General features: G+C 36.0%; 1 protein-coding gene and 1 long non-coding RNA gene across 2 annotated transcripts; one reads left to right on the top strand and one right to left on the bottom strand.

The window, feature by feature from the left end:
- Window positions 1–25,780: 25,780 nt before the first annotated feature.
- On the bottom strand, window positions 25,781–69,759 carry LOC131076780 (pleiotropic drug resistance protein 3). The gene is made up of 24 exons (XM_058014099.2): window positions 69,313–69,759; window positions 68,697–68,817; window positions 68,409–68,497; window positions 63,072–63,156; window positions 62,754–62,913; window positions 62,549–62,625; window positions 62,384–62,437; window positions 61,924–62,014; window positions 61,537–61,838; window positions 61,174–61,455; window positions 60,271–60,584; window positions 55,180–55,340; window positions 54,915–55,018; window positions 33,789–33,942; window positions 33,520–33,648; window positions 31,630–31,796; window positions 31,198–31,530; window positions 29,776–30,066; window positions 28,406–28,489; window positions 28,155–28,288; window positions 27,813–28,040; window positions 27,326–27,497; window positions 26,682–26,936; window positions 25,781–26,340 (listed from the first exon to the last, which is right to left on the bottom strand). The coding sequence occupies exons 1-24, from the start codon at window positions 69,717–69,719 to the stop codon at window positions 26,071–26,073; spliced, it is 4,464 nt and encodes a 1,487-aa protein (XP_057870082.2). The 5' UTR covers window positions 69,720–69,759; the 3' UTR covers window positions 25,781–26,070.
- LOC131076781 (uncharacterized) lies at window positions 31,795–32,696 on the top strand. The gene is made up of 2 exons (XR_009113487.2): window positions 31,795–32,232; window positions 32,356–32,696. It is a non-coding gene; the product is annotated as an uncharacterized LOC131076781 (long non-coding RNA).
- Window positions 69,760–72,089: the final 2,330 nt, after the last annotated feature.

Below are 72,089 nucleotides of genomic sequence, written 5' to 3'. Positions count from 1 at the left end.
AATCCTCGAAACAGGGTCATACTTGTCTACAATAGCTTTGAAAAGGTCGACATCCATGAATACATTCGGCACTACCAACTTGCCCAAGTCATATTACCAAGCACTTGAAAATGGGGATTGCAAATTTCTTTGTCCATACCACAATCTGAACATTTCTGCTCCAGTCATCAGTACCCTAGCATCTGCGATATGGTAAGCTTTATCAATTAACCCTTATCCTAGGGTTTTTCCCTGAGCAAGTCTCTTCCCTTGATATCTATCATTAGTTGAGGGCTTTAATTGATCGAGAAAATCATCAAACAGGTTACTCTTTAGATATTTTGTTTGTCTTGAGTGGTTTCATAGGGGAGTCATCTTACTAGACTAGGATTTCTTATCAATTACCCATAGAGGGAAGAAGAAAACTAGGGCTTAACATGAGAATATCAACTAAAACACAGAAATGTGCAAATTCTTACTTCTTTATGCCAAATTCTAAACCCTAGAGCAATTTTAAATCTTTTCACTACAATTTTCACATAATTCGCACTTCAACCGCTCTGAAAACATAGAAGAAAGATTGAGCAACTTACGACTTTGTATGCACCAGACGAACCTTAATTTTGGATTGCAAAAACGCGTTCCAATCTTCTCCAACTCAAGATTCACCTTCTGATCACCTTTGAATTGCTTTGTGACTTGAAAATGGCTCTGAAAATGTTTTTATTATTGTTCTGGATCAAAGGGTTACCATCCCATCCGCCATAATTGGTCGCGGGAGTGAAGAAACGACTCCAATTTTTATTTGAATTAAGTTTGAAACATGACCGTTGATCTTCTCCATGTTGGTGCATCACATGATCTACATTGGTCAATCTGACATTGACCATCATATGTGGCAAGTGGACCCATCAAAGGCATGATGTAGCAACTCCAGCTCACCATCCACTTCATCTCGGTCATCTGCCCCACCATTGGCTCACCTCGACCCGCCTTGGATATGTGATGCCATGATGATTAACCTCCTTGCATCTTCGACCGCAAGGTCGTGAGAACCGTCCAATCTATTTGAGCTTTATGCTCCAGCTACGGTAACCGCTAACCTTAGCCACTTAACCATCGAGCACCTTTTTGACCGCGATTAAGACATCACCATCCATTTAACGCATGTGTAGATTGAAATGTTTTTAGTAGCTCAATCTTTAGGATAAGGACACCGGCAAAAATAACTGAAGGTTTTGACTTAGGAAAATTAATGCGCTCACTGAATAAAAAATTAAAGGGGACCTACCTAAGATGATGTAGGTAGACATAACCATAGGAAATAAAAGGGGGGACCCAACCACAGGGCTAACAAGGTATAGTGCGAGACTTAGGAAAAATTAATAGGGGCCCGACAAAAGAATTAATGCCTAGGAAAAGATATGGCCCCTCCAATGACAACATGACCCTCAAACTTAAGTGAAAAAGGTAACGCATAATTATAACATTTTTTTTTTTTTAACAATGAGACTCAACTAGATGACATAAACCCTAAACCCTAAGTATGAAACATAGGACAAAGAGCCAAATAAATTCAAAATGACCAATATTTTGACTAAGGCATGAAGATTTTTTGCACAGTCATTTTCAAGACTATCAGTGGCTCTGGTTGGAGACAATCATTATTCAGGAATGATGCAAGAATTTAGAATCTTAGGTGGAGCATACCATTGTAGAGAAAACCAAATAGGGAAGTTACCAGGTCAAGGCAACTCAAGAAGAAAAGGAAACTGGACTCTACTTATGTACGAGACCTAATCTAATATTCATGGGAAATAGCTACTTTAAGAAAAGTAGAGCTTCAAGAATTGTCCATGAACAGGAAATTCAAGAGTATCACCATTTATCTCTTGGAGAAAATATGAATCTTCTCCCCACTTGCTCTGGATTAGATATGGGCCAAGCCAAATGGCATCAAACTTGCCATGTTTTCTGTTGTCTTCTAATTTGGCATTCCACATCAGAACCAAATCATCAACTTGAAAATTTCTTGTAGTTGTTCTTTTGTCATACAAGTTTTTCACTTGCATCTGTAATTTTGCATTTTTGGTATTAGCTTCTCTTCTAGTTTCATCTATCTCCATCAAAGCTTCAACTCTCAACTGCATGTCATCATCTATCTCATTATCATAAGTTTGGACAAACCTATACATTTCCATCAGATTATTTTTGGGCAACCTTGCATGTATTCCATAAAACAAGTCAAAAGGAGCACATCCTATTGCTTTTTTCACTGTCACCCTATCTACCCAAACTCCAAGTTTCAAATTTGAATCCCAGGCCGTCTTGTTCTTTTCTAGGACTCTTTTGATGATCGTCATCAATCTCTTGTTGCTTGATTTTGCTTGTTCATTTCCTTGTGGGTGGTAAGGTGATGAATAAAATAAATGAATTCCATATTTATTGCAGAAATCAGTGTATTCCTCTTATCTGAAACTCATTGCATTATCAGATGCTATCCTTCTAGGACATCCAAATCTTGTTAATATGTTGTCTATAATAAAATCAATGACAACCTTACTAGGTGCTCTCCTAGTTGGAATATCCTACCCACTTTGTAAAGTAATCAGTGGCCACCAAAATCCAAGAATGACCACCACTAGATTTACATGCTATTTATCCAATAAAGTCTATGCCTCACTGATGAAAAGGAGTCTACAACTCTACTGGCTTTAATGGCAGATTCCCTGAAAACTTTTCCTAGAAAACCTTTGGCATGGATTGCATTTTCTGACCAACTGATGTGCACCTTTAAAAATTGTTGGCCACAAAAACCCAGACCTCAATATCTTGTGTGCAATTGTTTTGGCCATATAATTCCCTCCACAAACTCCATCATGCATTTATGTCAACAATTTTTGAGCTTGGTCCTGGTCAACATATTTTAGTATAGCACCATCATTGCTTTTCCACCAAATCTTTCCATTAACAATGGCATACTTTATGGCATACAATTTAAATGTCCTCTTTTTGTTATCACTCATATCTTCAGGACATTTCATCTTCTGTAAGTAGTATATGACATTATCATACCACTCACAACCATCCATATCACAGAGATAAGCTTTGTTTTCTTCTTCTGTAACATTTATCTGAATGGCATCCAAATTACTTTGAGCCATTAATTTGGCCAATCCCTGTCCTCTCACCAATTTGGTGATATGGATACTAATATTGAATTATTGGAGCTTGTTGATCCATCTACATCTCCTCCCGAATACTTCTTGCTATGTGAAGATGTCCTTGACTGCAGCACTAGGAACATATACAACCACAGTTGCTCCCATCAAATAACTCCTAAAAGCCTTCACTGCCTTTACTAGTGCATAAGTTTGTTTTTCATTTAAATCATACTTCAACTCTGCAACTTGCAAAGATTTACTAAAAAATGCTATGGGTTGTTCAAAACCCTCTGAGTTCTTTTGCAACAAGACTGCAACAACAATATGAAAAGATGCAAACGAGAATATTTGCATAGGTTTGCCATAATCAGGTGTCTTCAGAACAGGTACATTCTTAATGGCTTGTTTGATTTCTTAGAATTCCTTGGTTGGCTCTCCTTCCCATTCTAACTTTGCACCCTTTTTCAACATCTTGGATATAGGTCTACTGATTTCAACAAAATTAGTGACAAACCTTCTGAGAAAATCAATTTGTCCAAAGAAAGATTGAATACCTTTCACTGTCTTGGGCTGAGGGACTTTATCAATTGTTTCTACCCTCTCTGGGTCAATCCTTACACCATATTTTGAAACAATGTGACCCAATAGTTTACCCTCAGTCACCCCAAAAACACATTTATTTGGGATTAAAGATATTCCATATTGAACAACCTTGTTAAAGATTTTTTCAATATGATCACAGTGATCACCTTCCTTCTTAGAATAAGTTGTTAGATCATCCCGATATACAACTAAGAACACATTTATAATGTCAGAAAATGCAACATCCATTGCTCTTTGGAATGTTGCTCATGTGTTTGTTAACCCAAAAGGCATTCTTACATACACATATGTTCCCCAAGGTGTAGTAAATGTTGTATTGTACTAATTTGATTCTTTAACCATTACTTGGTTATACCTTGAAAAATCCATCCATCATAGACAAAATCTCACACCCTGTGACCCTCTGCAACATTGCTTCCATATTAGGTAATGGATATTTGTATTTTAATGAAGATATATTTAGATTTTTAAAATCAACACACAGTCTAATATCTCCATTCTTATTTCTCACAGGTACCAAGTTAGACACCCATGATGAATGTCTGATAGGCTTAATGACTCCAACATCCCTTAGCTTGACAAGTTTTTCTTGCATTTTGGGTGCTATGGTTGGATTAATCTGCCCTTGCTTTTGTCTGAAGGGCTTAGCATCTTCCTTAAAAGGAATTTGATGTTGGAAAACATCTTCCCTATAAGCTTCCACATCATCATATGACCAAGCAAAGACATGTCTATATTTCCTTAACAAATCAATCAACATTTTCCTTACCTTGGGTGACATCTTCTTTCCAATATACACCTTTTTTGGGGCTCCTTCTATTCCAAGGTTAATCTCTTCTAAATCCTCATAGTGTGGGGCAGTAGTAGCAATCTTTGCCTTATCCTGACTATCAAACACTCTCTCTAACACAGCTAAGCCTTTGGGAATCTTGTTTGTCTTGAGCTGAATCACCTCATTCCCAAAAATTGTTTCCTTTCCATCTGTTGTTTGCATAAAAGCACTAAAATCAATCTCCTAATTCTCATACTCATCCACGTAATGTAGGAATCTAAAAATATCATCATCATCATTGAAAACTTGCTAGCTTTCAATGTTGTTAGGGACTGATGGTCTAGTTTGAACCTCAACCTTTGAGATTCCAACAAAAGTTATATCTTATAGCCTTAATACAATATTAGCCAGTAAATCTGCCATCATATTATGGCTTCTTTCCTTCTAATCAATGGCAAATGCATCAAATTTCTTAATCTCATCCCATACAACATTCTTATACTTTTTCAATCTTTTGTTTTTTGATGCATACTTCGACCTAACCTGGGATATGACCAATTCCGAATCTCCAATGACTTTAAGATTCTTTATCCCATAATTTTCAACTAATCTCAACCCCAGTAGTAATGCTTCATACTCTGCCACATTATTTGTGCATGCAAAAGACAGTAAAAGAAAATTTGAAAGTTCTTCCATGGGGTGAGATAAGTAATACACCTACACCTGAGCCTTCATTTGAACTAGCTCCATCAAAGTACATTGTCCAAAGCCTTTCATCCTCTAATGATTTCTCTACCTCCTTATCCAATGGTGCAGGTTGTTCCTTTTATTCTCTTGGGGAGTCTTCAATTCTAAATGCATTGATATCAGTATCTACAAAACATGTCATGTCCTCATCAAAGTCTTGTTCATGCACCATCATATATGGCACCCTTTAATCCCTCTCAATTTTCACATTCTTACCATCAATGCAAAATGTTGCATAAGATAAATCACACTGCAAACTTCTACCCATAGAAGCATTCCACTTCTACCCATAGAAGAACTCCACTTCTTGATAATAGCATCCCATAATGAGGTGGGATGTCTACAACTAGGACACTCGTGGTTACATCCTTCTCAAGGAAGGCTACAAGCTTATAAGGTAGTGCCCTTATAGTACCTATCTTAGGTACCTCTCTTGAATCCATAGCACAACATCTACCTTGCATGGTATCAACATTTTAACCCATGGCTTGCATTATCCTCATTGGCATGACATTGTTTGAGGCTCCAGAATCAATCATACAATTTTTTAGCACCCCTCCATTTATGATAACACTTAAAAAGAAGGGATCCACATTCTCAAGGTACTCATTTACTATATCCTCAAGATAAATTTGGGGAATATCAGAAACCATTCCCTCTAGCTCTTTATCCTTTGTCTCACTCTTGTTCAATTGTTCCTTTACAATAATAACATCACTTTTATGTTCATTTTTGATAGAAGAGGAAACACCCTTGACCCAAGCCATGGCTTTCTCCTTATGTTCATCTATTCTTAACATTTCTTGCAAAGGAACTTTAATTGTAATTTGAGAAAGAAACTGAAGCATATCAACAGGTGTGTAACCTGGCAATTCAAGAAACATACCTAGTTTTTCTTCATTTTTCTTCAGCTTGTTGCTTTCAACACTTTGTTTCTGCTTCAGGTCCTCTCCAATAGGTGTAGCAGACTTTTCAATTTGTTTTGTCTTCACCTTGGGTGAAGCAATTTATTCATTAGGCTTTGAAATCTCATCTCTCTTAGCCCATTCCTTTTTCTTGACCTCCTTGATCTTGACCTCCTTGATCTTGACTGCATCCTTCCTTGGTTTATCTTCTTTGACCTCCTTGCCTTAATTTTTCAGTTCTTTGATAAATAGACCAGAAGGCTTGCCCTAATCTTCACCAATTTTTTTGTTTCTCAACTGTTAATTACTTTTAACTTGAGCCACCATAGCAGTTGTTATTTTGGCAATCTCTTGATCTGAAGGTCTTCTCAAGGACACACCATCTTCTCCTTGTTCAACATTACATACTTGATGATCAACACATAACTCATCATTAGAAAAAACTTGTTGATGGTATGATTCTTTTCTTTTCCTTTGATGATCTACATCCAAGTCCTGAGTTTTAGTATCAGAAAAGTATTTTGCTCCTCCAAGGTAAGAAGTGGTCATGAGACAATCAACATTGTCATCCTCAAACGTTTCCTCTTCTTGTCCTTCTTGTAGTTCTTCTTTGGCAACAATAAATTGTGCAACTGCACAATACTTAGGTGAATGGGGTGACTGGAAAGCAATACACCAAGGTGTATCTTCAACTACATTTACTGTGTGTTTCTACAATTGATCAGGAGTCTGTTGCTCCTGTTTGTTCTTTTGTTGTTGCTGAACTGGCTTACCATCCTTCCAATTTGTGTTATATGGCTAGTCTTGCAACCTTGGAGGTCCATTAAATTTATTAAATTTGTTTCTTTTTTGGTGTAGTACCTTTATCATTCTTTGCAACAGTTAACTTGAGATCCTTCAAGGTACTAAGCACCTTGTCTCATTTATCTTCTTCTCTAGGCTTTGATCCAAAAGGTTTCTCCACTTTATCTTTTACATTTTTAGAGAATCTGGGATCCTCTCTTCTTCCAAGCTTACTTGAAGCTCTCCTATTTCCTTCAACATTTATGGCTATCTAAAATGCATCTCTGAGATTTTGAGGATCTTTATCCCTAAGGATATATGCCATTTTTGCATCAAATGCATTTACATGTGTAGTTAGACAAATATTGTCATCTAATCTTAGAACCTGGAATAATTTATGCATAGCTTTTTGAAATCTGATATTAAAAGCAGTCATAACCTCATTTGGTGACTTATTGATGTTGAACTCATTCAACATAAAGCTTGCATTAGTTTTGTCACCATACTTCTCTTTGAAACTCCTTTCAAATTCTTCCCAGGAATTGATGCTTGTAGTTGGTAACCCCCTGTACCAATCCTTAACATCTTCAATCAGAGATTGTACAAAAAGTTTCATGACAACATCCTCATGCTCTACTTCATAGTCATTTAACTTATCTATGAAAGCCCTCAGATGTTCTTCACTAGTGATAGCATTATTTCCTACAAACTTGTTGATCTTGTCCCTTAATTCATTTGGGACTATGTTAGGATGTCCTGGTATCCCATCAAAATGTAATTTCCTATACCTCTCTAAATGGACAGGTCTTCTTTGAAATTGTCCACTAGCAGCTTGTCCATCAACTTTAGTTCCAGTACCAGTCCCAGTATTAGTTCCCGTTGTAACTCCAATAGGTACCTTAGAAGCTTGGGAGTGACTTGTGCTCTAAGTGGCTACTTGACTTCCCTACCCAGTGGTTGTAACTCCAGTATTTTGGGTACTTTGAACATTTTGGGCAAGAGTACTTGTACTGACAATTTGTGTTGTTGTAGGGACTAAACTAGAAACAACCTAAGTATTAGATGGGCCAGCAGTGAATGAAGCATTATTTAATGCTGACAACGTAAGGAAATCAATTTTCCTCTTCATTTATGCTATTGAAGCTTCCATCTCAACTTTCTTTAACTCTTTTGCAGGAGTTTCACTCTCTATCCTAGCTTTCTCTGATTCAATGTCAGCTTGAGATAATCCATGACCTAGATCCAAGATATTTAAAGACTTTTGATCATTTATTTTAGCACCGGATACCTTTTGCTTTCCTTTGTCCCAATCTGATTTGGGAATCGAAACACTTGGCTGATTGGGATCTGCTAACTTTTGGCTATCAACATGACTCTTAGACTTTTCTTTTATAACATGTTCATAATTTCTATCTAAGATCTCTCTTATAACGAAGACCCTCAACACTAGGCTTATTTTTTTCTTGATTCAAAGCTTTGAGTGTAGTGAATTGCCTCATTAGACTATCTCTTTCTATCACAACATTAATGACCTCAGATTATTTCTCCTTTTCTCTTTTCTTTCTTAAATCCATTTGTTCTTGGAGTTCCTTTCTTAATGTATCTATATCTCCAAAAACCTCTTCAAGATCTAACAAAGTTATTTTAGATCCAGAAGTATCACCTAAATCTATTAGGTTAGCATCTCCTTGTTCCTGAACTGACTCATAATTATAAGAAAAATCTATTGTGAGGCCAGGAGAAGGAGGTACACAAATAACACTACTTTGATGGCTTCTACTTCTACTCCGACCTCTTCTCTTTTCTGAATATTGAACCTGGGTAGCCTCCTTATTTTGTTGTTGCACTTCTTCTTGAACAGGTGCATTAAACAAAGAATCAAAGAATCCTAAGCTATTTGACTCAAAACTCTTAGAAGATGTTTCATGAACTTTAGGAACATGATTCAAAGACGACTTACTTGCATTCTTATGCTTTAGTTTCCATGATGAGGGAGCAGTGCTTGTTTTTGCATTTCTTCTTATTCCACTCCTCTATAGAGCTCCAGGAAGCTCTTCCAATCTTTCTTCAAGATGCAACCTCATGTAACCTTTGGTGTTCTTAGCTTTACTCATAGTGACATAATCTTTCAAAGACATATTAGAAATCTCCAACAGTATACACACTGGGGTAGAGACTTCATAGTCACCACCCAAATTACTCTGGGATACCAAATAAGACAATATTTGGTAATCTTTGAAAGAGATTTGTGAACCTTGTTCACAAATAGGAATGTCTTTCTCACAAAAATGTAAAACACCCTTTGCAACAGAAAACATGAACCGGAAACACAAAACCGTAGGCTCAAGTGTCAAATCACAGAAACACGATGAAAACTCAATGCAATTTTCCCAAATGGACGACACAATTGATTCAAATTATGCATTAGTCCCCAGCAGAGTCACCATTTTATTGGTGGCTTGGATGGGGTAATCTCAACCAATATGATGATTCAATATTTTCTAACCAGAGACTCTACATAGCTATCCCCAGCAGAGTCACCATTTTGTTGGTGGCTCGAATGGGGTAATCTCAACCAATATGATGATTCAAAATTTCCTAGCCAGAAATTGTAGACAACTATCCCCAAAAGAGTCACCATTTTGTTGGTTCCCCAAAGGGTTTATAGTGCAACAGGGTAGAAACCAAGTTGATTCTTCAAATATCTATGGATAAGCCAACTCCAACTATCAATATCCTCTAGAACTTGGACCAACTATGACAAAGATTCTGCAAATCCTTCTACACTTTACGCTCTGCAAGACCTGAGAGGGTGATCCCTTGGTGAATCTATAATCTCTGTGCCATACTCACAAATTACACCAAAACCAAGCAAATAATCTCATATACAGGCTCAACAAAGATGGAGAATGCTCAAGAATGGCGAATTCTTCAGTGATCCTCAACCTATTGGAGCATGAGATGGATAAAACATGTAATAACAAACATGAATTGAAATTTATTCTAATAACCAACAAATTTGTAGCAAATACAGGTGAACGAAGCATAAAACTGACTGTAAAGACTTAAGACAAGTTATAACCGGTGCCTTATTCCATTGGGTGCTTGAATTCAAAAGACATAAAATGAATTATAATAGAATTCAATCTAATAGCATTCAGATCTAAGATAATATTGCCTTACAATATTTCTTATCTGCAATCCCAACCCAGACTACTTATCAAATCCCCTGAACAAGCCCTACCATTTTGCAATCTTGATTTAGCATTTAATTCATCCCTTATACCAAAGCATAAACACAAATCACATACATCACAACAATGCATTGAATGAAAGAAACCCTTGATTATATTTCATTCAAAAGATGATAGAATTGTACAACAAAGAGAAATAGATCAGAATTGTATTTCTATTGAATAAATTTGCTATTTCTGTCATAAAACAATTTACATATAACTCCTTCAAGAACCTACAAAAAACTTGACACAAGACTCTTATCTATTGCTTTGCAAAATCATTACATTTTGCTCATTTTCACCTAAAACCTGCTAAAGGAACCTATGACTCTGACTTAGCAAAAAACTCAGAACCAAAATTGGAGCCCTGTCTCTTAGCCTTGAATTCCCTTTTATAGGAACAAGGGAGAAAACAAGCTACGGGCCAGAGGAGACACATGTCACAAGACAATTGGATAACATGTTACATATTGTTATAAAAATATTCTCTTCATGGAATGTCACAACCAAGAACAAATATCTCTAACTGCTTCAAAAAGACATTCCATTCACTTTATCCCTTTTGTTGTTGCCAATGAAGATTTGATATGGGCCCACCTTGTTGTTGTTCGCGCTTAAAAAGGTAACAGCTGCTAGAAGACAAAACTGCCTACCAGACTGTCACAACAAACCGTTAGCTAACTAACTGTTTGTAGTCCTTACTCCTCCTTCAAGTATGTGTTACTCCATTCGCCATATTCTTCATCATATGGCCCTCTAAAATTCATGACCTCATCAACCTTTTCTCTATATGGAGTATATTTAATCGCTACCTGATTTGCCTCTCTTTCAAAAGACTCAAAGAATGTCCCAGTACATATTATTTTGTCTATGTTGTCCTCCAACATGCTAGTATCCAACCCCTCACAAGTCAGTTCTACTTGGGTGTTGATAACCCTTTTTGCCTCTTCTTTCCAAAGTTGTAGAGGCTAAATTGCCCCAATTTCATCCACAATACTTGGCAGAAGGGTTTCATTCAACTCACTAAACTTCCTCATCAACTCTCTTATCTTTCTTTCTATAGTTTCTGGCAGAATTGTGGCTTCTTGTATTGACTTCACCAACAAATGGGTTGGCAGAATCATAAGTGGCCTCTCAACATGATATTTGGAAGCCATTGACATTATTCTAAGTTCATTTCCCCTTTGTAACCATTTTGTAAACAAAGGGATTGCAATTTCCTTATCATTGTCAAAACTTTGAATAACATTAAATAATAAAGAATATAAAGAACATGAATTCTATTTAACCTACTATCCACCTTCTCATTCAAATGAGTTAGCATTGAGCTAACTATCTCTCTTTTCTTAGAGGTAGACTGATCCTCTGACTCCTTTATTTTATTCTCTAACTCAATGACCTTCTCAAAAAGTTGGGTGATTGTTGGATGAGTTGATCTAGTAGGTTCTTCATCATCATATTGTACTAATGACATGCTTGGGATATTAGTCTCACTGTCAAATTGAACTGCTGCATCTACATGGGTGATGTTTGGAGACCTAGATGTTGATGGTGCTGATGCAATTGCATGAGTGGTAGGGATGCTCCTATATGTCCCTACTCACGAAGTCGAACTCTAGTTTGCAGCTCCACACGTCTCTTTTGAATTGCATTATATTCATTGAAAAGCTTTTCAAACTTCTTCACAAGTTCCTATTTTTCCATGGCCTCCCTCTTAGAAGTTTCATGGGCCAATTTGGCCACATCCATAGTTAACTTAGAAGCTTCCACATTTGATGTATCAGAGGCTCTTTTTATGATGATGCTTCCCCTCAAGTTTGCATATATATCACTAATATCAGGCCTTCTAGGCCCCTGCTCTAAAGCCCATATTGCCAAGGTTGCATAATCATCTACAAATTCTGATCCTTTCAATGCTAACCTTGCTTCTTCCTTTGAATTGAATTGTTCCTCTTTTGATTTCCCAATGGCATCAAAAGCCACTGCATCTGCTATATCCCACTCTGGTAGATTTAAGACCCTGACCTAATTTATGATGATCATGCCTTCATCTGCAGTGATTCTTTTGAATTCTTCCATCATCTCATTCTTGACTTCTTCTTGATTTTCTTGGTCAGACCTATTTTGCCTTTGGGCCTTTCTCTCAACACTTCTCCTTTTGTATTTCTCTATTTTCATTTTCCATACAAATTGCAAGAAGGTCGAGCTTCTTACAAAAGCCTCATCCTTAAGAAATTTATCACATGCCTCCTTTCTTGCATCTCTGAAGGCTCTACCTTGAATATCTAAAGGAGTGAGGTCCAATTCTAATGTTGGTGTCAAAGGAGGGATACCAATCTACATATCTGCATCTGTCACTACAATAGTATCCTCCTCTTGTTGTTCTTCCATGTGTTGTTCCACTACTTGTTCTTAAATCTGCCTTGGAGTTAAAAGGGGCACACGTGGTGGTGAGGGACTCTTGTTTGATTCTTCAAGATAAATGATTTTGACCCTCTTAAAAGGTTTTGCTTGTACTTTTGGGGGTGGTTCGGTTTTCATTATTTTCTTTCCTTTTCTCCTCACCAACTCTTTGTTGTCACTGCCACTTTCGCCTTCACTACTTGTCTCTTCTCTTAGCCTCTTTGGAGAAGGCTCATAACTAAGTCTTCCTTCTTCTAGCCCATATGTTCTTTGAGGTGGAGGAGGTCATGGGCCTAGTGGTTTCATTCTCATTTGATGAATCAAGGTTGCCTCTTCAGGTGTTATGGGTGTAGGTCATTGTAAATTTCTTCTTTCAACCTGCGGGCCATGGACCTCTTCAAGTCTAGTCCTCTTTTCCTTCAATGGAATAATTAATTCATCAAATTTATTCATTACACAATCAACTTTGGCACAAAATGGAGTGAAATCTCTCAATGGATCATACCTTGGATCCATTATCTGCACTATAACCCATAGCTTCCTAAAAGCTATCCATTTCTCCTTCCTCCAATCCTAAGTCATGAAGTCAAACTCATTCCTTATTATATCCTCAAGGAATTTATGCTCATGGGGCACTGGACCTCCTTTAATTCTTGCCCTGAACATATTGTAAAACCCTTCAGGGTCACTATGTCTGGCTAGACTACCCCTAAATGATATGGTGCAAAAAGCTTATCAAAATGCACATATCCCCATTTAATAATCACAAAATATGGAATAATAGTATAATCAGGGAAAATAGATCCTTTGCCTTTGCCCTTCAACTCCTTGTCATGTATGCACCCTATTTGCCACATCACTTTAGCAAAACCCAATCTTAAAGGAACATTGAAAGGTAATACATGTGGCTCACCAAGGAAGCCATAAACTCTGATTACTGTACTAACATGATAAGGGATAATGTCCCCCCAATTGTGCTTAATTCTCAAAAGTGGCAGCCTCTCTTTAGGTCTTATAAAATCATCCAGCTGTGTGGGAATCCTTGGTGGATTCACTGTTAATCTCCGCCTCAATCTAGAAGCAAAATTATTGTCAAACCTCACAAAACTCGCCTCGTGCCTGTCCCAAGATATATCCATGCTCTAAAGTTGCACTAACACCTCATTGTTGTCAATTGTTCTTTTGAGATTCATGGTTCCCTCAAAGTAATATGCATTTCTATATAAGAACATGTGCATTAACAAGGATTACCAATAGAAATGAGTGCTAAATACACCACTCTTGGTATCTTGCAAGGTCCTTCATGAATCTTCTCTTCAAGGTATGGGGCAAAGTCAAAGATTATTGTAAAATTTGGATGTTGAATTTGTATAGCCATATACATAAAATCAGGTGGCATGACTGTAATAGGATTGAATCCTAAGATCTGACAGAGAGAAGAAAGTGGTTTGAAAATAGGTGGCAAAGGCACCAATGGAAAAAGGCTCCCATGAACTAGGGCCAATATGGTAAGTTGTCTGTCTTGATTTTGTCAGATGAGCCGGAAGGAGGCTAGCTCTGATGAAACCCTTCATTCTATAATATTCTGCCTTCTTCTTATCCAAATCTATCTGTACTAGGGTAATAGAAGGTTCATACAAATTAAAAATCTCTTTGAATTCTTCCCTCCTGATTGTCAACAAAATATCTCTCTCATTTCCTCTTATAACCCTCGAAACAGGTTCATACTTGTCTGCAACAGCTTTGAGAAGGTTGACATCCATGAATACATCCGACACTACCAAATTGCCCAAGTCATATTGCCAAGCACGTGAAAACGGGGATTGCAAATTTCTTTGTCCATACTGTTAGGGTTTCAAGCAAATCCGAAGCAAATATGAACTAACAATTATATGTAGATTTAAATACAAAAGATAAAGGAATAAAATAGGACACAGATAACACATAGATTTAACATGGTTCACCCAAAATGGGTTACGTCCACCATACACAACCGTCCAATCTTTCTTATTATCCAACAAAAATAGTACATCAACATTCCCATGCCTTAAGCATCCTAGCCGCTTATAACATGCGTTTTTAGGGCAACAAACAAAGTCGGCCTTTTTAGGGTTTTATTACAATGTTGGTTTTCATCAACAAAAAAATAGCCAATTTTTTTTTTCTTGGGGGCTACCGCCCCCAAACCCCTGTAGCGCCCTTCGCCTGCTTTGGGGGTTGCTGCCCCCAAACCCCCACCAGGGGCTCGGCCCCGGACCTCGGCAAGGATATGTGCTGAGTGTACAATACTTTGTTGATCAGTCGCCACATTTCAACACATACTACAATCTGAACATTTCTACCACAGTCATCGGTACCCTAGCATCTGCTATGTGGTATGATTTATTAGTTAACCCTTCTCCTAGGATTTTTCCCTAAACAAGTCTCTACCCTTGATATCTATCACTGGTTGAGGGCTTTAATTGTTCAAAAAAATCATCAAACAGGTTTCTCTTTAGATATTCTATTTGTCCTGAGTGGTTTCGCAGGGGAGCCCTCTTACTAGACTAGGGTTTCTTATCAATTACCCATAGACGGAAGAAGAAAACTAGGGCTTAACATGAGAATATCAACTACAACAAAGAAATGTGCTATTTCTGACTTCTTTATGAAAAATTCTAAACCCTAGAGCAATTTACAATGTTTTCCCTACAATTTTCACATAATTTGCACTTCAACTGCTCTAAAAACACGTAAGAAAGATTGAGCAACTTACGACTTTGTATGCACCAGACGAGTCCTAATTTCACACTGCAAAAACTCGTTCCAATCTTCTCCAACTCAAGAATCACCTACCGATCACCTCTTAATTGCTTTGTGAGTCGAAAATGGCTCTAAAAATGTTTTTATTATCATTCTGGAATCAAGGGTCACCATCCCATCCGCCATTACTCCTCTCACAAGCAAATAAATGACTCCAATTTTCATTTGAATTAATTTTGAAATAGGACCATTGATATTATCCATGTTGGCGCATCGCACGATCTACATTGGTCAATCTGACATTGACCATCATATGTGGCAACTGGACTCGTCAAAGGCATGACGTAGCACCTCCAGCTCACCATCCACTTCATCTCGATCAGTGACACTACCATCAACTCACCTCAGCCTGCCTTGAACATGTGACATCATCTCATGATGTCGTGATGATAAACCTCCTTGCATCTTCAATCGTGGGGTCACGAGAACCGTTTGATCTGCTCGAGCTTTATCCTCCGGCTATGGTGACTGCCAACCTTAGTTGCTTAACCATCGGGCACCTTTTTAACCGCAATTAAGACATCACCGTCCATTTAACTCATGTGCATATTGAAAAGTTTTTAGTAGCTCGATCTTTAGGATAAGGACACCGATGAAAATAACATAAGGTTTAGATAGGAAAATTAATGCACCCGTTGAATAAAAAATTAAAGGGGACTCGCCTAGGATGATGTAGGTAGACATAACCATAGGAAATAAAAGGGGGGACCCGACCACGGGGCTAGCAAGCTATAGCGTGAGACTTAGAAAAAATTAATAGGGGCCCGACAAAAGAATTAATGCCTAGGAAAAGATATGGCCCCTCCAGCGACGGAATGACCATCAGGCTTAAGTGAAAAAGGTAACACAAAATTATAACATCTGTAGGTTTTTTTTTACAATGAGACTCAATCGGATGACAAAAACCTTAAACCCTAAGCCTGAAACATAGGATAGAGAGCCAAATAAATTCAAAATGACCAATATTTTGACTAAGGCATGAAGATTTTTTGCACAGTCATTTTCAGGACTATTATCTGTGTTTATAGAATTCCTTAAAAAAATCAAATCGTATATTTTTATGATTTGCTCAAAGAATGTGGGGCTTTTGGTCTTCATATCTTTTACCCATTCTTGAGTAACCCTACCATAGGATCTATCTTTGTGTACCTTTCTCACCATTTCCTTCCCAATTACTGAGCTTGGAACAAAGGAAGCACTTGCTTGATTGATTGGTTGAGGGGTGAAGCCTACTAAAGATCTTAGGCAATTGGTGAGAAGTTTCATATCTTTTTTAGCTCATGTTTATTTTGCTTGTCTTTTTTTGTTCTTTCAACTAGTTTAGAGGTTATCAACTAAAAATTATGAACATCCCCATCTCTACTTGGAGGTCCCAAATCAATCTTGGTCATGTTACAGTCACTTATGGACTAACTAGGTTTTTTTATGAGCTGAAGGATGTGTTATCTCCACAAATAGATTTCATTTGGCATTTTATTTCATTAGCCTAGAGGTGGGTTTTAATCTCTTGGACATTGGAGTCCTCTACAACAAGTGTTCAACTATGTCTATGCTTCACACATTGACTTGTTCATTTTAATTTTCTTTTAGAAAGTGTGTTCTCTAACCAAGAGGGAGAAGAGGAAGGAGAAATTGCACCTCTTGCATCTGATTAAGAGCTTGGATAAAATTGTAGAGCTCTCCTTAAAGGTGGAGTCTTGGTAACACTTGCACAACGGGAGAATGAGAAACAAGAGGAATAGATTCATTTTGATTTGATTCGAAGAAATCATTAGTAATTTCTTGTATTTCAACTTCTTGTTCCTTTCCCTTTTCTTTTTTTTTTCCCTTATCCTTGGGTGGTCCATCACCACAAGTTTTATTAGGTTCTTTTCTATTCTCGGGAAGATTTTCACAATCTCCACCTCCTCCTGATGTAGCTACTTGTTGGGTAGAAGGTAATATTGTACTTGATGAAGCTACTATTTGGGTAGGATTATTTGCTCTACCACATTTTGCCCTCCTTTTGGCTACACCTTTGAAGTCTCAACCTTCTTCTTGGCAAGCCATACTTGAGTTCTTTGACTACAACAATCTTTGTCTCAATATCACTTGGCTCTCTAAGATCCTAATCTATAGGAACAATAGGTTGTATTTGGTATAAATTGGATCTATCAAATTTGACTCATCATCCTCAATACCATAAATATCCCAATTCAATCCAAAATCAACAATTTGCCTAAGTGATCTTTTTCGTAGTTGGGTGTTCCATCTACCTAGTGATCTTGTGATGGATGGTTCATTTGCCATCTTGTTGTTGTCCTTCAGATGTTTGTTCCTGATTGTGAAGGTTTTGGGTCCTTTGAAAACCCAAGAAAGTTTTGGGGTCCTTATGAAAATCCTTGCTGGTCTTGGGGGCCTTGTGGTCACCCATGTTTATGTTCTTCCTGATTTGGGTCATTGTTGTGTTCTGCTGAGTTGAATGCTTAATCGTTCATTGTAAAAGGATTAAGGGTCCTTTCAAAACCCTGCTTATCTAACCAAAAACAATTTGCCTAAGTGCGAGTCTCATCCAAATTCTTCTTCTCACTTCATAATTATCCTCACAGTCAACCCAAAAATCTTCAAGTTGTGGGATGTGATGGAAGGTGCTACCTATTTGTAAATTTTTCTTCACAAAATTCTTACTATCAAAAGGAAATCTCATCTCATAAGTTTGGATAGTAAATTTAACTACATTCCCCTCAATGTTGAGGGCATCAGATTGAGATTTACATGAAAAGTATCCAACACCAACTTGGAATTGGATACCAACTTTCTTTCTTTGTGGACACCTCTTGTTGACCTTTGCCACTTGTCTACAATCTTCAATTAGGACAAATCTATCCTCAACATATTTGGGTAATTTATAGGCCAGTCCATCAAAACCACCAACTCTAATATAGGTGAACTTTTGAAATTAAATGAAGTGACTGCCATACTAACTGGATAACTAAATTAACTCTAGAGATATCCTTTGGCCTATATTGCCTTGCAATTCTCTAACCAACTTCATAGTAAATGCATCATTAACTCTCTTGAATTTGTGACAACTTTTCTCTATTTGTAAATTTATGTGGTAATCATATATTTGAAAATTTTCATCATAAATCTCAATAGGAAAGCGTCTAGTCCATTTTCATGTGCAAGATAGAGCATAGAAAAAGTATGATAACATGTAGAAAAACCTATTTAAGGGGAAGCCAATTATAATGTCATGCAGTCAATCACTAGTGAGTGATTCCCAATCTAAATATTTTCCCCCAACAATAACTAATTAGATGAAACAAAACATTCAGTCCTCAAAATCATGAGCATTGACATTACCCCTCAATCTATGTAGCAACACCACCATGTTTGATATCTCTTCAACAAAGTGAGATCTATGTAGTCTCTTAGGTAATTATAATTTTCCCTTTTTGGGAATAACAAGCCATTCTCTAGCAATTAAATTCCTATATTGCCCTTTCTTCTCATTGAACGATTGGTGAGAAACTACAAAATCAAAATCTACATACACCTCTCTTTTTGGAAGATGAAAATATCCACTGATAGTATCCATGTCAAGGGTCATGAGTAAATCGTTACCATTGGTCCTAATCTACCTAGTATTAGGGTCATAATGCTTGATGCATTCCAATACTATGCATGGGCATTGCACAACTACTATAAAGCTAGTTTCTTGTATCAGACTAGTCTCAACCATCCTTTGAGTGATGGGAGTTTTTTCCCCCTAAATTCACCCTCTCCCAAAATTTAGCTAAGTTGATGTGCCCTAGTTTGGTATCGCCAATTTATGGCAATGTACTGGTTATACCTGATAGGTGTTCATAACATAAATATTTGTACATTTTCATTGAATTTGATGGAGGTGAAATGGGAAAGATTCCCATGCTCTATAACAACCACTAAACTTTAAAATAAGAGAACGGTGTACTAACTTAAAATTCATATATGAGTTTGCAACAAACTTTCAACTTCAACTAAAAAAGAAAATTAACTAATTATCTAACTATTTTTCATCGAAATATGTAACTAACTAATTCAACTGAAAAGTACTTAAATTATAATTGAGCAATTTAGGAATTTTACTTCATTTGCTATTAATAATAAAAAGATTTCAATTAATAATTTTCTCTATCAAGGAAAAGATAAAAGTTCAAATATTACAATTCATTAAGCTTCCTTCTGAAAACTTGTAACAAGCCTTGACATAGTTTAGAAGAGGGAGATCATCATCAAAGGATTTTCCATCCAACCATAGACCTGACAATCTAACGCGCACCTTCCAACTGAAAGTGACCCTACCCTTCATGAGGGTAGCAAACTAAGGACTAAACCTAGTTGCCATCTTGCCATATGAGCGCAGTGTTTAGAACCTACAAGTACTTAGTTGGTCACCCACTATAGGTACCCCTTAATTAGTATGACAATCTGACTAGTAGGTGTATTTGGTTCTTGTGAACTAACAGTCGCATGCTTAAAGCAACACCACCTTGGTCAAGGTTTCAATGAATATGCACGCAAGTGCTGTTAGATTTCACCACCCTTACTCAACTTGTTCACATTGGAGATTATCTTCACACGTAGGCTTCTCAACCATAGGTACAATTGACCCACATTAATACATCAACTAAACCTTATTATCTTGATTGTTGTCATTAATAGGCTAAATGACCTTAAGGATAAATTACACATATAATATAGACTCTATTGTAAATCGGACTCAACTAATGACACATATAATATAGCCTCCATTGTAAATCGGATTCAACTGACTTACAATTAACAAGGATTTTGTTAAAAACACATCAATTGAAAAGAGAAAAGATTCCCATTGAGTTACTTTTAAATTACACAGTAGTTCATTATTAAATTTAGATTGAGCATCTTCATCTTGTATCTTAAGACCAGTTCCTACTTAATGATAAACTCCCTCTTTGTCTCACAATCTGACTGAGAGGTTGAACAAAAAGGCTCGGGGCAATGTGTACGATTGATACTCTCAATCAAATGACTGAACATTGCGTAAAGCTTTTGATGGAACAAGAATCCTCCGTAGAGTGGTTATGTGTAAACACTAGGAAATTCAGAGTCTCTGAATTCGCTGCTCTATCATACCATTAACGGGGTATGCAAACAATTTTTTTGTTCTACTCTCAATCTTGCTTAAAAGAAGGAATAGTCTTACATATGATGCACTATTTGATGATGAAACACATTCAATTTTTCATATCTTTATTAACAAAAACTAGAACATAAATCAATACTTTCATTTTTAACTCAGATTGGAAGAAATGTCACATACCTGAGTTGCGACGAGATTGACAAGGACTAATCCCTTTGAAAAGATAGACTATTGCCGCTTTAGAGTAGACTTCCTCGATGTTTTCAACAAGATTTCCTCAGACTTGAGCTGAAAGGCTAATGATACAAACTTTCCAAAAGGAATATGCCAAAGAAAGATTGCAGAGATAGCAGATATGTTTCGCTTAACAGAAGGAAGTCATGATGCGAGAGAGATAACATGGAAGAGTGAACCCCTCACTACATTGAATGCGAAGTCCACCAAGAACCCAACCATGCAAAATGCCCACCATCTTGATCGATGGTTATAAGCAAGGTAGATCTGAGAGGCGGCATGGAGAGAGGGAGTAACGTCTTCACCCCACCTCTCACTGAATTAATAAGCAAAGCTTTGGTTTACATAGCTGATAGCATATTCTTTACAATGCTTTGAATATAATGAAATTATATATATGAATATACATTCAATTAATACTAAAGATTACGTAAGATTACTTATTCACATATGAAAGTAATAAAATATCAATGTTTGACAATACACACAATTGTATCATTCAAAATAAAACCATTGTTGAAAGAGGGGTGTAACATGTCCAAGGAGGGGAAAATCAGATAAAAACTTGGTGGTCTTAGTGGAGAAAGGGGCAGGCGCCTAGATTTGGAGAAAATATGAGATTGAAGTTGGAAAAAGAGAGAAGATTGATGGAAGAGGAGATATAGTTAGATTATGGGTGGTAGGAGAAGTTTTCATTGAGAATATAGATTGAAATATTATTTCATGTAGTTGGTTTTTAATGTCTTTTCTTCATGTTCATAGCGGTTTTTGAAGCGAATATAAAAATATTCAAGGGCAGGGTTTGGACTGGAACTTGTTCCTTTTAGTTAGTGTTAGCATTCATCTTGTTGATGTATTTCTTTTAGATTTTTCTATGTATTGTGAAATAAATGGATTGCTTTTTCATTGTTTTTGTTGCAAATGTTGTGTTTTATAAGTTAAAGTTTTGTGTTTGAATTTGTTGCAATGATTGACAATCTATTCTTGGATTCTCAATTGTTCATTTTGCATCAATTTAGGTTGTTGAATTTTAATAAATAAAAGATTGTCTTATATTGATTCAACACTCCCCCCTCTATTATAAGTGTTATCTCATCACAAGGCATTTGGCAAATTAACCAAAAAATTAAATTTTTCTTCATGGGATGGTCTTGTCAATCAGTCAATGAAAAGACCTTTGATCTATTCAATATTTTCTTTGAAATGCACAATCTTTATCACGTCTCATGTATTTAATTGTATCAAGACACAAAGAGATTTTTTGTTTTCAGGTGGAAGTGACAATGCCAAACAATGAATTGACCTTTCTTTTATAGGAAAATGCCCAACGACAATCAATTAAAGAATATTCTATTGAATAGCATTTTAGCAAACCATGCCTTTCCATGACATGTCATGCAACTCCAAATGTGTTGATTGGATTTGATCAAAGATATATTTAATTAAAATTGCGTGAGTGATTTATTTTAGCATTTTTCATTTTGGCCAAAAGGGGACTTACCGTGATGTCCCCGATATAACTAAATAATAAAAATTAAAATACCTTATTGTATGACACAAATTTAATAATAAATCTTTCGGGCCCTTTATTTAATCAAGTTTTATTTTGTAGCGTCGGTCTATTTGTAACCCTTCAGGAACTTTCCCGGAGCCCATATTTATGGTTGAGTTTGTCATTGTTGTATGCATGCGAATTTAGTATTTTTCTTTGTTTGTGCGAATTCCAGTTGGAGTTCGGTTGTCAGCCATTTTGGAGGTGGAAGATCCTCCCTACTTGGTATCCGCAGTTTCGGTGGGATTCATCCCTCACCCTATTCTGCTTTGTGCACTTGTTCCCAATCTGGCAAATTTGGAACCTCGTCATTGTTGAATCAAATTTTAATCCCAGTATCATGTTTGGTAATCTGGTATGCATGCATGTTAATTAAGTCCAAGGATTCCTATCATTCAGAGTTCACTACTTGATATGAAACTGAAGGTACCCACTGAACCACCATACGACTACAATCTCCTTCACTGCATGACGACCCCCTTCCTACCACACGTTGAAGCCCATAGTATGGTTACACCACTGTACAACCTCTTCACTGTATGACCACAACCTCTTCACACCATCGTACAACCTCTTCACTGTACGACCACTCCCAACCTTTTCACCATACGACCACTCCCTCTTACGATTGTCTTCACACCATACGCCCTTGCCCAGTGACACTACCGTACAGTCAGGGAACATTACACTTACATATGTGTTTTCATATAGTAGTTGAAAGAATGAATAGGACTACCATTAATTTGGTTAGTTCAATACTATATTTTAAAGAAATAAAGTTCTATTTTTGGATAGAAGAAACCAAAATAATTGTTTATAAATGCAACAAATCCTCTTCATCTACTGTTCACTAGGTGACTTCATATGAAATTTGGTTTAATCATATTCCGTTTGTTCAACATCTCATGATGTTTGGATCCACCTATTATGCTTTGATTGCCAAAGAAAAGATAAAAATAAATTGGACCATTGTAATTTTTGAACAACTGATGTTTTTGATTGGTTTTGAAGGGACCCGAAACCCTTTACAACTAGATTTTGAATGGATCTAGAAACCTCAACCAAAATGTTGTCATAAAAAAAGAAACATTAAAACACTAGACAACAATGGTTTTTTTGGCTCCCATAGCCATATAGATGGGTTTTAAAAATAGTCTTCCACAACCAAAACAAAAGATGGTAGAAGCACAACCAACAACCAGCCTAAATCTAGAAAAAGACTAGAAAAAATTCCTGCCTAATCTCCCTCAACCAAAAACCATCGAGATTTACATTTAGCACTACCCTTATGGGAGCGGAGAGTCATATCAAAAGAGGGCTTAGAAGACTTAGCTTATTTTGCACAACTGATGTTATTCTCATGTTTGCTTCAATTACTTGTCTCGTAGAGTTTCTTGTAAAGTTTTTAGGATCAACTGTTGTTTATGCTTTGTGCTTGTTATTGATGACATTTATGTAGCTTCAATCTATGACAATTTCTTTCATTTCTTGTAGCTCATCTTGAGATGCTTGTTATTTTCTTTATTGTATTTTTGCTTTGTTCAATAAAAGAAAAAAAATTGGACCATTGAAATCATAAACATATAAATTTCTATAATATTTAGATTCTTGAAAAATGTAGGTTCTATGATGAATCTAATAAGAAGTTTCTTATTTCTTATGATGCGATATTTTGTGAAACATCAAAAAAAATATTGTCAACATTGAACACAAATTATAACAAATTGAATTTTTGCTAGGTTTTCCCACGAAAATAACATCCTTATGAGATTTCTCACTCTGAGGGAGGGCACTAGGTAATTTAGAATCACATATGGAATCTCTACCTTGAGTTGTAAAATAAGTAATCCCTTCTCATGAACAATTTTAGACTTCAACAAATGGAAATGGGATCTAGGAAACTACACTACAACAATTGGAACAATGTTGTTTTGGTTGGGAAATGGAAGCACCAATAATTCAACTTGTATCTTAAAAAAAATAGGCAAAATAATATCAAACTCTTTAAATTTGGGACCTAATCAAATTGAAAAGATGAGAGCAATAAGTTCATACAAGACAAGACAAAAAAATAAATTCAATGAAGAAGTTAACTTGGTTCATATTAATAGTAGATTCAAAACTAACTTTCTTTAGTGAAGGTGAAAATATTGAAGTGCAGAGGAAGGCAGGCTATGTGAATTCTTTTGAAAAATAGAACTTGGGAATTGATTGACCCTCCATTAGCTTGAAAACCTATTGGTTGCAAGAGGGTCTTTCAAAACAGATAGAAAGCATATTGCTTACTTGATTTAAACATAAAGTAAGGCTTGTTAAAAAGGGACATGCTTAAAAAAGAGTAGAAATTTAGAACATTTTCTACTTAATCACAAAGTGGAACTAGGGGAGAGGGCCCTATAGTAGAGAGCCCGGTCCAATATTGGGGATGGTAGTTGGGCACAATTACTTCAACAGTGGATTGCAAAAAGTATCTTGTCAATACTTATCCCCAAAAAGATTCCAACAAATTTGTAAAAGCAACTAATTATGTGATGCCACATCAACACACCAATAAATATGATTTGGTGCACAACTATGAGTCTTACTTCTTTTTGGGACCATTTGGGACACCTTGGCAAAAAGGGCATGTGATGTGGTATCATTTTTTACCATGTGAACTTGAAACTAAATTTTTAAAGTAGGGGACTTGACAAGTAAGCAATTGTACAAAATTGAAATAAATTCGAAATATCTAAGATAGATTTTGGGAGGCACAAAGATATGGTGATCCAGTATATGACCCTCTCCCCTGCTACTTGTGATTTGTTGACCTTATCAATACAAAAGAAATGGAAAGTTTATCAAAAAGATATTTAAAAAAACAACGTATATGAATCAACTATAAACGCATGTGTTTAACGATCAAAAACAACAATTTTACACTTATAAATCATTGTACAATTTGAAACAAGCCCAAAATTATAGTATAAAAACTCCCCAAACACCTATTGAAAATCAATTTCAAACACCTTGATTTTGGTGACACAACTCTCGTTGTAAAACAGGTTCATATGACAATTGTATACCTCATCATTTAAGTGAATGACTAACTATCAAAAATATATTCCATTCTGTTCTGCTTTTCCAATTTTAGCCTGACATTTTTGAGTTTTTTTTTAATTGGTTTAGAGTTGTCTATTCTGTTGCTCTAGTGAGTTTTAGAAACGATTTTAAAATTTGTTGAGAGTTTTAGAGGTGATTATAAAATGTTGTTGTTGATATTTTGATGATAGATCAGATTGTTTTGATGGTTCTCTTAACTCAGAAGCTTGACGATAGATCAGATTACTTCTTTCACTAAATTTTTTAAAAATATTTATTGTTATAGAAAAGGTAATTATGTTAGAATCCATAATCCCAAAAAGTAGTTTCATGGACTCTGTAAAAACAAACCATCACAATAGACAACGAAAGGTAAACAAACTAAATCAATACACAATATGATTGACAATGGCAGAAGCACTTCATCAACAATACAATGTCCATATATAATTAAGATAGAGGCCATTCAACCTCCTAGTTCCTAATCATCAGGATGGGGTCCAAAACCAATTATAAAGCGTGATATACAAATTACCTAGGTTATATCCTGAAGTAGATAAATGATGTGCCCTGGTACATATGTGGTAGGATGAGATAGGACAAGTTAAAACTTATCCAACAAAGTTTTTCCCAAATGGATGTGGCTTATTTCCAAAATTGCCATTATCTCTTCTGAAAATTGGATCTGGTGATGCCAATAGCAAACATAATTGCAAAAAATACAGGAAAGATTACCAAGACTGCAGCCACAATGCCCAACATGTCATGATGAAATCCAAAATAATCTTTTAAGAAGTCTTTGATTGATTGTTGAGAGTTGCCATTGATTCTTATCTGCTTTGTCATATCTCCATACTGAGAAGTTATGAGACAATTCAGAGTCCAGGAAGTTGGGCAAATCCAGTAGTACCATACCCACCAGCCAGGAATTTGCTGCAGTCATTTTACCCATAAATTTGTCATCAGTAGAATGCCAATAAGAACATCACCTAAAGAGTTTTGTAAGACAATGCATGCCATATAATTTCAATCTCAGTAGTATCTGCTATATTCAATAGCTAATTCAATGGAATTTCTATGATGCAATATTAATTGACTAAAGCAATGGACAATCTTCTAGTCTGCTGCTACAAGTAAGTCTAGAAAATAGTGTCTGAACTTGAAGTCATTGTACATTTGTGTGCATCATTTAACACTTACACCTGTTAATAAATCTTCCTTTTTGTTTGAAATCATTGTTTTGTATGAATGCAATTGAGATTTGGCAAACTCACAGGTCTTGGTATGAGGAAGCCTGAGAAAAGACTGAAAATAGAGTAAAATGCAGATGCAATTATGGCTGCAACTTGAGCATTTGGACTGATTGAGACTGCCAGCATCCCGTAGTATGTGAAGTAGAGAAAAGTGCAGAAGCTTGCAAATAGGTACCAGAAAAATTTATCTGCAGACCAGTGGTAGCCCATCATTGAATATGTGACGAGCCCATAGAGGATTGCTTGTAAAAGGGCATATGGGAGTTCTACTGCTACCTGCAATACAACAGAATTAAAGAGTGAAATAATTGTAACAGCACCCACTAAAACCAGACTACTTGACTCAGCCTGGCAGCATCTTGTATAAGAAAATTCTGTTTAATTTAGCAGTGTGTTGTATTATAAAACTTCTGTTGAACTTAGCAAAATTCGAGTTGGCTTGCCAAAATTCAATTATTTTTTAAAACAATGTAGCATACAAAATCCTTCTGGGTTTTCGCTGAGTAACCAGCTAACCCTTTCTCTAGTTGCTGTAAGTGTAAACCAATGCTTGTTGCAAGCTTTTCGATTTAATTTTTAAAATCATTCTATTTTAAGAGACAAGATTACAAGACGAGTACAAGATCTTAGTGGGATTGCTATGAATAGGAATTCAAATCAATTACCTGTGCCCAAGCATATACGCTGCCAGAATACATTCCAGCTGCCTTTTCTCTATAGAAAACCTGGCGTTCTACATCAACTACAGGTTGCACAGAGGAGCTATTAGTTACTCCTATAAATATATTTGCACCATACATGGCTCCCACCGACTTGAAGAGGTCTTCTTCGGATTCTCTGTTGTAAAATGTCAATATATGTAAATACTCTCAATTAGTACGGATTTCACGTCCACCACAGATATTGCTCGCTATTAGGTAATACAAAATTGAAATTTGTCCATCCCTATTATTAATTACAGATTGACGATACATTGGATAGATAATTGAATTCCTAATTCATAACATAGATGAAAATTTCACACTCAATGAGAACGAGTGAGATGCTTCAGGGAAAAAACTGTTAGTTTGGTCTGGACTCCGTATCACTAAATTCAGTCAGTTTTTTTACCAGAATTGTCTGTCATTTCAAATTCAGGTTAGATCGGCTTACATTTTTGTCCCTTGTTGCCAGTAGATGACACCAAAGAGCAATGCTGAACCAAAAGTGAAAGAAAAGCGGACCAAATTGTAACCAGGGCTTCGCCAATATGTCCAAAACTGCTTCCAGAGGCAGCTTGTAAATTGCTTCCAAGCGTTCTGTGCATACTGAGTTGGGAAATACAGGTCCTTGGCATCAGAGGCAGGGGTACTTAACTCCTCAACTAGCTGAATATTTTCCCTGTTCAAAATTTCATCATCAGTTTTTGAAAAGAATTGAAAGATTTAGACTAGGGTGAAAGATGATGAAGAGATTTAGAAATGCACTGGTGCAAGGCGTTTATTCTGTAGTTACCTAGAAAGACTTGATTCTCTGTAGATCTGAGCGAAGTCTATACCAAGTTGCTGTTCAACAGTCATTGAGGTTACCTCTAACATCCATGTTGCAGGATTATGCCTATCCCTGAGCTTAGGAACACCTGTTATAGCCTTCAATGAAAATTAAACCAATATTTCTCAAACTTCCCTCAATTAGTTTCTCAAGCAACATAGCAATTGATGCTTAAGCATAGCCATAATTCTTTGGTTTTTGCAGTTGGTGTCTACCTGAAAGTATTCTATGACTTTTCTTGAATGGTGACCTAAAGCACCAGCATAAATTATTTCACCTCCGCGCTTCATCAACAACAGCTACAATGATCGAAAATTTCGCCTAAATTAGATCAAATAGAGATACATCTGTAATCTATTTTAATAAAGCAGAAAAAATTTATTAATTACAATAGAGATACAAAGAAAAAAAAACAATTAGCAAAAATATCAGTACAATTCAAATTGAGAATCTGTTTAACAATCAATGTTAGGTGTCAATTAACTCCATTCAAATTATGCTTATTCAACATATCAACCACCACCTCTCAGTCAATTCACAAACAATCTTGTTCCAACCAAGAGCACACCCTTTTTCTATAGCATACAGAATAGTAAGGGCCTCCATGATATTATTTGATTGTTGTCATTTATAAATAAAAAAGAAAAACAAAACATTTCTAAAACTATCTCTACCAATACCACCGATTCGTGCATAACCATGATTCCCTCGAGAAGAGCCATTTGTGTTTATCTTTAAATGACATGGAAACTTTTTTCTTTGGCGAATAACTGTGGCTCCTCCCTTTTATACTTTTGTTTGCGTTATTATCCTTTGTGTTAGAACACTTTTGAGTTTTCATTGCTATTCATTATTATTGTATGAATATGTTCAGTTTTTCATGGATCAATTAGAACTCAAATTTAGAACTTCTCATTTGTTAATGGAGTACTTTACAATTGAGTTACTAGCTTTTTTATGGTTTATTTCCAACAACCCCTTAAATCACTCCATAGAATGTTTGGGGCTCTTAGTCTGGTTTTAATCTGACACCATGTTAAGTTTTTCAAGGACCAATTAGAATTTAAACCTATGACTTTCTATTCTAAAAGAATGCTCTATCACCAGCATTTTTAGGACCAATCAATGTTTGGTTTGGATGTAGCTTATTTCCAACAGAATTGACACTATTAATCAAGCCAATGAAGAAAACATCTGATTATTTAAATAATTATCAAAATAGATTTTAAAAAATTCTAAGAATATAAGTTCTTCCACATACTTCTATTTAAACATGGGAGGAGGAGAGATGCTTAAAATCTTGCACGAACAGTACTATGTATTATTTGATAATTTAATGTATACTTGAGAATTAAAAATGTAATGTATTAGTTATAACACTAGCAGAATCAAATAACTCTCAATTTATTATCATATTTAGGTCCATGACTTTAAATCTTTATGATCAATTATTTCACTGAACAATATACATAATTTCTCCTGAAACAATAATTCAGCTGTTAATTGTCATTTAATTTTATCAGTTAGCTCAGTAATAAAACGCCTCAGCATGCACAGAGAAGTCCGTGGAAAATAAAAGAATTACCTCATCAAATGATTCAAAAATTTGAATATTTGGCTGGTGAATAGTGCAAACTACCGTACGCCCTGTATCCACTGTATTCCGCACTGCACGCATTACTATAGCAGCAGCCCGAGCATCTAAACCGGAGGTAGGCTCATCCAGGAATATGATTGAAGGATTTGCAACAAGCTCCACTGCAATTGTCAATCTTTTGCGCTGTTCTGTAGATAAACCGCTAACACCAGGAATGCCTACAAGGGCATCTTTCAAATCATCTAATTCAACTAGCTGCATGACTTCATTCACAAAATGCTGCAAAAGATAAAAAAGAAAAGCATTGTCACTGATTCAACAAAGCACCCTACATCAGATCAAGGACAAAATGAAAATGAATTTTGCTCCTTAAAACACATCCAAAGATTGTGGGTTTTGGTTGGCCAAAAACAGTAGCATGACCCTTTAAAAGCAAATTCAACGTTCTATTTTGTTGATAGTATTTATACTTAAAAATGGTAATTTGAAAAGACACATGATGATAGTTAAGAAATGATTATGTTTCAGTATTTTATAATATTTTTTGTGTTTTATAATATTTATACTAGAAGGTGGAGAGGTTCATGGTCATCTGACTTTTCCTGAAAATTAGGAAAGTTCAAGCTTTCTATTTAGTAATTACAACCACTTTATTTTCTTCAACGACATAAGAGTAGGAGTCACAAATAGGAGAAATGACCAAAGCAAAGATAAAAATATTTTTAGTATCCAACTTTATAAAGACACTATCATCATGGAGCTCAAAAGGAGGCTAAAGGTTGTTGGGAGGTTTGGGATAGGCATGAGCATATCAATTCTTAACTCTTTGTAGCCAAGAATTTCTTCTTAGAGGAGGTTGGGTATTATGTGACGAAAAATCATGTCTATTGTAGAGATTTTGATTCTAACTATGGGCATGTGACATTCACAAGGAGAAGGACAATCATTGATGGAGAGAGGAGTTATGAAAATGTGAATATTACATAATGTATTAATTTTTCTAATGATCCATAAACACATATTGTTGTGGCACTTCAAGTACAATTATATTAACTTTTAACTCAATCTACATGAAGATATGAGAACAAAATATAGCCTTTATATAAAGAATGAAGTGTATATTGTATAAACGATCAAAGACTATAAGATTAGTGTTGACTACATAAATTATAGATGACCACCTCATTGTAAAAGAATCTTAAATTTTTTCATAACACCCTTTAATTTTTTAATTAATCAATCCCATTCATAAGATGGTAGTCTAATTGAATAAACTAAAAGCCAATTATAATTTTATATTATAAAAAATAATAATTATATTTTTCAAAATTTGCTGTTTTTTTTTTTTTTTTAATAGATATTTGGTTCATCTTATTAAAGATTCCTATGAGTTGCTACATTGGACTATACCTTCTTGGTCTTGGAATCTATTTCAGGTGCGAAGCGTAACCAAGCTGAATAAAGAAGCGACTCATGCACTGTAACTTGTGGAGAGTGGATGTCATTCTGTTCACAGTAGCCTGATATTCGGGCAAATGTTTCTTGCACCTTTGGGAACCCTGAGATTCGTATTTCTCCTTCAATATAACCTACAGTCTTTCTTCCTGCAAGAACATCCATCAGCGTTGTCTTTCCCGCTCCACTGACACCCATTAAAGCTGTCAAAACTGCTGGCCTAAAAGCTCCTGTCACATCTGTCAGCAATTGAAGCCTTTTCTCTGTTACTCCCTCTTGTTTCATTTCCTGCAGAAAGCAGGTTAAATTTATTCATCAGTCATAAAAAGGGTTTCAATTCAATTCTATGTAGGTGCTGACTTCACGGAATTTCAACTAAAGTCTTACCACAGGCATGTCAACAAAATACTGGATATCTTGGAAGGCGATTGATAAAGGCTGGAAAGGTAATATCATTCCACGTTTTGCATCAATGAATCTGGCAGAATCAGAACCTTTATAGATTCTTTTGCTATCATCACATGCCCTGGTTGTATGGTGAACGTGCATTTCAGCTGCCATGGAAAAACCGAATTAATTCAGCTACTTCTCAAGCTGAATGGAAACAATCAATATAATAGCTATAAGATTAGTTATTTGTCCTGGGCATTCATCTCTTTGTTTAAGTGGAAAGGTACATTTTACAGGTGCAAATGACTTTACTGTGATTTATGATTTTTTTAAAGCTTTTATTGTTATATTTTTCTATTAACTTGATTTAATCAATGGGATTAAATCATAATGAAGAATAATATGTAAATTTCAAATTTTAAATTTAAGCTTCAGCCAACAATAATAATCCATAAGACATATAATTATAGTTCCATGAAGTTTTATGACGTGGGGACATGGGATGGGTTTTGGAGATGGAGACCAAAGGTTTAAATTTGGAGATAGCGAGGGGACAGCAGCAGAGCAACAGTGGGGGTTGGTGCTTATATATAAATTGAGGTAAATTCAAATTTTCAAGACAACATCTACAGTATAATATCTTTATGAATGTTCCATGAAAAGCAAATTAGTTTTCACAAAGTTAAAGGTTGCAATTGGTATGTAATGGAATGTTCCATATAGCAAGCGACACGATGGAGTTGGCAGAGGTGGTGGTGTTGTGGAGGGATGTTTCTCCAAGATTCCAAGCTTTGGAAACATTTTCATATAAGAGATGTGGGTTTTTTTGGGGGCGGACTTGTCCCTGTGGAATAGTGCGTATAATTTGCTTTAAATACTCGTACAAATATGTTAGTGTTTTAGTGTATTGTTTTTGCTTAAAATAAATTGGAATTTTGAAAGGGTCCAGATCCTTACACCAACTCAATACAAATTAATGATGGGACAATTCAATATCCAACAAACGTTCAATCCAAAGTCAAAGTAATTTGAAATCAAATTATTCCAAAAATCTTTACTTAACCTCTACCATCTTATTCTTAGTTCTAAAATCCTTATGCATAGATATCCTTTTTTGGAAGAACCAAAAAGATCCAAAAGGCCACAAGCAGTCCCATCTCCCAACCCCAATGCCCCACTTTGAAAAGGGGTCTCCATCACATTCTTAGTATATTATTGAATAAGTGTTATTTTGGATGTTTTTAATATTCACTCGTATTAAATTTGAGATTCGTTTTTATATTGGAAAATGGTTGAGTTTTGATAATAGTGAATTTTTTTTCACTGCACTGATTTTTGTAAAATTTGTAAACCAAATATTTTTTTTTCTGTATAGAAATATTGCATATTATCTCTACTTCCCATTATTCTCTTTTTGTTGTTTCAGATTATATACGCTATTTCTATTATAGAGATTATGTTATATATAAAATAAAAAATGACTAATTAAGACAGACTGCATTAATCTAGAATGCATCATCTGATAAGGTATGAATAATGAAATCCATGTACCAGAGACAATACATTTTCACAATAAAATGCAAATGCCCCATTTGCATTCACGTCACCCAACATGAAAACTGGCACTCAAAACAAATGACTGCAAAGTACTGTGAATCAATGAATTGTTCAAACCTTAATGAAGGAAGCTTAAGTCAAATATATTCTATCGCTCAAGTAAATTATCCCATTCAATTCGTTACAGAGATCCTCTTTCATTTCAACTTCATAGGAAAAGGATAGACATGAGTACTGATGGTTTTTACTTTAACCATTAAAAGGGTGCAAAGTAAATGGAAGCTTCACATTAACGGAGTTAATTGCATGCAAGAAAAATAAAAGTCTGACCTGTACTTCTGTCTTCAGTCCTAGACACTGGACTTGATCCATCATGTAGACCATCAGTGGCATCTTCTTGGCTATTTTGAATATGAGCCAGCTCTTCTCGAGATATTACAGTTTGTGATTGGCCAATGGCTGCTTCAATAATAATATTATTAAATTTTAAGTGCAATATTGTTTATTGTGAAATCCCAGTCAATTATCTTCATTCACTTTCATAATGGGAAAAAAAAACTTGTAAGCAAACAAATTTTCTCATGGCCATAGGTACTTACGGTTCAAATATGTCAAAGCAAGGGTGTATGCAAAGTTGAATAGTATAGTAAATCCAATTAAACTTCCAATGCCTATCCAATAAAAACGATCTTCATGAAAAAGTGCACGATTTTTCAGCACCTGTACACCAAGGCTGGTGTTTTGAAAAGACAACTGTCAACAGAGAAAGGAAGTTAATATGTATACAAATTCATATCATCTTCACCAAAAGCATAATAAATACCCTGGATCAGTTCTTGTCTTCGTAGAGTATTTGCATAAAGTTTAAAGCATAGAACTAGATAAAAATGTTCTTGTGGACATTTGTAATGAAATAAGTACATTGCAGAAATAAATTTTGACGCAGGGCATCTTACAACTTCCTAAGGTAGCCATCAGTTACTCTTTGCCAGCGATATTTTTCTTTTATATTATTTTAAAATTTAAGATTTTTCCAACCCTAGGCTGGAAAAGGCTTTTAACCGACCACCCTAAATCGCAATTAATGAACAGCAGTATATGGATGGGGAGTTGGGTGGAAATTTTAGGCGAGAAGGAGGGGCGTTTAACATTAATGACGGATTTTGGTGCTTAAAACGAGCTGATAGGTAAGTGGGAAGCCAGTTTTTGTGATTATTCGGAAGAGGAAAAAGCTCAGTTTTTTTGGTACAAAAGAACAGAACAGAAGGTTGGAGAAGTTTTGGCAGAGGAAAACAAATAGACGGAGCCTGTGTGACCGAGAAAATGTTACAAAAGATTTTGTTGGCTGCAGGTGACAAAAAGGAAGCTGCCATTCCAGAAGAGCAGAGATGTAGGTAATAGGTGGACCACCAATTTAAGAAGTTAGTTATTTTGTGCAGGTCTGCGAACTCAAATAAGGAGTGCCAGTTTTCAAACAGGGGAAGGCTCTTTTCCCATTTAATCTTTGTAACCTAAGCGAAAGGTACGCGAACTATGGATTATTTTCTGTTAACTCGATTAAGAGAGGTTCCTTTTAAAGATGCTATTTTCAATGGCTTGGTGTATGTGTGAAATTGGGCTTCAAATTTCTGGTGTGTGTGCTTACCTGCAAAATTCAGTTGCCCTATGTAAGTAATGTTGCATGTGGGGATTATTAATTGCTTGTCTGTGTGTTCTTTGCAATATCTCCTTTCTAATAATTTAATTCAGGAATCAAAAACTTCGTTCCATATTTCTAGCGAGTTCAAGAACAGTGATAGAAATAATTTGAATTTAATATTTTTATTTTTTGGTTTTTTTAACATTTTGACTGATTGAGACTACTAGCATCTCATAATATGTATAATAGAGAAAAGTGACCACCATCTCAAACAATAACCCTCTTATCCTCCATCATGCCACTGCACAAAAGATACAAATCAATCGGAGATGCCACACACATAGAAGCATAAATCCTGCCTCAACTTGATATCCAAACACAAACACTAAATCTAATGGTAACAAATAGATTTGAATAGCTGCCAAGAATTAATCATCGTAGCTACCTTAACTATACAGCTAGTTGTTAACACATCCAACTAACCACATCTCAAAACCAAGGTACATCCATCATAATAGGTAGACCTTATGCCATCAACATGGCCAACCCACTCCGCAGTCACGAGTCCTTGTATATTCACTATTTTGTACAAAGAAGTAATGAAGCCCTTCAATACCATAGTATAATGAGATATCTAACAAAAAAACATATACAGTGTAGAACTCACATTGCATGGGTAATGCCAAATCTAAAATCAATCAAGACATCCAAAAGTAAATCAATAGCACTCACATAGAATCTGTAGCCAATATCATCAATATCATCTAATACCAAGGAACATCTGCAATTATATGCAAACCTATAAACTAAACTATTACAAAGCAACTCCTACTACTAGTCTTTGTAGTTCTCCCAATTTATCCACATCATAGAAGCTAGAGATCAAAGAGCCTCCATGCCATTAACCACAAGCAAACAATGAATTACAATAAAAACAAATGATCATAAACATATTGATCACAATGGCTCTATGCAAACCTCAACTCCAATGTCATGTGAACAAAAATGTCCAAGAAGAAACACATGACCAAAAAAAGAACCTACAATCAAAATCATGTAGCATGTCCTTCTACCAACACCAAAGTGCTCAAGTTGTAACACAATATCTTTGTCAAAAAATCCCCATATAGAAAAGCCTTCACGACATCCAATTGTTTAACATAGAATCAAACATACTATATGATAATTAAACTAACCAGAATGTAAGCCTCTTAAATTGAAGGAAGATCAAACCAAATATCCATTCCAAAACTAAGGGAATAAGCCCAAAACAATCCTCTACACTCCTCAAATATGCCATCCAAAATTAGCATCTATAGCTCAAGACTCATTCTCATGAGAGGAAAAAGGGAAAACAAAACATGTCAAACAATCCTCAAATAAGTCCTCTAAAACTAAAATCCTTAACTCAAGACTCATTCCCATAAAAAAACAAAGCATGGAATAAAATGCATTTGAAAATAAGGTGGGTAATACATATCAGATAATTTGCCATCTGAAGGACCAAGAGTGGGGAATGATATTGCTCCTTCAAGATACATCAAGCCACAATGACTCTCTCCAAGAATAATCTATTCAACAAGTTCATGATTAACTCATGTCTAACCTAGGTGTAGTCTCCTCAATCTTCCTACTGCAACCTCATCAAAGAGTAACTATCTCAATACATGATCTCCAATAACAAGAGATCTCTAACCTCACCCAAATTTGAAAGAGGTGTATAGTCAATTATCTCATGCCAACTGAACTCCAATGAAACACTTTATTAACCAGAAAATCACAAGTAAAATGATCACACCACTCATCAATCAGATGCTCATTATTTCTCTCAAGTGATTTATATTTTTCTTTCATATTCATGGATCTTGAGCTATAGTCAGATGGTTTTGGAAGATTCATTGTGAGAGATGGACATCATCATTATCTCCTTGGTATGTGTTTTCTTTTATGATGATCATAGGGGATCGTAGTAGGCTGATTTCTTGAAATGGGAAATCGAGTAGTTTGATCTCCTTTGAGAAGCTTTCATCCATATTGTTACATGATATATATGTTATGTTTAATCTCTTGAGGTTGACCAAGTTTGGATGTTGTTGTAGCTTTTCTCTTAGGGTTGTGAAGAAGATCATATTTGTCACAGTTTGCATTTAGAGGTGTATGTAGAAGGACATGCTACATGCTTATGATTTGCAAGCTCTCTTTGATCTTGGTTATCATCCTGGATGTTTGGATTCGCATAACATTGTTTTTTGAGATTTTGGGTGGAGCTATGGTGATCACTAGTTTGTGGTCATATGTTGTCACTTGTACTTTATTATTTTTTGGTGATGACATGGAGGTTCCTTTATCTCTTTCCTTTGTTAGATGTGGAGAACTTGGGAGAGTTGTGGACACTTGTTGGGAGAGATGTTTTTGTAGTAGTCTTGTTTGTAGGATGTGCATAACTTTGTGGATGGTTCTTGGTACTACATGGTTACACTTTCTATGTGTTGTAATTGTTAAACTTAGTATGCCTTTGATATTTTCAAATACGACATTACCCATGTAGTAGGATTTCCTGGATGTGTTTGGTCTTCATCGACTGGTTTGCACATTGAACTTGTGGTTTCAATTTATGGGTTGGTTATGTTGGTGACATAAGTTTATCGATGTTGGATACTGTTGATGTGTTTTTTATGCACATGCAAACAGAATAAAATACCGAAGTATCTTATACTCTCTTGAACAAAGTTCCCGATTGCTGAAGATCTCGCCGAAGGATCAGTCGAGGCAACTCCAAGGTTCTTGTATGTAGGTTCTCTACTCGTGGATAAGCTCTCTGTGGAATGATGTGATTTTGCTGGAATCACAAGGGGACTTACACTTGATGACCTAAACATCTGATTTGTTGGAATCACAAGTCCTATTAACTAACTAAAAGACAAACAAATGGCAAAAGATGCAGGGTTCAGGAAGTCTACTCTTACTACCTAGAATGCGAGAAGATGGATGAACGACTAGGTGGAGTCCTACTGGGCTGTGTCTCATCATCAAGTTGAACAATTCAACACCAACTCAGTGCGATCTTCTGGGGAATGCTTCAAATATATTCAAATCGGACACCATCAGAAACTGATCATCATTCAAGTTAATGCATGAACTATATACATGTAACGACTTGAGATTAAGCTCATTTTATGCCAGTTGACCACGTAGGGCGCACTTACAATCAGTAAGAGGCTAGTGGTATGGACGGATTCCACACAGGTGCATTCAACTACTTCTTTCATTCAATTTAATTATCTATCATCTAAAATGAAGATTCAACAAGAGACCATGCATATTGCAACGAAACGACATATTTCACCATATCTTCAATGAAAAAGAAGTCTTTACAATTAAGGCAACAATGTCTTGTCTTCTCTTCCTAGTCTACTCTAATTGCTATTCTATTTGCTATTCTACTACTTATTCACCGACTATCAACTATTTACTAACTATTCTCTATTAGCTAACCATTAGCCTTTACAAATGAGGAGCCAGGGCTTATATAGTGCCCTCAATACAATTCAATGGCTCAGATCAACTTGAGATCAATGGCCGAGATTTTACAACGAAACCCTAATTAGGGTTTGTTACAACAACTCAATTCTGGCCAATGAAATAATTGCATTATTTGGACACATGTCTTCTCTAGAATATTCGACCAATGGATAACTGAGGTAGGTACATTGAAGTTTGTGCCATCTCCAATGAGTCAGGTACATTGAATCTGGACACACTGAGGTGGACCAATCCGACTGGAGGAGTGATGACTGGGATGCCACCTTGTCTGACACTTGTAACTTGGTAGATGCTCAATTTGATGATGCTGAGAAGCTAACTTTAATTAACTTTTCTGAAACTATCTACTTCTTCAACGAACCCTTGCTTTAACCTCCTTTGTCTTTGATGTGCAGGATGGATGGTGTACCTTTCCTTCAAATGCTGGACTGGAAGAGGTCATCCCTGATGATGTTGGACCGGAGAAGGTCGTCCTTGTTAATGCTGGACTAGAGAAGGTCGTCCTTGTTGATGCTGGACTGGAGAAGGTCGTCCTTGTCTTGGTCTGGTCTTGTGGAGGTCGTCCTTGATCTGGCCTGGTCTTCTTTCATCTGCAAGACAAACCATAAGATGATTAAGGACACATAATATATTTATTCTAACATAGCATTTTATACCTTAAATCATCAACAAGAAGACATCAAAATGAAGTTTGTTCAAGATTTTTTCCAGGGACAGGCCCTATAAGAATTTCGCCCTAGACCCTCTGGAAGGGTCAGGAGCGAAATTTGCATTCCTGGCTCAAATTGTTCTCACTTTGCAACCGTACTTGCTTAGATACATGCCCAAGGATGCCCTCATTCTCAACCAACACCAATCTTGATGCAAATTTGGGGCAAAAGAGAGGTTTTTAAGAATTTCGCTCTGGACCCTCTGGAAGGGTCAGGAGTGAAATTCACTTTTTAGGATCAAATCTATCATGTTTCCTCTCCAAAATACCTTCCAAGGCGAGCACACACTAGCTTTCCTTCTTCCAGAGCCCAGTGATCCACGCCTTGACCTCTATCATGAGCAATTTGAGTGAAATTGGGAATTTCGCTCTGGACCCTCTGGAAGGGTCAGGAGCGAAATTCACCTTTTAGGTCACAAATCTTCATTTTCTTCACCTCAATTCATCTTGTAGGGCAAAGTAACATCATTTCAACCTCAACTACGCCTTAGGACTCCTAGTCTTGACTTGACACAAGGAGGAAATAGGCAGATGAAGAATTTCGCTCTGGACCCTTTGGAAGGGTCAAGAGCGAAATTCACCTTTTAGCTCAAAATTCACACTTTTGAAGGTCAAACATCTTTCCAAGGCATTCCAAATAGCTTTTCTCACCCTAGTCTAGGCCTGACTTAGCACAAAATTTGGAGGATAAGATGGTTTTTAGGATTTTCGCTCTGGACCCTTTGGAAGGGTCAGGAGCGAAAATCTTATTTTAGTCTTATTTCCTCATCTTTTCAACTCCAATCCACCTCCAAGATCAAGGACACATCGCCTCACTCCTATCTATGCCATAAAAACCAAAAACTTGACTTGATTTGCAAGGAAAAAAGGGTGATCCTAGGAATTTCGCTTTGGACCCTTTGGAAGGGTCAAGAGCGAAATTCTCATTTTGGCTTCAAAATTTGCATTCTTGGTGACTAAAATCCACTTTAAGGCAATCCAAATGACTTCTCTCACCCTTCTCCAGGTTTGACTTTGCTCAAATTTTGGAAGAAAAGATGGTTATTAAGATTTTCGCTCTGGACCCTTTGGCGCTCTGGACCCTTTGGAAGGGTCAGGAGCGAAAATCACTTTTTAGGCTCAATTCCTTCACATTTGATAATCATTGAGAAGTCGAAGTTATTTCTAAGGACATCTCCCATCAAAACTCACCTTAGTCAGCACTAGGCTTGGCACAAAATCGGGAAAAAAGGTGGTTTTGAGAAAATTCGCTCTGGACCCTTTGGAAGGGTCAGGAGCGAAATTCTCATTTTGAGCTCATTTCTTCTTATTTGATGACTCTTGACAATTCAAGGACATGCCTAAGGACACCTCTAATCTTGACCCAAAGGGTCCAGAGCGAAATTCTCATTTTGAGCTCATTTCTTCATATTTGATGACTCTTGACAATTCAAGGACATGCCTAAGGACACCTCTAATCTTGACCCACACTAGACTTGGCATAAAATTGAGGGAAAAGATAGGTTTTGCACAATTTCGCCCTGGACCCTTTGGAAGGGTCAGGAGCGAATTTCATGATTTGCTTGTTTATCCTCACTCAATTCCATTCTTTTCACTTTGTTTACTTGGACTCTTATCCTTGGATCCCTCTCCCATGCTTGCAACATTTCGCTTGACCTTTTAGAAAAGAGAATTTCACTAGAAATCACGGCCAGGGACAAGACCTATAATGAATTTCGCCTTGGACCCTTTGGAAGGGTCAGGAGCAAAATTCTTCCTCTAGCCCAAAATCATCATTTTTTGAGACAACAATCAATTCAAGGGCAATCTCAAGGGCATCCCTCACCTTAGTCTAGGTGTGGCTTGGCACAAATTTTGGAGAAAATGATGGGTTTTAGGATTTTCGCTCTGGACCCTTTGGAAGGGTCAGGAGCGAAAATCCTGTTTTAGGCTCACTCCTCCATCATTTCAACTTGAATCCACCTTAAAAGGCAAGAAAACACTTCTCCTCTCACATCCAAGTTATAGAAACCCAAGTTTGAGTTGATTTTGCTAAGAAAATAAGGGGTTTTAGGAATTTCGCTCTGAACCCTTTGGAAGGGTCAGGAGCAAAAATCAAGATTTGAGCTTGACTCTTAACCTTTTCAACTCCAATTCTCTTTCGGAGGCAAATATAGATTCTTCCTCATGCATCTCCATCAAAATCCTGACTTTAGCCAAGGGAAAAATGAGGGTTTTCAAGAATTTTGCTCTGGACCCTTTGGAAGGGTCAGGAGCGAAATTCACATTCTTGGCCAAGATCCTGACTTCATTTTCACATTTCTTCATTCAAACAAGCGTTTTTACCTTCATTCAAGCTTGGGAATGCGTTAGTTCTAGGTTTTGGTCAAAGTAGAATGTCTTATGGAGAATTTCGCTCTAGACCCATTGGAAGGATCAAGAGCGAAATTCGCTTTGGACCCTTTGGAAGGGTCAGGAGCGAAATTTGACATTTATAACATTTAAGTATAAGAACCTATACTTTAAGTTATATTCCATATATACTGCCAGGATGTTTGAGAGTTGTTTCGGACCTCCAGGAGTTATAATGCAAAATCTAGTTTTTGGAGGATTCTTTAGTTTTCCAGACTCAGTCAAATTTCAGGATCAGGACATTCCAGACAGCCAAATTTCAGGATCAAGACATTCCAGACAGCCAAATTTCATGGCATTTGAAGATCAGGATGACATTCCAGACTTCATCACTCACCAACTTGACCTAGCTCAGACCTTCAAGAATGATACTCACTCACCAAGCAAGACACAATTAGCAACAAGAGCAAAACCATGCCCTAAGGAAGACTCTCAAAGAAACCTAATTCTAGGGCCCCAAAGACTCACCTCGGCTCAAGCAGAGCCTACCATCCTAGTGGTCCCCCTAGCGACACTCGAAAAGCAAAGGCTAAAAGACAAAAACCCTAAAACCTAGAAAGCAAAACCCGACAAAGCGAAAAAAGTAGGGGTCCCCATTTGCAATGGGGCGATGTGTGAATACGTCACAACATCTAGCGCCACCTTGAATAAATGTTCCGAAACATTTCAGAGATAAAGACTTAATTGACACTTAGAACCTCCGGAAAATTCAACCCAACTCATCAAGAGACTAGAAAATGCACTCAAAGTAGAAGAAGAATCCCTAACCAGATCAAAATGCTTAGTCTTTGATTACGCATGTGTGTGCAAGTGTATTCATTCCTCTCGACAAGACAATTATGATCTCCAGGTTCCCCTGTGATTAGCTACGTAGTTTATCTGATCCTCAAAAGCATCCTGGATAGAGCCTCGCTGCCAATCAGACGTCTATAGTCCCGACGAGGTTATCGCCGCAAGCTCACGAACATTGATCCATTGCCAGCCAGGCATCCATAGCCCCGATGGAGTTATCCGTATATTCCCGTTAGCCAATTTAGGTATTTCATTTCATTTCATTTTTTTTTTTTTTTTTTCTCTTTGATTTCTCATTTTTTCTTTTTGATATTGCTTTTTGCATTCCATCAATTCCTTTGGCTCGTAAGCAGTGAAGCTTACTAGGGTTTGAGGATTGCGGTGGCGCTGAAGTCAGATTTTAGATTTTTCACCAATCACAGCTTTGCCTAAAAACCATAATGACTCGGAGTCTATTAATGTGTGAAGATATAGTAATCAACAGATGTCGGCATCAAGACACAGAAAAGTGATTCCCTTCCAAGTCAAGTACAAGTCTTGATCAGATGATAAAGCTGGAGAGGAACAACCTCGGATTCCAAGCACTTCATGAATAGATATCTAAGAAATGAGTGCAACATAAGATCCAGGATATTGCCAGTGTGTGAGCAACAACACAGACGCCTTTCTCACGAATGGAGGCTCCCACTCAAGACACCTAAACTAAATAGACGACCAACGGACTGACCCAAAGACAAACAAAGCTAAAGTGCACACCAAAAGCAAACAACTACACTACTTGATCCATTCAGGATCCTGAGTCAAATAACTCAAGGCAAATTAAGAACAAGGCTCAAAAACCTCTAACTAAAGACACAAAAAGAAAACCTACTCTAAAACTATATACAAGACTCCTAAACTCAACACGACTCAAAGAAGTGAGATATGTACATGACTTTACATGGTTTCTCAGGTTGTGCAACAGGAGCATGGCAAAGGTGATGGTTCTCAATCGGGCAAATTCATCCTTAAACACAGAAAAGCAAGCTCTCACCATGCATTTCTCATACTCAAGCAAGTTTTCACTCAAAATGATCAACTGAGGTAATTCGTTAGGACCATGATCAATCCAGATGCAAGTTGTTTTCCCAAAATCCCCATAATCAAAATCATAATAACTTTTAAGGCTAGGATTAAGGAAAGAGGCAACCTGGCATTGTTCGTGCTTAGATGGAACTGCATTGTCGGAAGCGAGATCACTGGCTGCTTCAGGAGATCGCCATTGATGATGAACTATTCCACGAGCATCCACAGCGTGTTGATCTTGATTAGGAAGTTCCTCTTGAAACAAGCCCAACGCCTCTTCGAATAGCTCAACATTCTCTGTTTTCACTGAGATATCTTGCATAAACGAGGCATCTTTATGAAATTTTGTTAGCATATCCTCAAAAATGAGAGTCTCCTTGAGGGATTGATTTTCAAAGATCTCCTCTAGTTGATCAAATATAATTTCTGGTGGCATTTCTTCTTCAAGCATAGTCTCAGGAGGTCGGAGCTAATGATGGATCATATCACTCACAGTAGCTTGCTTATCTTGAAAATTTTTTGGTAGTGATTCTACTTGTACTTCTTCTATAAGATCCTTCAATGCTCCATCAAATATTATGAGAGTGATGAAATCTTTAAGCGCTCCTTTGAATTGTTCTTCATATCTGGGCTCACTTATGATGATTTGTATTTCTTCATTCAATATGTCAACTTGATTGTCCTCTTTAAGAATGCCATTTGAGACATCTTGCAATTCACTCTCAAGGATCTCCCTTTGTAGCATAAGTGAGAATTCCTCAAGGAATGAGTCATCTTCTCCTTTAATTGCTTGTTCAACTTCTGGATCTTCCTTTATCACTGTTTGAGTATTCTCAACTGATTCTTCAACTTTTGTTTCATGGTATTCCTTTTCAGGTGCAAGGCATGGCGAGCTATCCACTGTAATACATTGTTCCTCAGGTGCATTTGTATCGTCAACCTGCAACTGGTCCTTCTCACAATCAGATGCTGGAGCAATGTCCTGTTCATAGGTTCTCCTGAATTCGGCTGCAAGATGTGCACCCCGAGGTTTGTTCACAATACATTCTTCCTCGGACAAAGTTGGCATTCCAAACTGGTTTTTGACTTGATTGATAGCCATTTCACATACTGAGCAAGTAAATTCAGAGTGAGGTGAGTTGTGAATTCTACACCACAACGGTAGTAATGTGTTCTCTAAACACATTTCACCATTCAAAATGAACTGACTCTCGATCATCCACAAGAAGCTTAGAAGAGGATCCTTGTTCTCTGGGACACTGAAGCTGCCTTGTTCTGTTTCTGGCCTGGGGACATCCCAAAAGAAGATTTTTCCCTGCGCTGCCGATTCCATCCTTGATAAGTACTTCAAGCAATGCTTTTCATCATTTTCCTCTGTCTCATGGACTCGACACTGCCCTGGTCTTGCAAACTTGGACAATCTGCATGGATAAAGCTGTGTATCTAATCTCCACCAAAGTTCAGGAAAATCAATTTGTTGCTCATCGTGAAACTGTTGTTGCTCCATGAGAAATCTTTTCTTTTTGATTTTTTGATTTTTTTTTGGATTTTCTATTTTTCACTTTTTTTGGATTTTTTGGTTTTCTACTTTTTTTTGGATTTTCTGGAATAAGAGAGATCTTGAATATCTCAGATTCAACTTGAACGTTCAACTGGTTCCAGCTTGCTTCCTTGTTTTCGCAAGTCCAACTGACGACCCAACGATCACCTTCCTTCTTTGTATCGCTTTCGTCGAGTGTTTGAGAAAAGGCTTTCCACTGATCTTCCTTGGATTCAAGAGTTTGTATTCACTCACCTTTCTTTTGCTTCAATTCTGTTGAGCGTGGAGGGTAAAAAAAGTCTTTAAGATTACTCCTGTAAACATGAATTGATATAATCTAAAGTCTAGCAGTTTAGGCATTCATTGCGATCATGACCTCCCTTTAGCGCCAATTCTGTTGAGCACGAGAGGAGGGTAAAAAGCTCTGGATATCTTTTCTAAATATGACTTGATAAGTTCCACTGATCACGGCTTGCCAATGATCAGCCCTCCTTCTAGTGCCAATTTTGTTGATGTGTTTTTTATGCACATGCAAACACAAAATAAAATACCGAAGTATCTTATCCTCTCTTGAACAAAGTTACTCTGACTGATCCTTCAACGAGATCTTCAGCAGTCAGGAACTTTGTTCAAGAGAGGATAAGATACTTTGGTATTTTATTCTGTGTTTGCATAAAAAACACATCAACAGATACCTTAGAGGTATGTGTGATTGGATGGATTAGTACTTGCTGTGGGTGCTATTTTTCAATCACGTGGGTTTATCAGTTGGATGGGAGCAGTCAGTTTGATTGTTGTTTTGGCTGATGTTCTATCTTGTTTTCTGAAGGATTACTTCAGAGTTGTGTTTTGGTTATAGGCTTTGAAGTTGATGTTGTTGTTGTTTTTGTATAACTTGTGAGAACAGTGGAGTGGTGGTAGTATCTTGTAGCCTTTCATATCACTGTGATCTTATGCTTGTGTTGTTTGGATTGGTGCATATTCGCCTTGGCTTGTTCCTTTCTTCCATAGGTGGCATGTTGGAGGATGATGGGGATTGTTGCCTGAGATGGTGGACATCATGGATGTTATTGTGGATGTCTTGATTGGAGCACAAGAGAATGTTTGGGATCTATGTGATTTCATGGATGGTAGTGATGATGTGGTTTCATCATTTTGACTCTTAAGAAGTTGATGTTGTAGACTCTTGACAGGTCTTCGACAAGTGGGAGAATGTTGGGATTTAGGTGTCTCAACCTTAGAGTCCTAACATGTTGAATTATTTAATCAATTGTTGCTTAATTGATTTATCCTAAGTTATAAAGTTCCTAAGTTGTCATTCACATTGTGGGACCTCTCGATGAGGTGGCATCCTACATGGCAAGTGATGAGATGGCATATTCCCTTTTTTAGGAAGTTGGCACTGACTTGGAAGAGGCTATGTTTTGGGAAGATATTGTCATATATTTTCATTTTGGAGTGGAAATTGATTTGGAATTTCCTATGTTGACTAAAGAGTCTTGGTTTTCAACTTCTATTATGTATTGGACTTGTATTTTAGTTGTAGGCATTTATGATGGAGTTCACTTTTGACAAGTGGTGTGAGGTAAGGAAGGTGCCTATTCCTGGTCATAGTAATTCCTATGTGTACTTACATTGTTGGCAAGATGACCATTATGGATGAGATAGTTGTTGCTGCCTTGGAAGTTGCTATGAGCAACGTGTCATGGGATTAGCAATATGTTTATGACACAACTTACCTCTTAGATTTTGAAGATGGTTTTCCAAACCATGGGCACCTACCTCTTTGTGTTGAGCTCTATATATATGTTGATGCCTTTTCTGATTTATGAGAGGAGATGAGTCCATTTCACAGGGGTTACGCTACTAGATTTTCTCCAAGATGGAACAAGATGTAAATCTCCATGTAAAAGCTTAGAGCCTGAAAATGTATTGTAATTTGTTGAGTAATACATTGGCTCGATGTTTTGGAGTGTGGGATTTTTTTACCTGAAAGGGTTTTCCCCATGTATATCCGTGTTCTCTCTTCTTTCTCATTCTTCTTGTTTCATGATTCTGAATTGTTGAATCTGTATGTCGTAATGCTGCTGAAATTTTCTTAGATCTATAAATGGCATCATCTTTCCTTGAAAGTTTAATGTATGAGAAATCAACTTGTAGTGTCCTAAAATTGCACCCCTTGCAATTTTGAATGTATTCGGGGCCCTCACCTTAGCTGTCTCATCCTCATGCTTGATTAGGACCCGTTTATGCCTCCCCTATGCAACCAAGCTTCATATTTGCATCTTGTAACTTGCATAGCCCCTTGTTCCTGGCCTAAATTAGGGTGCCTTGGTCCCCACCAAGACTAGGGCGCCACGCCCTGGTCCTCCCTAATCAGGACCTATTTTGGCCCCTAGGCCCTATCTCAAATTTGAGCAGGAAACACCCCTCTATGTCGGCTCATCTCAGAAAATTAGTCAATTCATCCTATTGGGAAGTATATAAGGATCTATTCCCCTCTCATTTGGGATAACAAGCAATAAGGCAATCAGGTGGAGAAGGCAAGGCAACTACATCAAGCATTCAAGAGCAACATGGTCCCATCTTCTTCTCATACACATACCCTTGCGCAAGGGGGGCAAGGACAAAATATTGATGTTTCTATCTCTCTAGATCCTCCTTATTCTCCTAGAGCCTATCTTAAACATCAAAGTATTTGTAGAGAAGATGATGTCATGCATTTCATTCACGATCTCTCTCCCCATATAACATTAAGCAAAGATGAGGCCTTAGATGATAAGGATCTTCCTTCCCAATCTACCAAAGAGGATATGCATGATGAAAGAAAGGAAAGTCCTCCACAAGATATTCCTTCTTCATCTACTAATCCTTTCATTCCTTCTAAACATCCTTACACTACAAACTTCAAAGAAATTTATTATAATGTTCCACCGCCTTTTCAATTAAAAGATTCTTATAGGAGTGGCTTTAACATAATATCAAAACAAGGTTTTAGAGGACAAGGACTTGGAAAATTTGAACAAGGAATTCGAGTCCCTATAAACCTTCCCGCACAAATCACCATAGAAGGCCTAGGAAATGATAATAAATCTCCTATGGATGAACTCCTTAGGATTCAAGACTTCAAAAATCATCTTGCAAGACAACAAGCCATTAGTGCTCGCAAAAGAGCTTCTTCTTCAAAAACTCCTTTTTGTTCATTTCATCAAACCTATGATCACCATGCAGATGATTGTCCTGATTTTCAAAATTCAATAAAAGAACTTATCGATAGTGGTAAAGTTAAAATCGTGGATGACAATCCGTCCTCTTCTAATAACAACTCTTGTCCTCAATCTCAAAAGAATAAACCTACATCTATTAATGATCAAGAAATATTAGCATCTAGAATCTTTTGGAGATTGAAGTATGATAAGAATATTGCTTTCCTTTCATTAGACCTAATTACAATTATAAGCATAAAAAAGATAATTCACATTGTCTTTTTCATAATTGTCATTCTCATTCTCTTGGAAAGTGTAAAGCATTTAAGGAATTTGTTCAAGAACAATATGATTGTGCTCGTATATGTCTTTCAATAGATCTTGCCCTCTTTCTAGGTGAAAAGGTAGTGCCTTAGCACTCCTTTCACCCTCATGTTGCTCCTCACCCTATGACATAAGTAGTGAACTTAATTGGGGGCTCTTTGTCATTAGAGGTGGTGCTTTTTCAATTTCAAATATCTTGGGGTAGCAACATGATTTCCCTTCTTTCTCTCCGGTTTCACTATTTTCTTTGTGATTGCATTATTCATAAAGTGATGTCCTTTCTTGCATAGAATTATCCTTCAAGCGAGCACACATTTGTTCCTTGGATGGGACCTATTCCTTGCTTGAAACGATGCATCTTTTATGAATAATCTCTCCCTAGAGAACTTTTGTAAACCTTCTTCTTCCTCTTTCTTTCTCTTTAAAAATTACCTCTTCTTTTGCGTAGTGTTATTCATCACTTGACGTCCTTTTTTGCATAGAGTTATCCTTCATGCGAGCACATGTTTGTTCCTTGGTTAGGACCTATTCTTTGTTTGAAACGGTCCATCTCTTATGAATAACCTCTCTTTAGAAGATGTGTAATTTTCCTCTTTGTCCTCTTGCTTGGGGGGCAAGGATGGATTTTTCTACCTTTCTCTTTCTATCTAATGTATCACTATTCCCTTTAGGGGTTGAGTTTTTCATGTGTTGATATCCTTTCTTGCAATGGTATGTCTCTTATGAATAATCCCTCCTTAGGGGAATATGTGATCTTTCTTTCTTTCCCTCTCTTGCTCTTTGAAGATTACCACTTCTTTTGAGATGCATTTTACATAAACTAATATCTTTTCTTGCATTGGATATTCATTCATGTGAGTAAATTGTGCATTTCCTTTTACGTAATCTCTCCTTAGAAGATTGTGTAACTCTTCTCATTGTCCTTACACTTGGGGGCCAATGATTGATTTCTCCTCCTCTCTCTCTCTCCTCTCTAAGGATCTACTTTTCCTTTGCAGAGCGGTGTTTGTTCACGATTTGGTGTCATTCCTTGTGCGAAGTTATTGTTTTCTCAAGGATTCTCTCTTATACAAGAGGTGTAAGTCCTTGGCTACAACCTCTTCTTCACTTGGCAATGTATATCTATCATAAACTTACCCTTCACATTGGGTCAAAAGTGTGTCATCCTTCATCAAGAATCCCTTTCACCTAGCAATAGGAGAAAGGTAGGAATTCTTGTTCTCTTTCCTTTCTTTTGGTAGAAGATGTTATGTTTGTTCAAGATAGCTCCTCTTGGAGGTAGATGTCTTTCGAGAAAAGATTTCTTCTCCTCCAATGATCCCCTTTACACTTGTTGCAAGCTATCTCTTTTTCAACTATCTTATCCTTGCTTGAAGAGTATACCCTCAAGAGCTTAGGATTTATGACATTGTTGCATAAAGGATATCTCATGGTGTTGAAGGTAAGGCATCCTTGTCTATAGCTTCCTTAAGACATCAACATGGAACTATATTGACATCTTAAGGGGGGGGCACCCATATTGCTCCCCTTGTACCATATTGTACTGTAACTCTTGCATGTCTTAAACGAGGTGTTCATTCTTGAAACCAGAGAAAAAACTCCTAGAGCGAGATGCTTCACACTCGAAACCAGACTTAACATTTGATATGTCTTAGACGGGGTTACACATCACCGAAAACGGCAAAGTCTTAAACGGGATGGCCTCGAAACCAAGCATGTATCTACCACTTGGCATTTACACATTTGCACACTTAAAATCGCCCCTTGGCATTCACATTTACATTACATGTCTTAAACAGGTTGAAGCACACTAAAAACAGAGCAAAGACTCTTACATGGGGTGCTATGCACTTGAAACTAGACATCACTTGCACACAAGCACGAGGATAGGTGGAACTAGCTAAAAACAGCTAGACTATTCTTACTCTCGTCCCCACATGGATCACCTAGATAAAAACATCTAGGGGTGAGTTGTCCATGTCCTTTCTCATCATGGACCACCTAGATAAAAACATCTAGGGGCGAGTAGTCCATGTCCTCTCTCATTATTCTTCTCATGGATCACGTGGATAAACACATCTAGTGTGTATTCATGCTCTCTCTTCCTCTCATGAAATTGTAGCTTTGCTATTGATAGTTCATGGATGATGCTTGCTTTGCTCTTTTATGTGATCATTTGTGTTTGTGAGATGGCATTTTTTTTAACAATGATATTAGTTGTTGAGACATTTTGATATCGAGGTCTTTCGGCTAGTTGACTTGAGGTCTTGTTTTTGGTCTTTAGCTTTTGGGTCTTGTGTGCCTTTGTGTCTTCTGTCTTGTTTTGTGTGCCCTTGCATATGTTTAAGTGAGTTAAGATCCTAAGATTGGGGGCTTAGTTCCTCGAAATTAGTGATATCTTATACTCCTTGGATTTTTCTCCGCATTCCTCATCTTCTTCTACTTTACCATGAGTATTTGCATAAGCTCATACTCCCGCTAAAGTGGGGGCTAAATGTAGTGTCCTAAAATTGCACCCCTTGCAATTTTGACCGCATTCAGAGCCCTCACCTTAGCAGTCTCATCCCCATGCTTGATCGGGTCCCGTTTATGCCTCCCCTATGTAGCCAAGCTTCATATTTGCATCTTGTAACTTGCATAGCCCCTTGTTCCTGGCCTAAATTAGGGTAGGACCAGGGCTCCACACCCTAGTCCTCCCTAATCAGGACCTATTTTGGCCCCTAGGCCCTATCTCAAATTTGAGCGGGAAACACCCCTCTATGTTGGCTCATATTGGGAAATTAGTCAATTCGTCCTACTGGCAAGTATATAAGGAGGTATTCCCCTCTCATTTTGGGATAACAAGCAATAAGACAATCAAGCGGAGAAGGCAAGGTGACTACATCAAGCATTCACCATCAAGCATTCTTCAAAGCTGCATATTCTTCTTTTATCCATTGGAGCATAATTACATCATTCATTTGCAAGCGCGTGTGATAGGGTTTTTTCATGTTCGTGCCATTTCATACAACATATGTGATTACATCTAAGAAGCAAAGCATCATCATCATCTATTGCAGATCTGAAGGTATACCTTTCCATCATTTATTTCAAGCATTTGCAGTATTTCATTCAAGGTTGATTCCAAACCGGGATTTGACTTAGGCAAACCCCTATTCCCAACCTCTTTCTCCTTCTTTTTGTGTGCAGGAAGCATGTGCGCAGTTGTACCTCTAGAATTAAGCTTTATTTGCAGAGATGGAAAAACCCTTTTCAACGTGCGAAAAGTTCGGAGGACCAAGAGGGTGGGCGTCCTGGTCCAAACACACGGTCCCTGCTACTTTTGGCAGATTTTGCAAAGCAGCTCCGAATCATCTCAAACTTCTTAGATCCAGGTGCACGACAAAATCCCGAATATGTAGCTCACTGTTTCTGCTTATTTTGTCTTCAATTCCGACATTCTACTTATTTTAACAATTCAACTTACAAAAGAGGAAAACCCAAATTAACCCAATCTATTCAGTATTCAGTCCTTGTTTCATTTATGATTGGATCTAGTGGACTCATCTCCTCTTTTGAATGTAAAGTCCTCCAAGTGAAAATTGGCTTATTGATTTCCCCTTTTCATGTGGTGAATTTGTTAAGCTCCAATTTTCCACTTTACACAACTATGTTTGTTTTTTCTTTTATGGCATAGTAGTATGTGCTTATATCAGCATGTTGTAATCTATTTTGAAGAAACACATGTTATTGTAGGTGCATACTTATTTCGGATCACTTTCTAGGATGCTCTCATTTCCCCTTCACTTTTGGTTAGGGGATGATAGGGAATGTCTATTAAAAACTAAGGAAATTTGTAAAAATATAGTTTGAAATTCCAATTATTCATATCATAACATTGATAAAGCATTTCAACATAGAAATTGTAGAAGCTTAATACATAACATTAGAACTAAATTGAGATTTCACATGAGAATTGACAAACAATTTAACAAAATTCAAATGCTTTTATTGTCAATGTGCATACATATTGTATAAGAATTATAACAATATTCCCAAAGGCTCCAAGTTTCAACTATAAAATGACAAGCATAGAAAATATATGGCTGTCCCTAATCAGTAGATGCAATTGGTAGGTCTATATCAAAATCGGAGCTCGAGTTCGAGTCACTGTTAGTATAAGGGGATATCTCAAGCAATAGAACCCCAAGTCCCCAAGACTTCAAAATGTTTTGGGAACGAGGACTGGGGTACCAAGGAAAGGGACACATCCACGTGGAGCATTGGAATTTGATGATTATTGCAAACATGCAGTTGTTAGAGAGAAGAATACTCCTTTCACTCCACAATAAAACAAAGTTGTAAAATAGATGAAAAGAACCTTGATAGATAGAGCTAGAAGCATGCTAAGTATTGCTAAGCTAGAACAATGCTCTAGGTTGAGGTTGTACACATTGCTTGATAAAAATATTTCCCACTTTTATTCTAGTTGACAAGACACCCTACAAGGTACAGATAGGTTAAAAAACATTGGTTTCTCATTTCAAACTATTTGGCAATAAAGACTATGCTCATGTTCCCAAAGATAAACGATCTGAGCCTGATTTTAAGGTTAAAAAGTGTGTTTTCATGGGTTATGGTAAAATGTTTAAAGGTTATAAGATTTGAGATTATGTAGCTCTAAAAATGGCTGTGTCTAAAGATGTGATTTTCAGGGAAATTTAAATTTTTTTAGATGTTGATCAACCTCAGAAGAAACCAAAGAAAAAATTGCATTTTGAAAATAAGGTTGAACCATAAGAAGATACTTGTTAAAATAACAGCAAGATGGATAGGAAAAAGAAGATTTGGAAGGTCTGATAAAGAACAATTGGAGCCTCTTCTTACACCTCTAAGAAGGTCCACTAGTCAACAAAACCTATTGAAAAGTATGAATATAGCCTATCTGATTTTTGTTGTGCCTTTGTATTATCATGGAAAAAGCTCTATCTTTAAAGGATCATGAGTCTCAGTTGGGAGCCATGAAAACTGAAATGAAGGCTTTGGTCAAATGTGAGACTTGAGACTAGTTGAGTCCCCCAAGAGGAGGAAACCATTGGCTGCAAGTGAGCATTTGAAAAGGAATTTGAAGCAAATGGTACAAGGCATGTTTAGGTGTAAAGGTTAGACCCAAGCTGAGAGAGTGTATTTTGGTGAGATATCTCGTGGCTAAGTTAACCTCCATTAGATTTCTTTTTATCTATTGCTATTGCTTATGATTTAGAGGTAGATCAAATGGATGTTAAAAGTAAAACTATATTTTTGCATGGTGATCCTGAAGAGGAGATTTATATGAAACAACTTAACAATTTCATGTTTGAGGGGAAATATCATTTGGTTTGTAAGTTAAAGTCATCTTTGTATGGGTTGAAGCAGTCTTTGCATATGTGGTATTAGAAATTTGGTTCTATTACTTCCTAATTTTGATTTTGTTAGAAGTGAAGTAGATCACTATGTATATTCCAAATGAATTGATGATCAATTAATAAACATTGTCTTGTATGTGAATGATATGTTATTTATCGGGAATGACAAGGGGATGATTAGAGAGCTTAAAAATTAGTTATTTAGTACTTTTAATATGAAAAATTTAGGAGTTGCTAAGTACATTTTGGGTATGCAAATTTATGGGGATTAGGCCAATAGAAAACTCTAACTAAATTCGAAGTACGTTGACAATATTTTATAATGTTTTTGCAATGCAAGATTGTAAAATACTAAGTATTCCCTTACTAGGGTTCCTTTAGAACAATGTCTAAATTGAATGATGATCTTGAAGAGATGTATAAGGTTCTTTATGTTGGTGTTCTTCCTTCTTAAAATAGATGATCTTGAAGAAATTTGAACGATGTACAAGTACAATAATAGCAATCCCTTTGAAAAATGTCTCACTATGGAACACCTAATTTGTACATTTGGATGACAGTTACTTTATAATTTATTACTATTTTTAGTATTGTACATGAAAAGTAGTTTCCTTTTTCCTTGGTTGTAGAAGAGCACATTAAATGGTTTTTGAATTTGATCAGCAGGGAAAGCATTATGTCTTGACAAGGCAATCAACTAGTTTTTCAAATTTTTCAAAAAAGAAAAAAATTGTAGTACCACTACAATCATTTATAATTGTACATATATGAACTCAAACACACGAAGTTATGCATTTTGTATGCTATTTGGAGTGTGTGCATGAAAGAGATCCTAATTAAAGGTCATTGGTCAAGTAAAGAAATGGCAAACATATGTTGAATCGCATGATTATTATAGAAATAAGAGATTCAAACAATATCTATTATTAAAATTCTTCCTCCATCAAAACAAATAGTGTCTAAACAATTTTGTTTAATTATATGTCAATTAATTGAGCAATTGGAATATATCATTCCAAACAATAAATCCCAACTCGGAGATGGAAAACGGTTGAGAATGAAAGAAAATAGAAATAAAAAGAAAATTGCTATACTAAATAGTAAATGCAAACATTTCTTATATGTAAGGTACCTTTTCCCATCGTGGAGCAAGAAATTCATTGACTGTAATTGCACTCTCTGCATATGACAAAGGGGAAATCCAGTATGCCCATCGACACCATTTTGGAATAGAAGCTGCAAGGAAAAACATCTTTAGATTGATATATTTGTCTGATATGATTCAATGAAAAGAATTGTTAATCCTTGTAAGTGGACTGATATGGTCTTTGTGAGAATTTAGTAAGTCCTTTTCATGAACACCCAAATAATTTGCATAGAATAAGTAATGAACTTACATCTGGGAATTAGGAATCCACCAAGTGTCAAGACGGTCAATATTGCAAATGAACCTCCAGTGTTAGCAATGACTATGTGTCGACAAAATCCAGCAATAGCACGAAACAACGAACTTGCCATTTGATGTAGAGTAAAAAATACAAAAAATTGACGAAAAAACCTAAGATAAAAAGAAATTAACAAATACAATAAATCAACAAATTGTAAGTACTTCACCAAACATGCTTCTATACTGTTTTGTTAAGATTCTGTATTTACCATTGTAAACTTCTTAAAAACAGTATAATCCTCTTTCTTTTCTATGATAAAAGAAAAGTATTATAAAAATATGCTGTAAATTCAATCTTCCTTTCGCATCATACACAATCAAATATGAGAATGTCATTTAGTGATATGATCTAACTATGAGAAAATACAATTTAAAAATAATAAAAAGTGAAGAAAAGCTATACGATGGGTATTTTATATATAAAAACATATAGGCTTTTAAGAGGATTGCCATTGGAGAATTATATGTTAGCTAGCTGACATTTGTACAATATTGAATTGGTATTTGTTTAATGACATAATTAAACATAAATAGTCCTAACACTCACATAATCACGTTGTCTAAGCAAAGTATAACATACTTGGGTATTCAGCCATTCATTCTCTCATTATATATAATAGTTCTCACTTCTCTATGCAGATATTTTGTGGCATAATAGTAATTTCATAAAGCTATCACCACCAGCATTGGGAGCTATCCTATCTGTAAGTGTTCAGAAAGTCTTTCTAATTATAACTTGAAGTAAAATTAAGTGCATGGTTACTAGTGTGAGAAGTAATTTATAGACATATTTTTTTACTGTGGTGAAGCTATGGTGTCAATGTCCCCTTCAAATAGTTGGGTTCGATGGGGACCACAAGAATGGGATTCTTAACCTTGAACTATGATGTGGATAGGCTTGTTGGATGTTCTGATCAACCAGGGTTTCCTGTTGTCATGGCTTTGATAACAAACTTGAACTGAAATTAAATATAAGTGTGGAGAATAAAAATAGAGTTGTGCTCTTGTTATTTATTCTCACATTTGAAAATAGAGTTACATGTTCATGTACAGAAGCAGAGTTGGAGAGCTTCTCTGCTGATGTTTCTGGGTGGTCTACCCTGTCTGTTTCATTGGTTACCCTGCTTATGGGGGGTTGTTGGTTTGCTGTTGTTTTGCTAAAATTGCATGATTTACTCTGGTTCATAGCTCCAGTCAAAAGTGTTTACTCATAATAAAAAATTAGGGTAGAAGACTCTTTCTAAAAGACCCAATCCGATTGTCTTAAATTTACTCACCTAACCTATTCCTAACAGCCCTTGCATAGCTGTTCAATGTGTTGCCTCTTATTAGATAGAAAACCCTAAATGTACACAACTAAAATCTAAATATATGGCAATTAATTTGCATCTCTAACACTCCCACTTAGCCAGATATTTCTCATCAGGCTGTAGTACATTTAGTCCTCAGAAAACTCGAACTTGTTTCTTTCTTGGCAGTGCCTTTGTCAAGGCATCTGTCAAATTGTTTGCAGTTGCATAGTACACCATTTATATAAGTGTTCTTCTCAATTTGTTCATGAATGGTATGATACTGAATTCCTATGTGCTTAATTTTACCATGATGCTTAGAATGCTTCGTCATGGCAATGCAACTTTGGCTGTCATACTTCAACATTGTTGATTAGGTTTAACAATCCAAATGCCCTGCCAAATGTTCTTAGCCATATTGATTCCTTTGTTGCTCAACATTGTTGGTTGGGTTTGAAGTTTGAACAATCCCAATGTTCTGCTTCTGTACTTGAAAGAGAAATTGTTGGTTATTTCTTACATGCACACAAAACTGCAGCTCCACTAAGGAGAAAACAATACTCTGAAGTTGATCTCTTGCTATCCATATTTCCTGCCCAATGTGCATCACAATATATTCATCTATAAGCTTGAGATATTTTTCTGAACTCCCACTGAATGTGATTCTGCGCTTGGTTGTTTCTTCAAGATATTTGAAAATTCTTTTGATTGCTGCCCAATGTTGTGATCCAGGATTGCCTTACAATGCTTACAACATGTGCAATATCAGGTCTACTAGAAACAATTGTATACATCAAACTCCCAATACTGTTTTGATATGGAACTATACTCATATTAATCTACTTGTGTTTTGGGATGCATTTCTAATGAAAGTTTCTTGCCTATTTCCATTGGAGTGCTTATTGTCTTGCAATTTTCCATCCTAAATTTCTTGACAATGTTCCTAGTGTACCTCTCTGTTGATTTTTTGTAACAAGGAAGCAAAATAAAAGGTGAATTCTAATTGCCAAAGGCAACATTAGAATTCATTATAAATAGGGCTGGGCCCTATTCCAATATTATGTGAATCTTTATAGGGCTGGACCCTATCCTTATTGTATTATGTCCAAAACTAAAGGCCACACCTAGTCAAACGTATGGACCCAAAGTCATATCATTTAGCATGTAACTTAGGCGCCAAAGATAGGACCCATATGTGGCATGTAAACTAAAATATTGTTTGGCGCCAAAAGTTATTGAGCCGACCAAAAGATGGGTCTCACATCTTGCATATATATACAAGCAACAATTGCAAGTCATTTACACGATTCATCAAGGTGAAATACCTCTCTGCTCTATGCGAACTTCTTCAGTCATATGTGCGAATTATCTCAGCTAGTAGGTGCAAAGTTATCCAGAAAAGGTGCGAAATTATCCTTCTAAGGGTGTGAACTGTGTGTGCACTTGGAGCACAAATCTCATCTTCCAAAGGTGCGAACTGTGTATGCACTTGGAGCAGCCCAGGTGTGAAGAAGTGCAGATGGATGTACACTTGATGCACACCTTGGTGCGGGCTGGTGCAATGCAAATCAGTGAACAGAGAGTGCAGTGCAGGCAAGTGCAGATGCAAGGATGAAGGGCAGATCGGTGTGCACTTGGTGCGCAACTTGGTGCAGACTTAAGGTGCGACTAAAGTGCAGATTTGGTGCAGACCTAATGTGCACCAAAAGTGCAGATCTGGTGTGGATAAAAGTGCAAATCTAAGACTATCCTGTGTGCAGACCTAGCCATCAAAGGAGCATAAAACAGATTACTGTTTGATCATCTTCATCAGCCCTAAGAGATAAGTGTTGTACTCAAAATGTTACATCTAATTTATAATCAGATCTGAGGATCACTTCATGCTGGGTTTTTCCTCCAAGAGGGAGGTTTCCCAGGGTAACTTGTGTTATGTGTCTATGTTGTTTCATGCATTAAACTTCTACTATGTTTGTTTAAATGTTCATTATTAATCATTTAACCTACAGGTTAATATAAGCTGGAAATTAACATTATCAAAGATACAATTCTGATTTTTGTTCTTACTGTTAATCTGAGATTTTAAAATCAACACTCTCTTGATTAAAATGTGAATATCTAGGCACTTATTGATTTCACCATGATTTCTCATCTCATATTCTGCAGTACTGCGGCCCCGCAGGCACCTGCGGATACCGTAGTACCTGCAGTCACTGTAGTACTGCGGCCCACAGGCACTTGCAGGTACTGCAGTCCTGAGGCCGGTCACGGCTATGGCTGTGGCAGGGGGACACCTCTTTTTTTATTAGATTTTGAAAAATGTTTCTTCAATAATTTTTTAAAATGTTTTTTAAAAATTTAAATTTTTGTAAAAAATTAAAACATTTTTTTTTAAATGTTATTTTTAATTGTTTTTATTAGGTTTTATTAAGCAAAAACTTTGAAATTTTTAGATATTTAAAAATTAAAAAAAATTATGTTTTTCTTTATTGATTTTTTACTAAAGTTTTTTAATTGAAAAATAAAATAAAAATGATTGTGTTTTTTCCTTTATTTAATAAAGTTTTTTTTCAAAAATAAAAATAAATTCAATTTTTCTTTATTATTTTTTAATAATGTTTTTTTTAATATGGGGCTTTAATAAATGTTTTTAATGAGATTTTTTAAATCTTTTAAAAACTAATTTTTCTTAGATTTAAAAACTAATTTTCATGAAATAAGAAAAATTATAATATTTTCATGACATCTCGGGGATAGCCAGCCGTCCCCTGTTAATTACATTTAAATGTTTTATAAAGAAAGGCCAAAAATATATTTAAAAATATTTTATTGTTTTTTTGTGGGCCTTGCACCACTCTCAGCACAACTAAATGAGAGACTTTGGTCTGCAAATCAACAAATTTTTAACCTCATTTATTGTGTATGACAGTCACAACTTGTCAAGGTTGACTTTGCAAGATTTGAAACAGTTATCAGCCATTTCAATTAGTAAAAATGCAGGGTTTTCAATAAAAAGTCAGAGCAAACAACACCTCAGATTTCAAAATCCATTTGTATCTCTCAAGGTGGTGTTTTGATTCGCAGATAATGATTTTATTTCACTCAAAATAATAGTTTTTAGTTGATTTTGTAATCACAAAATTGCAAGTTTGCAACATATAATGGCAAAGGTTTCAGTCTTATTGAGGAGGCCTCCTTTCCAATCTCAATACAAAGCCAAAAATTTAAGACAATGGAAACAGGGTCATTGATTGCACAAGTTCTTTGTAAATTCAGAGGTAGCAGCATTTTTTCTGTTTTTTCTTCATCTTGTTGGAAATGTTATGTATTAAGGATCTATAAAGTATATGGTGACTGCCTTATCAATGTTATTACATGAATATTTGGAATTTCCCTTTATTTTTAAAAACTCCCTATTTTTAAAAGTCATCCCCTTTTCCATCCCCTATTGTCCCCATTTGATTACTTGGTAGAACATAGCGTATAACTCATTTGTTGTTCTATAAGGTTTTTGTGGATCTGTTTAACAATTTTTAATAAACTCTTTCCATCTTAGGCAGTTATTTTTTCAAGATACTAAAAAACAAGATCCCCTTCTCAATTTACAATCATTCAAGGCATATTCATATGTGTGCAGCTGTCCAAAGAGAGATGAGCATAGAGGCCTAAAATGGATCTTAGATTCAATTAATTCTCATGTTAACTATACATGATGCAAAGGAATATAGGGATAAGGAAGTACGTTTCATACAGACCTGCCAGCTTCAGGGGAGTAACCAATTACATAGTATGTTGTTGAGGTCCAAATAAATGAGTCCAACAATGAGAGTGGAATCTTCAAAACAAATCCTGGAAGTGTGTAAGCCCATGCTGGATAGAAGTAAAGATCCCTTTGTTTGAAAAATATTGGAAGCCGAGACAATGTCATGTATAGCTCCGCAAAACCATTGAACATCAAGAAGAGAAGTGAGAAAAAGAGAACTCCTAGATAATAATTTCCATGCTTCAAGTCAACTTTCATGTGTGTCCGAAGGAAGACTGTCATTGTGATAAATGCAACTACAAGAAGCTGCAATGGAGGATTTTAGAAATGAATTATTTGTTCGACCTAGGATATATGCAAGGTTAACCATTGAACATCAAGAAGAGAAGTGAGAAAAAGAGAACTCCTAGATAATAATTTCCATGCTTCAAGTCAACTTTCATGTGTGTCCAAAGGAAGACTGTCATTGTGATAAATGCAACTACAAGAAGCTGCAATGGAGGATTTCAGAAATGAATTATTTGTTCGACCTAGGATATATGCAAGGTTACCAAATATGGTAGATTTCATCAAATTCATTTTATTATTCCACATATTTCAACCTAGCATATAAAAGTGCATTCAAACCATAACAGAAAACCTAAAAGTGTGTTAAAAAATATATAATCTACTCTATTAAATCATTATAAAGAAATCATTGAAATATTGTGGCAATCTGACAGCATAAAATATGGGTTCTGAGATTTTTGACTCTATCTTAAAATATTGCGGATGAATCTTATGATATACAATAGATGCATCTTCAAACTTTTTGTCATATACCTAAGGTATAAAATTCTCCATAAGGAGTGGCTAACTTGGCTATAAGCTAGAAGATCAGGTGTAGAGAACTTACTTGTACTGCCTTGAATATATAAACAAATGAATTTCGCTTCATAAGTAGCCATTCTCGGTAAAAGCATGCCTTGAACAATTCCCATTTCCTATACGAGTATTTGTTGAAAGATAAAGCGTCCGTGTGGCTTTTGGACTTATCATAAGGCTGTGACAATTCTTTTGACAACCCTTGTCCAACATGGAACTCTTTGAATCTCTGAGAAAACTGCTCAACTGTAAAGTATACATATGGCTTTTCCCTGTTATAACAATATTGTTCTTGATCTTTTCGAGAGGTAACCTGCAGTTTCATACAATAGATTTGGAAGACTTGTATGATGATAAATCATGACAATAGCATGCAGATAAGATATATATTTACCTCCTGGAGAAAATCTGCAGTGTCCTTGCGTTCAGGGCACTTGAAGCCACAACTCTCAAAGAACTCTAATGCATGAGCACGGGGCCCATGGTACACTATCTGCCCTTCTGACATCAAGATTATGTCATCAAAGAGATTAAATGTCTCTGGGGCTGGTTGGAGGAGTGATATCAATATAGTTGCCGCCATAATGTGGGAAGAGTGTTGAAGGCACTTTACAATCTGAAATGTAGTGGAGCTATCCAAGCCACTTGATATCTCATCCATGAATAGAGTTTTTATTGGAGATACAATCATTTCCCCTGGACATGTAACGGATGACAATGAATTTGAGACACTAAGAAATTATGAAATGAGCTCCAAAAGTTCAAATGTGACACCCATTACCAGTTGTTGCCCTTTTTCTCTGCCCTCCAGAAATTCCTCTTATCATGGCATTACCAATCTTGATATCTGAACAAATATCCAAGCCAAGGATCTAAAAGGAAAAATGCAGGTTGTCAAACATCAGAACTGGAATAGAATAGATAAAAGTTGAAGGAATACTACTATGGCTGAAGCCTGAAAGGAACATGTCATAATCATATCATACTAAATATCAATATCAGACCAAACAAAATGTTTTTTGAAGGCTTGCACTATTCAATGTAGGAGAAATGAACTGTTCCCAAACAGTAATCAGGATCCTACCAAAAAAATGCCCTGGTCACAAAGAGGACCACTAGCTCAGTGATAGATCTCTCTAGCATAAACATAGGAGCTCCTAGATTCCTAGCTGATCCATGGGAAATAACATTGAATAACATCTTTCCAACAGGTGCATTAATAAACGAAACAAAATCCTCACCTTCAAAACATAATCTGTTTGAAGATTTCCTTTCAGCCCCTCAACTGAAACTGCCTGAAAACAGTACAGGATCATTTCAATAATTAAATTTATAGATGATAAAATTTTGCAAACTCAACTACAGCCTCTTAAACATTGAAAATAGAAGTGTCATTGGCCACTCACTTTCATATATATGTCTATATCTGCGTCGGGAAGAATCCCAACTTCTTTTTCTCTTTTTCCGAGTTCCAAGAGAAGTTCTACATTAAAAAAACTAACAAGCCTTCAGAACTATTGTTTATCTCAACTCAGTGATTCTCATGCTAGGTGCAACCATTGACAATTGACATAACTCGAAAAATGAAATCCAAATGAAGACAATTTATACCAGGCCTGCTACCCACTCCTTGGCAACGAGCTGAGAAATCAAATGTCTCTCTAACAGTCATTTCTGGAATATGTAGATCATATTGGCTGATGTAAGCAGATGTCTTTCCAGGGACAAATTCATTGAATTGAAATCCATTGTATGAGACATGACCTGTCATCTGTCACAATATGTATTACAAGAAGGGTGAAAATCTTTGAAATAAATACAGAGTCCGTAATTCTGCAAATGTAGCCATAAAAAATGTTCAGTATATTTGGGTCAGCCCCTAACCAAGCCTTAAAGCCTAAAATATAGGAATTTCATAAAAATAATAACCTTCAGTTTTGGGTCCAATTTCCCTGCAAGAGCTCGGAGCAATGTTGTCTTTCCACACCCTGGTGGACCTAACAGAAGAGTAAACCTGCATCAGACTTGAAATAAGTCAAAAGTTATAATCTTAATCACACTATCTTATGCAAGAAGCAATAGTTGATGCAATATAAATTATTTTTGCAATAGATGAATAAAAAACATAAAAAATTACTAATAATAAAAAGTTACATAAAAAAGACAAATATTTGAACTTAAAGAGTCAACCTAAAGAAGTAAAAAGAAGAAAGCAGAGGAATTGGAATAGACGTAATCTTGAACACTATTTGGCATACGTTATAGTTGATAAATCCAAAAATGCCTCCTTATTTTGGAGGACAAGATCAAGATTGGAGATTGGTTGTCATTTACTATAATATTCCATTTCCTTACTTTTATACTTAGTCACCAGAAATGCAATCAAAACGTATCCCCTATTTCGTTCCAGGAAATGTCTGAAATCTATTTCGTTCCAGGAAATGTCTGAAATCTGAAATCTAAAATAATCTTGTAGCAATCACCCCTTAGCTACTACTAATTTTTAATTATTTTTACAACTAGTTCTAACTAAGATGATGAAGCATCTTCCATCTAACTTAGAAGTGTCAACTTCAAAACTTTTCCAACCACAATCGTCATGGCAACTCTATGCCACCATTGGTAAACCTCGAGCATTCATTCATGATGATCCTGCCTACATATCCCTCTCGAGAATTAGAGGCTTCATAGTTCGTACATCAATAATAGAGAAAAACCATCCCCACCTTTTGTATGAGATCTCTGATTTCTTGTTAACTATTAATCAAGTGTAAGCTTTCAATTTAATCCAATTATGATAGAATGATAACACATTGCCACAAGTGTTGGTTCCATACAAATCAATAGTGTACAAACACATACCAAACCACATAGGGGCCGATTTCATTTCAAAATCCCAACTATAGACAATGATTGACACAAGCATACATCACTTACACATATGATGACTAGCTCATACACACATCACAAGTACAATAGTGTCTATCTTAAACATATATCGCATATATCCAGTGTAAATGATCCGCACATTTATCAAATGTTCACATAAAGAGCAACTAGTACATTGGAAATGGAAGTGACCTACTGCATGCAGCCTCCCACTATCTATTTAACAATCACACAAGTCTGTTAGTATATCTCAATTGGAAAGGGAATGTCAATGCATCCCATACTACACCGTGGATCCCCTATTTTTCTCCAATCCAATACCATCTATGATGACAATCAAGCATCTCATAGTACTTGATGTTATCACTAGCAAGGGAACATGTATAACAATGTGCCCAATACTTGAGACCATTTATACAAGTACATAGGGAATGACTAACATAGACACAGTGAGTGAGTAACACATACACAATGAGTGAGTAACACTTACCCTTTTAATGCATCCCAACTAGACAAAGAATGTTGGTGCATTCCATACAATACTGTGGGTCCCATCCCTTTCCCTGATCCTCTACACTAGATGTGATGGTGTGCAAGTATCTCATACTACTTGCAATTAACTAGATAAGGAGTGAGTATAATAAAACATATCACATAAGGCTACTAATAAGATTTCCTCAGTCCATTTAACCGTTGGATTTAGATGTTTATCGCCCCTAGGCCATTGGCAACAAGTTTTTCCAACTTGGAAGGGGGTAATATTAACCATATAACACATTTGGCCTTGGCGATATGTTGAATAACCCCTTCACAACATAGATAGTGTTTGGCACCGGTCACCTCCATGCTATTAGTAACATTCAGTGAGATCTGAAGATATAGTGGATAGCTCCAGACATTAATCACCTTTATGATATTGGTGACAACTACCTACCGGCTCCTATACCATAACATGGATAGATCTTGGCATTGTCACCTCTATGCTACTAGTGAAAGCCAACTAATCCTCAAGATATGGTGGATGGCTCTGGGCATTGATCACCTACATGGTATTGGTGACAACCAACTAACTGCTCCATTATCAAACTCAATTTTGCCATGTGGGGGTCTTCTAGCAACTAAGTTACCGGTTCAAGTTCGGGCTCGAGTTTGGGTTCATGAACCAAATTTGTGGGTTTGGGTAAATTTTTTTTTTGCCCTTTGGGTTTGTCCATATATGTGTGTGTGTGTGTCTCTCTCTATATGTGTGTGTCTATATATATATATATATATATATGTATGTATGTATGTATATATGTATGTATATCAAAGTTATAAAACTCGGACTTGCCACGGACTCGGCAAACCAAAAAATTGGACTCAGACTCGGACTCGTGAAAGACTCGCAAAAGACTTGACAAAAAAAAAACCATAGTTTTACAAAAAAACATAAAGAAATTAATGCATTTAGAGAACATAAGAGCCATAATTGAAACATTACACATGTCATATGATCTCCAAACACTCAATATTTGAAATTTCATCATTCATACTCATAGTTTCAAACTTTAAAATGTATAATAGCAGCATATGTTTATAAATGTTTACAAAATTACATATAATGATAGGTCTAGATCTTGGGGGAGAGAGGAGAGACTGAGATAGAGAGTGGTAGAGAGAGGGGATAGAGGAAGAGTGATAGGGAGATAGATAGGTCTAAAATTCGGAGCAGATAAAGTGAGTGAGATAGAGAGGGCGAGAGAATGCTAATAGGAGCCTACTGATTACTAAAATTTGACTAAGTCTGAAATTTAAAAGATCTAAAACCTAGAATTTGCATTATAATTCTAAAGATCTGAAACCACTCTCAAACATCCTATCAATATATACATGATGTATAACTTAAAGTATTCTTATACTTAAATGTTATATTTCATGTATATATTCTGATGAAGAGAATGAGACTGACTTTAAAAAAAAGATTTAGATAATTTTTTGATGTGTTTTCTGGGTTGCACGAGTCTAGTCAAAAGACTCGCCAAGACTTGCCTTGCGAGTCCGTGGCGAGTCAACTCGTGGCGCCATTGGACTCGCGAGTCCGTGACGAGTCCACGAGTTTTTAAACTATGATGTATATATATATATATTTGTATATGTATGTATGTATATATAAATGTATATACATATATACATATTATATGCATGTGTGTGTGTATGTACGTACGTACGTACATACGTCCATATGTATGTATATGTATATACATTTAATAGCATGCTACTTCATCATTGATCAATGCGTGAGGAGAATCCAATGATAGAAGGGGTGTTTTTAGGGACATTTTAAGGTTTTTGCATGAAAAAAGGTAAAAAATGTCTGTTTTTGTTATGTTTTGGCGTTCAATGCCTTTGGATATGCTTGGGTTCGTACCTAGCCAACCCAAACACTTGGGTACGTATCACGGGTGAATTCAGTTTGGGTGCGTGGACCAAAAGTGGTGAACCCGGTAACATAGTCTAGCAATCCATGCATAATCTGCACACAACAGGGCTCACAAGTATTGGTCAAGTGGACCTAGATAAGTGTATCACAACCAAATGATTCATGAGCCTATACATAGAGTCATATAGGTTTGAGGTCAAATTTTACAAACACATAAAAATCACATAGAACCCACACGAGTTGACCTCTACTTTACACGTACACATAAATGACTACTGACATAAAGTAATCAAATCCACTCACCTCATTCAAATTGTTATCTAAAAGAAATTATTCAGTAAGACATTCTTTATTAGATAGATACATGGGTAAATTATCCAACCTTATTTAGTAGTACTCATTGTTTTTTCCTACACACGGCATAGGCAATCTCAAGGAATGTCTGAACCCAAAACTAGGCACATAACTACAATGAGTAGACTATCTGTAGCCAAAAGGAATACCCATGGTTCACCCCATTAAATCCTATTAGCCTAATTTCATGTCATTATTAGATATGATTTATCAAGTTTCCTTAATTCATTCATAACCATCTAATGCAAATTTTAGTCTCAGACTGAAACATACTGAAGAGGGAAGTTTAAATAAGTTTAGGGAAGTTCAAATAAGTTTGAAAATAACCCCAAAACTTGCATTTATCCCCTGAAATCTCCTCTATGGACTTGAATCATAGGGGAGGACTGCCTACATACCTTCTTCCAAATGGAATTGAAATCACATGTAATTCTCCTACTCAGTTGAGAAAACTATTCCACATCATGATTGTTACCCATGAAGACATTGTAGAGTGGGTTTGTGGATACATTCTACAAGGTCTTATACTTCTCTTCTCTGTAGCTTATTCTACTGAGAAATAAAGCAACTTTCTATGCATCAATTGGTCTCTGTTCAATGTGTCTGGGTCCTATTGTCGAAGGGAATGATGCTTCCACTGAGGATTCTTCTATATAGGTTACACTTATGGGGTACAATATCTATGGTATATTTCTCCATGTTTATCTATCGAACTTAACATAGATGTCTCCATTTCTTTGTATGCTTCTTTCTCTCTTTATCAGCTTTCTGTAAGGAAGAAGAAACATAACAAACATGTTTGATAGAAATAATGCATATACAATCTGAAACAAAAACCAGAATAATAAAAGCAAAGACAATGTATATTATTTTTATATAAAAAAATCTTTTGGATTAAAAAGACCCAGCATAGTAAACATTTCCAATATTGCAAAAACTCAACCATTCTTCAATACAATAATGCGTCTTTCTTCTTTTCTAAGAATATATGAATATAAATAGAAACATCAAAAGCAGTTTTACACATTGCATGAAATCATATAAAAGATAAACATAATTGCTTTAATACATGAAAGAAAATAGAAAATATTCAAAAAAATAAATTTTGTAACATTTTTTTAATCCAAAAATTAGAAAGCTTATCCCATCCCAAAAAAAATAAAATTTCTTAACATTTTTTTAATCCAAAAATTAGAAAGCTGATCCCATCCAAATAAATAAACATGGAAAGTATACAACGCTTATCCAACATTTTCGTCTTGAATTTTCGATTCAACCAAACTTTTTACTGCTAAACTCACACAAATTTCTTTCACTCTATTCTGCACAATCCCAGGACTTGGGACTTAATCATCTCTGTTTCTCTCGCTTCTCTTGAAGGAATTCTCATTCCCTTTTTCTGACTTAAATTCCTACATATATCTGACCACGCCAAACATTTCCCTATTCCTACACCTACCTGACTACTTGCACAGTCAATCTTCCCCTGCCATATCCAATTTGTCACCATGCCTTATTAACTAGCTCAACATTTTCCTATCATAGAAGGCATGCATCTCTACACGCCTAACATATCTTGGACATCCGACATAGATATGACTTACCGTGAAGGTTTGATTACACCATTAACATCTTTTAGAATGGTAAATTTTGCTTTGTCAGATGGAGAGAGATGCACCATATCCAGAATACCCTAAATTCAAACAAATATACCCAACATTAGCATTCCCAGCAATACTTGAACAATTATAAACAGCAATACTGAGCAATACTTTGCGTAAATTAAGCTCCAAACTTATTGATTAGAGCTTCGTAGTTGATCTCCTTCAACAAACTATTAACAGTGTAAAAAGTTCTTTAATGAAAAAAAGTTGAACTGAGTGGTTTCAGACCTCAAAACCATTTCTCACAACATTCCAAAGTGTTGGAAGAGCTCTATGACCAACGAGGCAATGTGCATCAACGGTCAAGTTTTGGTATCTCACTTCAACTGTTGGTATCTCTATGCCCACTCTGCAAAACATGCAGATAAAACATGATAACTTGATTTCTCATGCCATACATTCAGATCTTGAATATAGCTTATGACCACATGGCACTGTGCCTCAGAACTTTCAAGAAGATCGTGATGTGTAAATGCTATGAATTTTTTTTTAAGAAACTTCAAATCTTTTCAAAAAATGGACACGAAACCTAGCGCTTGTGAATCCATTATAAAAGAAACGATTTTCATGCATCTAAGCTAAAATATGTCTCGGTGCCATGAAAAATTCGTCCAACCAAAGTCATACGGTACCAAGTTAAAATTTTGGGCTGGCCTAAGATTTTGCTTTTGTTTATATCAGTTAACAGCAGCTTATCTTTCACATGAGTTTGCAATTATCAGAAAAATAAACTTAGCTATAGGGCCGCCCAAGCAGTAATATTATTTTCCAAATAACTGCCAATTTAGACGAAAGATAAGCTCTAACTAAATTTTTCCCTATGGAAAGAACTCAAGCTACTTACTTGTCTATTCTGTCTCTGAGCTTCTTAAGCAACTTCTTATTGTCTTTCTCTATGTCCTTGATCAGTTTCTCAATGAGCAAATGCCTCTGCAGAGGCTTGAGATGCCTGACATCCACAATATGCCTGTCTGTGACTATGCCACCTTCATCATATTCCTTGAGGACAGAAGCTCTGATTCTGTCATAGGTTGGAAGTTTTTCTATAGCTGCCCAATGTAGGGCCTCCTCATCATCTACAACATCTTCTTCATAATTGAATTGGGAAGAGGATGCTTGACTGAAGATGCCACTGTTCCTCTTGCTTCTGAAGCTCAAACTATTACTACTTATCAGTCTCATGCTCCTTCCCACTTCAGCCAACTCCTCTCTGAATGACTCTATGTCATCTGTTGATACAGGATGAGCCATTGTTCTAAATTATGCTAAACCAAACCTGCAGTCCTATATGGCCTCTTATACCAATGCTTTCTTATAAGAGGAAGCCAACCTCCAAGCAAATATTACGTACCCAAGTTCCCTATATGACATTCCAGCCATTGTTGGTGACTTGTCTTTCATATAAGAGCCGTTGGAAGTTGCCACCTTTGGTAAGAAAATGTTTTCGTTGACTAAAAAGATATGATGGGTATTATTTATTTGCTTGTAGCGTATGACCTTAAAAGAACTAAACCAGGGATTATGAAATATGTTTTTTATGTAGTTGATTGACTGCAAGTGAATAAACTAAAACAAAACTTAAAAACTTATTCAATTATAAAAATAATCTTCAACTGAAAAAAAATGGAAAGCTTAGATCTCAAGATATGCCAAAGTGAATAAACTGTCTAATTATCAATCCCTTTCATCTATTTAAAGCAAAGACAGGAAAACAGCACATTTTCGTAGTATTTTCCTCTTTTGATAACAAAACTAAAACCAACTGCAGGAATACAAACAACCTATAAATTTTTTAATAAAAGATAAAAGGAAAACAAAGAGATATGTATTCTTTCATTTACTTCTCTTAATATTCTTTGGTTGTATTGTAGACAAATAACAGTATACAGATGTATAGTCAGAGACGTTCCTGCAAAAACAGACTGCAGAAGAACAGTTTAAAAACTATGAAAAGGTAAGCTTGGATAAACGATATAATATACATTATTTATTGTCATGTCAATCTGCTTGTTTATCATATTTTCATTATATGGTTGACCATTTGGAATTCCTTCTATATGTTTTCTCTTGACTTTTGCAAGATCCTTATCAATCCATAGCCAACCTCAATAAAATAAAGCATATGGGTATCTTGCGGATTACACTTCCATTTTTTATATAAGTAAATGGAGATAATGATAGTGTTACATACTAATTTAATGTTTTAATACTATCAATTGCATCCATGGTTTTTTATTAAAATATATTTTTTAATATATTGTTTTTAAAATTAATTTTTTAATTATATGGAAGATGATACAAAATCTATATAAATTTTTAAATGAACTTTTTTAAAGATTGAATTTTTCTAGTAATTATATATATATATATATATTTATTTGTTTATGATATATATTTACACTAAATTAATTGAATCTTTTATTCATTTTTACATAATCTTAAATAGAAACAAATGCATTCTTTATCATAATGTAGTAAAAAAATTAAAATTAAAATTTATGTAAGAATTAAATACCTTTTGGTGTTACTCTAGTTGGTTTGATTCTAGTAAGTTTCCTCAATTGACTTTTGCAAACCCTTTTGATGTATGGGATAAACAAATTGATCGAGAACCACCTCCTCTCCCCTTTGATACTATTGTTGCCACATAGCATATAGTTTTTTTATGTTTTATGATATGGCATAATTTTATATCCACCCACATTTTTTTCAATGCATAGTATTATTTTTTATAAATGATAAAGCAAACACTTATTTGTGAAAAAAACCTAATGAATGAACTCTTGTATACCATTATTTTTGCAAATATGAGTTTGTGTTGTCATTGATGTCAAACTTACTATCATTGATGATAACTTGATATGGGAAGTGGATCAGTTTTGTTCTCAAGCAATGTAGTATCTAAGGATTGGTTATGAGTTCATGCAGATGTGTGGAGATTGATTGCGGTTGCTTTAGATAGTATATTTGATTGTCTTATGACTTTCTCGAAACATTGGAGGTGTATTATGTGGTTTGTGGTTGAAGTTGGCTAAATGTGACTGTCCTAGTGAACAGTCTGTCAGATTGGGTATAGTTTTATGGTCCGCATTGTGACGTATTTCTTTATCATTGCTTGCGGTTGTAGTATGATGTTGGTGGATGAAAATGCTGATATATCCCAGTTTGTATGTTCTCATTTGATCTATAGTTGAAGTTGTAATGGTTTGCATATCAACTTGTATAGTAACAATGTGACAATTTGCAAGAATGCGTTGTGTATATGTTGAACTTGAATCCCAATATTATAAATCATGATAACATTCAACCATAAAAACCCTAGATCTACAATCAAATCCAACACAATATCAATGAAGAACCATAAAATCTGCAAAATCATGAAATAACATAAATGATACCATTCACACATTCAATGGGTTTGATTTTCATTGTTCTTTTATCTCCATTGATCTTGTTTTTGGTATTTTGCTCTCAAATTTGTATGCTTGCACAAGAGCTCAATGGTGAACGGATGTGGTTGTGATGATGTAGCTTGATGTGGGCTAAAGTCAATTCGACAGAATGTAAGTATGCTCCAAGGTTGCTATATGAAAAAGAGGGGAGGAAGTCTCTTATATAGAG

This window comes from Cryptomeria japonica, chromosome 11 (assembly GCF_030272615.1).
Source record: "Cryptomeria japonica chromosome 11, Sugi_1.0, whole genome shotgun sequence".
Lineage (NCBI taxonomy): Eukaryota > Viridiplantae > Streptophyta > Pinopsida > Cupressales > Cupressaceae > Cryptomeria > Cryptomeria japonica.
This window is presented reverse-complemented; position numbering and strand designations above follow the sequence as displayed.

What these genes read in the sequence shown, in the direction of transcription:
- LOC131076780 (XM_058014099.2), bottom strand. Translation starts at nt 69,719, where the DNA reads ATGGCTCATCCTGTATCAACAGATGACATAGAGTCATTCAGAGAGGAG. An exon ending in ATATAGACATATATATGAAA is followed by an intron (nt 62,438 to 62,548) that starts GTGAGTGGCCAA and finishes TACTGTTTTCAG; the next exon opens with GCAGTTTCAGTTGAGGGGCT. An exon ending in GCTTCCTCATACCAAGACCT is followed by an intron (nt 26,341 to 26,681) that starts GTGAGTTTGCCA and finishes AAATGACTGCAG; the next exon opens with CAAATTCCTGGCTGGTGGGT.